Source organism: Mesoplodon densirostris, chromosome 11, assembly GCF_025265405.1.
Source record: "Mesoplodon densirostris isolate mMesDen1 chromosome 11, mMesDen1 primary haplotype, whole genome shotgun sequence".
Classification (NCBI taxonomy): Eukaryota; Metazoa; Chordata; class Mammalia; order Artiodactyla; family Ziphiidae; genus Mesoplodon; species Mesoplodon densirostris.
Window position 1 is genome coordinate 22,422,161 of NC_082671.1, and position 72,089 is coordinate 22,494,249.

Here is a 72,089-nt window from a genome sequence, read left to right on the forward strand (position 1 = left end):
GGGAACGGGAAACAGTGACACCCGAAGTGTGCTGCTTATGTTCAGGCTACTCCGTGATCTCGCTTTGGTCGCCGTCACTGCAGAAAACCCTGCTTCACAAAGACAGGATCTTGGAAATGGAAGCAGGCTTTTCAGTGCTTTTGTGGCAATCTCAGGATATTCCACCTTGACTTTAATCCAGAATGTATGGAGATTTGAAGTTGTCTCAAACGTACTTTTAAGGTCACTGCCATTTGCGATCTCAAGCAGATGATCCTCTTCTAGCACAAAGTCGATTATTCACAAATGGGTTGTGGATCCATTCCTTCCCAGTTCAGGGGTCTTTCGTGGTGGGGAAGTAACACTCAAACTCTTCTGAAAGCTGAGACAGGTGATGCCCCAGCTGGGAGAAAGAAGACCCTGGCTCAGTCTCTTTTAAAATCTCTGCTAATGTTTGAAACATGTCAAAAATCCCAATGTTCACTCATCGCCCCCATAATTCCAGTTTGGCTTTGAATGCAGCCACTTTATCTGCCGACTTGAACATAGTTGTTGTTCTCCCCTGAAGTGACATTGCGTTCGTTGAGCAGGTTGAATATGTCACACAAGGAAGCAAGTTTTGCGACCCATTCTGTGTCACTGAAATGTGCTTCCAGCGGTGACTGTTTTTTGAAAAGAAATCTCTGGAGAGGCTCTTGTAACTCAGAAACTCTGGCCAGTGACCTACCTCTAGAAAGCCATCTCACTTCTGTGTATCAGAGAAGACGTGTGTGCTCTGCGTCCTTCTCCTCACAGAGCTGCGTGAACAGATGTGGGTTAAGGCCATGTACTTTAATGTGGTTGATCATTTTAATCACATCCTGCAAAACACTGTTAACTTCAGGTGACATTTTTCGGCTAGCCAGCATTTCCCTATGGATGACACAGTGCATAGACTCACATTCAGAAGCGACCTCTTTGACCTGAGTAGTGAAACCAGAAAACCATACAGTCATGGCAGCAGCAGCTCCGTCTGTGCATATGCCGACACAGAGTGACCAATTCAGTTTTCCTGTTATGTAATCATTCAAGGACTGTGGTGTTGGTTGGCAACAAAAGTGCACGTAACATATCCTCATGCACATCCTCCTGAAAAATATATCGCACAAAAACAAGTATTGTTGCCTTGTCAACATCAGTAGACTCGTCAACCTGGATTGAGTACCTCGGTGACTCATTAATCCGCTCTAACAGCTGTGCCTCAGTATCCTCTGCTATTTCATCAATTCCTCTAGTTATGGTGCTGCCGAGAGAGGAACACGTGCCACCTTTTGAACTGCAATCTCTCCTAAAAGTTCACGACAGATGTCCTCAGCAGCAGCAGGGTCAACTCGTCACCAATACTAAGGGCTTCTCAGCTTTAGCAACGCGGTTAGCCACTAAGAATGATGCTCTCAGTGCAGACACATTTGAGGAAGTGGTGGCCTTCAGTAATTGCTTCTGTTCTTCGTGTTCATGGTTTTTTTTTTTTTTGAGAAACTCCAAAGGCTTGTCTTTTAATGCAGGGTGCTTGGTCTCCATGTGGCGAAGCAGTCTTGAAGGTTTCATGGCTTCGTTGGATAGCCGGTCACCACATATTATACAAAGCGGGCTTGGAGGACGTGAATCACCTGTTGCAATGAACCCGTAATTTAAGTAGGACCCTCGGTACTTTCTTTTAAATGCACTTTCTTTTTGTTGGCAGTCTTAGAGTCTTCCGCTGTCTCATCATTGGGTCTTTCCCCCTTTTCAAAGAAGCTCTCCAGCGACATTTGTTTTTTACTCATTTTGGCTAGGGTTAGCTTGTGGGCTTACCAAAACTGTGACTGAGACAAGTGTGCAGTGTGGGAAAGAGGCACGGACAGAAGTGGTAAATAAAATAATGGGCGGGCCAAGCAAGGACTAAAATAAGTGGATTCTGACTTAAAACCTGCCACCAGATGCAGCTGTACAATTGAAGTACATCAGCTCACTTGCCACTATAAAGCCTGCCACCATATGCAGCTTAATTGTCACTTGCCACTCACTGATAGGGTTCTGATATGAGTCTGCAAGCTGTTGATTTATTGTGGTCTCTGTGCGGTCAAACCTCTCTGCTAATGATAATCTGTATTTGCAGCCGTAGCATCACCGCCTCAGCTCCCCCTCAGGTCATCAGACATTAGATTCTCATAAGGAGAACACAACCTAGGTCCCTCACATGTGCAGTTCAGAGTAGGTTTTGCTCTCCTATTAGAATCTAATGCAGCTGCTGATCTGACAGAAGGCGGAGCTCAGGCGGTAATGAGAGCGATGGGGAGCGGCTGTAAATACAGATGAAGCTTTGCTTGCTCGCCTGCCGCTCACCTCCTGCTGTGCGGCCCAGTTCCTAACAGGCCACAGACCAGTACCAGTCCATGGCCCAGGGGCTGGGGACTTCTGCTCTAGTATCTCCAAGTGCATACTACAGTCTATCAAAAATGTATTTCTTGGTTTTTATTTTTTTAAATTTTTATTGTGGAAGATTCCATACTTACAGAAAATATGAAAGAATAATACAACCGCATCTGTATACCTGTCATCCAGATTCACTAATTAATATTTTGGCACATTTGCATTATCTATCTATGCTTATACCACACCAAACCGTTAGGGATCAAGTAAAGATTTCTGTATGGATCTATGAACAACGAATATAACCTCAATAAAATTAACACATCTAAAGAAAGAACAATGATTTGTCAATATCTAACATTCATTCTATATTTAAATTTACCTAATTGTCTTAAAAATGTCCTTTCTAGCTGAGATTTTTGTTTTCTTTTTGATCAGTAGTCTGTTAAGTGAAACTAAATGGTAGTGATCCCATGTGGGCCATCTCGTTTAGACTTAACAATGGCCGACACAAGATGGTTTCTCTCTATCTTAGCCTGGAGATGTGCCAATACAGGGCATTTAGAATGGCTTTTCTATCCTCAACACATGGCTTCATCCCTGACTTGAAAGATGGCAGCTCCACCCTGTAATCATGGCACAGAGGTGACACAGAGGAACACACTGTCCAAGGGCATGATCCAGATGCTGTGTACACAATTTCTGTTCACATTCTATCATACAGAAAGTAGACACATGGTTCCACCTAGATACAGAGACTGAGAAAAACAGGCTTTATTCTTGGTGGCCATGCGTTTAGGTTTCCCTGGACCTATGGGTCTTGTGTCTAAACAATGGTTTAGGGGCAGTAATTAGCCATCTCTGCCGTGAGACATTCCTGGAAATGACTGAGCTCTGATGAACTATAATAAGACTAATACGTTGCAATATATTGATATGCTTAGACATATTTCAGGTAAGACTATTTTTCTCCTACACTAAATAAGCCTCGTATTATTCACATTTATTTTGAGCTCATCAGTCTATTTTTTTAGGTTTTCTTTCTCCTTCCTTGTCAGGGTATAAGTTGTCAGTGTTTATTACTGTAACCATGCTTTCTTCCCTTTCTAATTTTCCTTTTCTTTGTCATCAAGTTTCTAAAAATAAACTTTTATAAGTATAATATACATGCAGAAGAGTTCACAAGTCATAACTGCACAGCACGATGAAAACAGTGATTCATGTAAACACCACTCAGATCAAGAAACGGAATATTGTTAGTATTCTAGAAGCAGCTTTGTGTAGCCTTCAAGTACTATTCCCTTCTTTCTTCCAGAAGTAACACTATTCTGACCTTTAACACCATGGCATAGTTTTGCATGTTTTTGAATTTTATATAAACGGAATCATATAATATATGTTCCTTTCGGTATGGCATCTTTTGTTCAATATCATGCTTATATGATTCAATGGTGTTATTGCATGTAACAGTAGTTAGTTTTCATTGCTTATGGGATTGTATTAATATATCATAATTTATCCATGTTATTGTTGATGAACAATTGGATTGCTTCTACTTTTTGGTTAATACAAATAGAGTTGCTATGATTATTGTATTTGTCATTTGGTCCACATGTGTATGTATTTGTTAGGCATATATGATTCCTGGGAATAAAACTGATGAATTATGGGATATTTGTAAATTCATTTTTCTTGCCTTATTGCACTCAGACTTGTAGTACAATGCTGAACAGAAGTAATCATAAAGAGAATTCTTGCCTTGAGCTGAATCTCAAGGGGAAAACTTCAATTACTTCACCATTTAGTGTGATAGTTTGCATTAGGATTTTTGTAGATATAAAGGAAATTCTTTATAATCCTAATTTTCTAAGGTTCTCTCCTCATGGGTGGGTATTGAATTTTATCAAATGATTTTTCTATATCTATTGAGATGGTTATAATTTTCTTCTTTATTCTGTTAACTAATTAATTAATTTTCAAAGCTTGAACCAACTTTGCATTCTTGAAATAAATCCACTTTGTTTGTGATATATTATCCCCAAATAACCCATGTATCAAAGAAAGTCACATTGAAAATTAGAATATATTTTGAACTGAATGGTAATGAAAGTATGACATATGTCATGTGAGAAACACAACATTCGTATACTTTTCTTTCAGTGTTTATCCCAGATTCCAGCATGCATACTTGATTTACTAAAGTCTAATATAAATTGTTACTTTTACAACTTATTGGACAAATCATGGAATTTAGAGTACTTTAACTCCATTTACTCACCTCTCAATTTTTGTGCTATTGCTGTTGTTATTATAGGTTAATTGTGTCCCTCCTAAATATATGTTGAAGTCCTAACCCCTTGAAGTTGTGAATTTGAAACTGGGTCTTTGTAGATGTAATCAAGTTAAGATGAGGTCATAGTAGATTAGAGTGTGCCTTAATCCAATGACTGGTGTCCTTAAAAGAAGAAGGAAGTATGGACACAGATACACAGATCATGTGAAGATGGAGGCAGAGGTTAGAGTGATGTATCTACAAGACAACAAATATCAAGGAATGCCAGTAACCAACAGAAGGTAGGAAGAGGCAAGGAAGGATAATCCCCTAAGCCTTCAGAGAGAGAGTGTTTGGCCCTGGTGACAACTTGATTTGACTTCTAGTCTCCAGACCTGTGAGAGAATAGATTTGTTGTTTTAAGCCACCAAGTTTATGGTACTTTGTTACGGTAGCCCTGTGAAACTAATACAGTTGTCATGTGTTTAAGTTCTCTCTATATTTTAAACCCTATGAGGCAATATTAGTATTGTTTTGTGTAGTGAATATTCATTTATGTTGATCCATGTTTTGACTGCATTTTTTTTCACTTCTTCCAACATCTCTGTGCATCCTTCTAAGATCATTTTCTTTCTAGTTGAAGTATTTCCTTAATGTGGGTTTGCTGTTGATGAATTCTCTCAGCTTTTGTTTGCCTGAGAGTGTCTTTATTTCACCTCATTTTTTGAAGTTGATTTTTGCTTGGTATAGAACTCTAGGATAGTCCTTTTGAGTACATTAGCACACTGAATATTTCATTCTATTGTCTTCTGACTTCCATTATTTGGTTTTTTGAAGTTTTATTATAATATGTAGGTGTAGTTTCCTTTGGATTTGTGCTGCTTAGAATTTATTTTTCTTGTTTCTGTGGCTTGATGCCTTTCATCAATTTTTGAGATTTTTGTCATTATTTCTTTAAATATTACTTCTGCCCCAGTCTTGCTCTCCTGTCCTTTTGGGACTCAAATTATAAGTCTACAAGACCACCTTGTCCCCAATCTCTTTTTCTAACCTGCTTTGTTCTTCTTTTTCTTTTTCTTACTTTTCTATTCTTTCCTTCCTTCCTTCTTCCCTCCTAGATTTTGGAATATTTTCCACTCCATTTCATTTTCAACACTGCTTCCAATATTCTCTTTAAAATGCAGATATTACTCTATAAGATGCCTGTTTAAAAACCTTCAGTGTCTCCTATTCTGTCTGTCCTTCATCAAACATGTATTAAACTATTATGTGTCATGTGCTGTATTTAGTGCCATTTATGTAAATTAAAAATACATCAATTATACTATACATGTTTTATGAATTAATATATATGTAATTAAAGTGTGATAATGAGGACCAGAATGACTTATTCCTATTTCATATCAGAACTCAAAAGAAGATCAAAGGGAATTTCAAATTTATGGGATTTTTGGTAATGTGAAGCAATATGACAAAATGTTAGCATGCATTAATCTTGAAGGATAAGTACATGGGTGCTTTTAACATTATCCTCTATACTTTCTGTATTTTAACATGTTTAAAAAACAAAATGTGCTTGGTATAAAGTAAGCATAAGATGTGTAGATGTTTCTTTAAAATTATCTTAATTGTTAGTCTCTAAGCTCTTCTATAATATATTTGAGAGGCACAGTTAAAAACAAGGCAGCTATTCCCAGTAGAAGAGTCATATGCAACTGAGAATATTTCTTCTGTAACTCAGCAAACTAGCCTGTTTATCACTGTAGAGGGGAAGAAGCAGGATTGAAGAAACTATGAGTAAAATTGATGAATTTTTGTTTTATCTCTTTTTTTCTTTGTCAATTATTGAGGAGTGTGCTACTGATAGCAAATAGCCCAATGGTAGGCAAATTAAAAAGAGACTGGCTAATTAACAAGGTAACTTTCCCTTGAAGAATCATGTTACATATTTTTTCAAGGAAATGAACTGTTGATTCAGTGTCTGCTGGTACCCAATCAATGATCAACAAGTCATTCATAACATCTGTCTCTTTGTGGCCATCTTTCTCAATTGAAATCAAAGAAAAACCCTTAAAATTCTGATATATATCTGTTAATACTGAAAATTTAATGAATAGAAAATTTAAAAAGTATGTAATGATGAACAGAGACCCTGAAGGTATCAAAACAACTCTCTTTTAAAATTATCATTACATAATATACAGATACAGGACTTCCCTGGTGGTGCAGTGGTTAAGAATCCGCCTGCCAATGCAGGGGACATGGGTTCAAGCCCTAGTCCGGGAAGATCCCACATGCTGTGGAGCAACTAACCCCGTGTGCCACAGCTACTGAGCCTGTGCTCTAGAGCCTGTGAACCACAACTACTGAAGCCCGTGTGCCTAGAGCCTGTGCTCTGCAACAGGAGAAGCCACCGCAATGAGAAACTCACACACCACAACAAAGAGTAGCCCCTGCTCGCCGCAACTAGAGAAAGCCCACACGCAGCAATGAAGACCCAACGCAGCCAAAAATAAATAAATAAATTTATTAAAAAATATACAAATACAGTGACATTTATGTTGAATAGGAAAAATTACTGAATAATCAAGTTGAGTTGCCACCACTATAGAAAGGTGCAACAAGAAAATCTGAAGTCAAATTTCTTTGGAAAACAAGTTATTCAAAATAAGTAAAACAGTGAAGGCTATCATTAATTGGCAAAAAACATGAATGTACTTCTTGGAAATCTCAAATCTAACTCATAAAGTACTAAATATGTGTGTCTCTAAAATATATATATATATGTATATTAAATGTATATGTGTATATAAAAAATTGCTGAAAGAGCTCTTTAAATATCAGACACAAGTCTCTTACTTTACAGATAAAGAAACTCAGGCACAAAGATATAGGATACTTAATTTTATGCAGTGGAATACATTCAGGAATTTACAGAATTTCCATCATTCCACTTCTAAAAGGTATTATTTTGGAGGGTGCTATTTCCCAACATGTGTTAGCATACTAACATGGTGGTTCTTATACTGTGTGTACAGAATCCTGTGATTCCAGAGAGGTGTCTCAAAGGTCACAGGGAAGGAGGAAAGAAGAAGATGGGTGTAGTGGGTAGTGGGAATCACTCTTCATCTTGGATGGGTCTCCTTTTATCCATTTCATATACTGGGATTCTGCAAAGATTTCATTTAAAAAAGCATCCCTCTGCTAAGTATAGGTTTGCAAATCATTATAACCTCACCAGGATACAGCTGCTCCATGAAAGTCTTTCTCCACAGCTTAGAATCTGCACTGTGTCTAATCAGTTCTTCTTAATCATTTGGCAGCATCTGGTGAACCTCATGGACTTTCTTGCCAGAAAACATCATATAGACATACATTTTTTTCTCCAAGTTTAGCCAGATTCATGGACTTCCTGAAGTCCATTAACAGATCCTGGGCTAATAACACCAACTCTAAAAGCTTTATTTAGAGGATTTAAATAAGAAATTTCTGGGTGAAAAAGAATAAGAATTTGGGAATAATATTAGAGTGTGTTTGGAAAAGATAGATATTTTTTAGCATAGCTTATCAGACCAATTTATCCTGCCAAATGAAAAACAAAATATACTTTCGACCAAACTCCAAGAAGCCTATGTACTCTTGCTGGCCATGCTGTTCTTTGGATTCGTTGATGCACTCAGATACTGTGCTAGAGCAAATAAGTGAACAGCTCATGGTACTTGCTTTAGAGGCCATCTGTTCTTGAGGATATGAATACTTTTTAATACTTAGAGACTTTTACAACTTAACCACCTTTTCACCAGTTCTACACACACACACACACACATACACACTCACCACTTACTCTCCACTGGAATAAGTATCCCTTTGACTTACCTGGCTGGATCAGGCCTGGCTGACTGAGACCTGGGCTGTCTGTCTAAGCTGCGTTCAGTCATGTAGGTGTTGTGAGGATCAATCAGTGGACAGTAGGGATGTGCAGAGACATTAGGACTGTGGCACCAAGGGCTGCGATTGGGGAAAAGCATTGGTGGGATTTCTTTTTCTCTGTAAAAGAAAAATTAAGCCCAAATTGAACCCCAAAGGCACTTCATACAGTGGCATTAATAATGAAAGCTCAATTAGAGTGAAAGCATGTTCCAAGACCAGAGAATATGGCTTTTCTAGACTTTGTGGGCAGCATCATTATCACATCAGAAGCATTTGCCTACAAATGAATAACATAAATTCTGTTCTTTCAGCCACAGCCAGCTCTTGATCCAAGATGAAAATTCTAGATGATGCAAATCTTCCTCCACCTAAGCACTGCTAAAGGTGTGGTGATAACTTCATCTCTGCACTATTCCACGGCCTTACCTCTAACAGCAGTGCTGTTATGGAATGAAATGACCAGAGGGGTCTTAATATCACCCAGTGGAAATTGCCAGCCTTTATCATCCCACGAGTATACCCTACTTGCTCTGTGTTTTTATGTTTTAAAACATAAAAGCTATTATGGTTTTTATGGTCTTATTCAAAACAGGAGTTTTTTGGTCTATACTGATTTACCTATTCATCGTATATCTACTTGTCAGCCAGTCACTCCCACCAGCTCAGCCCTTATTAATTGTGGGAGGGACTCAATTAAAAAAAAAAGAAAACAAGCAACTTTTACCTTGTAAGAGAAGCTTGAACTCGTTCCACCTGATATTTTGAGGTATCTTTCTTAGATTGATCTTGTTTTTCTTTAGTTGTAGTTGTAGCTGCTGGCCAATGAAACATGTGCCTTTGAGATGTTGGACTTACTACTGAGCATCTGTCACATTCAGTGTCAGTCTCTAATTTCTCCCATGCTTGCTTCCAGTGAATAGGAGTGTACCAGGCAACAGCCTAACAAAAATGATTTATTAACATGAAATACTATTGGAGTTAGATAGGTTTTTTTTAATGACATAGCTTATTGCAATAAAATTTCAAAATCAAACTGTAATGTCATTTACGTACTGTGTAAGGATTAGTGAAACACATGATGGCTGTAGTAAAACATCCTGGCCTTAGTTTCCCGTTGTGAAAATTACAAGCTGCATAACCTCAGGCAGATTAGTCACCTACTGTTTTGGACTGTGTCCTCATATGTAAAATGGGGAGGGTGGTGGTGAGGGTGTTATATGAGGGTGTGGTGAGATTCAGTTAAGCTACTGAATTTTGTAACTATAAAGAACTATACAAACAGTAGTTGTAATATTAATAAGTTAAATTTTTAATAGTTAAGACTCTATCTATCTATCTATCTATCTACCTACCTAATCTTATTTGAGATGGGGAAATGGGCATTAGAGCTAAAGACATGGAGGAGAAAGCACATTCCAGGCTAGAATCCTAGGTGGGCAGGTTTTTATTTTTTGGTTTCCTGAATATGCGGCATATATGTGCACATATATGTGCAAAAATTATTCAGAAAAATCATGTGTAGGGACTAATAATTATGTTTTTGTTCAACATGAGAAAAGTTAGGCACCGAAGTGTGCCCTATCATTCTACTTGTTCTTGTGATCTGTTTTTAGTTTATAAAATTAGAGGTTTGGGTTGATGCTGTAATTGCAAAACCCTTTGTTTGCCAGCTAAATAGACATAAAAGAAAACAAGGCAAGTTCAGCTAAGCTAGGCCTACAGCAAAGAAAGAGAAAGATGAAATCTTTCTTAAAAGGTTTAATTTCATGGATCACAGCAGGAAAACCCCACTTTTGGTTCAGTTCATCAGTTAGGGATTCTCCTTTTTTGCAGCTCAAACATAGATATTTGCATGGCAAATATGTTTATGATCTTTTGAGTGCAATCTCTCTCAGTTAGATTGTAAGCCTTTCCTAGCTGAGGGCAATATTTTATTTCTTCCTGTATTATAGGGGGCTTAAAAACATCTGATGATAATGACAGTGATAATGTGATAAAATGATAAGTTTTAATTTCACCTCTGGAATGTTGACCATATGAACCTTGTAGGCTCTTTTGTCTGGTTTTATTTTACTTTTGCCATTTTGCCTATCATGTGACCTTGAGCCAGCCGTTTAACTTTCCAAGCCCCATTTTCTTCCTTTGTAAAATGCTTAAATAATCTGGGAATCAAAGGAGATAATGTACATATAAATAGCCCTTTGAGTTCCTACGGCACAGGAGCAGTCTGTTCCATATCTGAATCTCTAATAGAAAACAGTGTATTGGGAAAGTCCCAGGCATTGAATCATAGAAGATGCCTATTAAATTTCTGACATGTAATATAGAGGCTACAAATCATATAGGACAACAATGTGGTTGGTGAAAAATATCTAGCCCTGTTTAAAAATCAGTAGACTCGGGCTGCCCGGGTGGCTCAGTGGTTAAGAATCTGCCTGCCAATGCAGGGGACATGGGTTCGAGCCCTGGTCCGGGAAGATCCCACAAGCCGCGGAGCAACTAAGCCCGCAAGCCACAACTACTGAGCCTGCGCTCTAGAGCCCGCGGGCCACAACTACTGAAGCCCGCAAGCCTAGAGCCCGTGCTCTGCAACAAGAGAAGCCACCGCAATGAGAAGCCTGCGCACCACAACGAAGAGTAGGCCCCGCTCGCCGCAACTAGAGAAAACCCGCGTGCAGCAACAAAGACCCGACGCAGCCAAAAAAAAAAAAAAAAAAAAAAAGAACAGGACACTGACTTCACCATTAGGTTTGCACAGGATTGTTGTACAATTTGGGCTTGTCCTAAATCTGTTTTGTTCCTTCCAAAGAAAATCTGATGGTGGCTGGTGCTTTGCTTCAGATGCTGCTGCCCAGACCTGAAAGAAAATAGTTTGTTAATAACAATTGCCATTGGAGTTCAACATAGTTTTATAAATGTCAGAGGGTTATTGCAACACATCTTTCTAAACAGGTGAGGTTTTTAAAATATAATGACTATAATATGTAATGTCAAGCTGTGTAACTGAACAGCTACTGTATGTGGTTTAAAGTAAAGCCCAAGAAAGAGGGGGGAACTCTCCAGCGTCGCCTAAGCAAACCCTCTCTTTGTTTTTTCTTTAAAGATTATGTTTGCTTAGTTTTAGGAACTTAGGTATTTTATTTTGATAGTTAAATCATAAAAGCACAAAGTATTGTATGCCAAATTGAAGAAAGCTATGGAAATTTAATTATGGGTATTAATTTATATCCAGAGATGGACAAAGTGGCACAATTAACAAACAACAACAAAAAAATCACATTTAACAGAGAGATCAAGGGATGCAGAAACCACTGGTGCTAAGCCGTGGTCTGACTGGGTAAATGAGTTTTTCCTGAACAAATCTAGTTCATAGTATTTATATCTTATACTCACTGTTACCGTGGAATTGGCCTGCATTATGATATTGGGAAGGAATTGGTACAGAGAGACTGTTTGTCCATCGACATTTTGTTGGAGAATATGATTTCCAATTTCCAGTTCTTTGTCAAGGGAAGAGTTAATGAGCTTCACGCATAAACCTTTGACATTCACTTCAGCTATTTTAATGTCTCCAAGAGCACTAGAAAATAAAACTCAAAGATTATAAGGTGCCTTCAGATGAGCGTGTCTTTAGCTCACTTTAAGGACTGAATAATAAATATGCTTTGGAAGTTGTTCCTAAGCTGTATATTCTGTTGGACAAATTCCGTGTAGAAATAGTGTATTTGGTGCCTTAAGCAAATGGCTTGATTTCTTAGTTCTGTTTGGTTATCTGTGCAACAAAATGATCTTTCACATAAAATAAACTTTAATAATCCTTTAGGTATCAAGATAAAAATGCCATTGGGAGGTACTATTATTATTATTTAAATATCCTACTGTTCTTCACAAGAAATACTGAGACATGAAACTCTCAAGTAGATCAAGAGGAAAGTTAAACTATTTAGTTTATTTCTGATAAGGTTACTGTGAACATGAATTGCAACTATATGCTTAAAAGAATTCTGCAAACTTAAAACATACAAATATAAGGTGGTATTTTTTCCCCTTCTAACATTTCAAGAGCTTAATATGTATCAAGGACCAGGTTAAATATTTATATATTAGCATTTTTCAGAGTGTGGGTCACAACCTATAAGTATTGGGTTGGCCAAAAAGTGCCTTCTGTTTTTAAGTAAAAATAAAAGACACATTTTTCATTTGCACCAAGAACTTTATTGAACAACACAGTCATCCTTTTGTTCCACTATCTTCTGCCATTTTTCAGGCAACTTCATAATTCCATCTTCCCAAAACTTTTTATCTTTTTGAGCAAAGAACTTGTCCAGGTGCCTTTTACAGTCTTCCAGGAAATTGAAAATTTTCAGTAAGAGAATTTTGTAAAGACCCAAATAAATGGAAATCCGAAGGTGCAATGTTTGGTGAATATGGTAGATGAATCAGAACTTCCCAGCCAAGCTGTAACAGTTTTTGCCTGTTCATCAAAGAAACATGTGGTCTTGTCTTATCCTGATGGAAAGTTATGTGTTTTCTGTTGACTAATTCCGGATGCTTTTCATCGAGTGCTGCTTTCAGTTGGTCTAACTGGGAGCAGTACTTGTGGGAATTAGTCGTTTGGTTTTCTGGAAGGAGCTCATAATAGAGGACTCCATTCCAATCCTACCATATACACATCATCACATTCTTTGGATGAAGACCAGCCTTTGGTGTGTTTGGTGGTGGTGCATTTCACTTGCCCCATGATTTCTTCCATTCCACATTATTGTACAGTATCCACTTTTCATTGCCCATCACAATTTGTTTAAAAAGTGGAACGTTTTCATTACGTTTCAGTAGAGAATCATATGTGGAAATATGGTCAAGAAGGTTTTTTTTGCTTAACTGATGTGGAACCCAAACATCAAAGCGATTGACATAACTAAGCTGGTGCAAATGATTTTCAATGTTTGATTTGGATATCTTGAGTATGTTGGCTGTCTGCCATGTGGTATAACGTTGATTGTTCTCAGTTAATGTCTCGATTTGATCACTATCAACTTCAACTGGTCTACCTGACCATGGAGCATGTCCAGCGAGAAATCTCTCCACCACAAAGTTTTGCAAACCACTTTTGACACATTCGATCAGTCACAGCAACTTCTCCATACACTGCACAAATCTTTTTTTTTTGCATGTGGGTTGCATTTTTACTTTTCTTGAAATAATAAAGCATAATATGCTGAAAATGTTGCTTCTTTTCTTCCATCTTCAATATTAAAATGGCTACACAAAAATTCACCAATTTTGATGTCTTTTTTAAAATGTATGCTTATATGACAGCTGTCACATACAATCTAACAAAATTGTTTTGAATGAAGTTAAAGACAACGAAGTGATACTCATCTTACAGAAAAAAAAAAAAATGAAACTTTTGGCCAACCCAATACGCCATGAAATCCCTTTGGTGGGTTAGGGACATAATTTTGAAAATGAAATATACCACTACCAATAATAGGAACCAATACTTATGATGTGCCAGGCACTTTTAAGATATTATCAACATATCTATGATTTCATATCTATAATTCTGAAGTGCAAACATATCTGGAAAACCAAAAGATTCTTAAAAAAACACACTTGAAGCAAAATCTGACCTGAATTCCTTTGGTGGCAAAACCTGACCTGAAACTGAGGAGAGGCTAGTTACTGTCTTCATTCATGATTTGTGTGACTATTCATAAATTTGGCTGTGGAAAGTTTACTGTTTGATTTTGGATACTTCTCCAAGCCCTATTGGGGTGTTATGTAATATGTGTTCTAGTCACCATATTACTTTCTTAAAATCCTCCAAATTCTGAATTTGGAAACATGTAAGTCTCCAAATGTTTTGGTAAAGGCATTGTGGACTGGTAGTTACTTATGTAATTCTCACAAAAGGCTACATGTTTCTTATTGAAGATCACCATCAAAAATTTGAAAAAAACTGTATTATCTCATTTAATTCTCACAACAACGCAGTGAGACAGGTACTATTTTTAGTCCCACTTTATAGAAAAGGAAACTGAGGTTTAGAGAGATTAACTGCCATGTCCAAGTTCCCTCAATAAATGTTAGTTCTTGTTCTTCTTTTTCAACTAGTAAAATCTCAAAGAAGTTTGATCCAACCATTCAAATTGTTTAAATTTTGTATATACCCTGGTGGTTGAGCACTGCTAGAAGATACACACACACACACACACACACACAGTATAGACTGCTCACCAAATGAATTAGTGGTCTCCAGCCACATGTGGGCCCTTAGTGATTGGCAGCAAACTGTGTTCTTCATGAGCTGAGCCAGCACCTTCTGTCATTCCCTCAACAACATTCAATTCCCTGCCTCACATCTCCAGTTTTATTGTCAGAAAATGATTTCACTAAAAAAATAGAGCCATCAGAAAGAAGTGTGTTTTCCTGCTTTCCACTTAGAAGCAGGTTCACCCATGCCCACACTGACCTCTTCGTTCCAGCCACCTTGTTTCAGTGCAAGAGGAACCCTTCTCCCATCTAAAGTGAAACTCTGCTTTTACCACCTCCTGCTGCTGCTTTGGTATTTCAGTCCCATTCATTTTTCTCTTTTCACACCAACCTCTCCCTCTAGACTGCCTCTTTCCCCCAAATATGTACATATCTTCCAACTGCTATAACCTTAAAAAAGAAAATCACAATCCTCCTCTGGCTTCCACTTCCTACTGCCATCACAACCGAGCTTTTTTTTTTTTTTTTTTTTACATCTTTATTGGAGTATAATTGCTTTACAATGGTGTGCTAGTTTCTGCTTTATAACAAAGTGAATCAGTTATACATATACATATGTTCCCATATCTCTTCCCTCTTGTGTCTCCCTCCCTCCCACCCTCCCTATCCCACCCCTCTAGGTGGTCACAAAGCACCGAGCTGATCTCCCTGTGCTATGTGGCTGCTTCCCACTAGCTATCTATTTTACGTTTGGTAGTGTATATATGTCCATGCCTCTCTCTTGCTTTGTCACAGCTTACCCTTCCTCCTCGCATATACTCAAGTCCATTCTCTAGTAGGTCTGTGTCTTTATTCCTGTCTTACTCCTAGGTTCTTCATGACATTTTTTTTTCTTAAATTCCCTATATATGTGTTAGCATACAATATTTGTCTTTCTCTTTCTGAATTACTTCACACTGTATGACAGACTCTAGGTCCATCCACCTCATTACAAATAGCTCAATTTCGTTTCTTTTTTATGGCTGAGTAATATTCCATTGTATATATGTGCCACATCTTCTTTATCCATTCATCCGATGATGGACACATAGGTTGTTTCCATCTCCTGGCTATTGTAAATAGATCTGCAACAACAACCGAGCTTTTGGAAAGACTACGGCATGAGTTCTTCATCTCTTATTCACTCCCTCAACGCACAACCATATATTTCTGCCTTAGACCAAGATGATTAAGGCCCTCTTAAACTGGTCATCAATTAGTAAATTGAGTGGTAACTGTTCAGTCTTTGTCTTTTTTTAAATAGAGGTATAATTGACATATAACATTATATTTAGTTTGGGGTGTACAACATAATGATTCAGTATTTGTATATAAGGCAAAATCATCACCACAATAAATCTAATTAACAACATTGATCACCATATATAGTTACAATTATTTTTTCTTGTGAGGAAAACTGTTAAGATCTACTCTCCTAGCAAATTTCAATATAATACAGTATTATTAACTGTGGTCTCCATTCTGTACAGTACATCCCAATGACTTATTTCTTTTATCTGTACATTACATCCCAATGACTTATTTATTTTATAATTGGAAATCTGTACTTTTTGACCCCCTTCTCCCATTTTGCACACCCCCCACCTCTTGCTTCTGGCAACCAATCTGTTCTCTGTATTGATGAGTTCATTTTTTAAAAAATTTCATTGATAAGTGAGATCATACAGTATTTGTCTTTCTCTGACTTATTTTACTTAGCACAATGCCTTCGAGGTCCATCCATGTTGTTGCAAATGGCAAGATTTAATTCTTTTTTTATGGCTGAATAATATTGCATTTTATATTTATACCACATTTTATTTACCAATCATCCATTGATGGACACTTAGGTCGTTTCCATATCTTGGCTATTGTAAATAATGCTGCAATGAATATGGCAGTACATATATCTTTTTGAATTAGAGGTTTTGCTTTCTTCAGATAAATACACAAAAGTGGAATTGTTAGATTATATGATAGCTCTGTTTTTAATTTTTTGGGGGACTTCCATACTGTTTTCCATAGTGGTTCAATTTACTTTCCCACCATTCAGTCTTTGTCTTAATGTCTCTGTGATATCTGCCTCTGCCAGATAGGTCCTTCTCTCCTTGTTTCCCCAAGTCCACTGTTTTTCTTCTACCAGTCTGGTTGCTCCTTTATAGTCTCTTTTTCAGATTTCTCTTCCTTCATCCATTTCTCAGATGTGAATCCCTGGGGTTCTGCCCTTAACCCTCTTTTATTCCCATCACACTCTATATACATGATATCACCCACAAACAGGGCTTTCAGTAACCATTAATACACTGATGACTGCTAAATCTAAATCCTTTTCCTGCTGAGCTTCAGACCCATAGAAACAAATGACCCCGTAGAAAGAAAGACCCCAAAGATACCTCTAAATCAACATGCCCCAAAATGAATTCATCATTTTAGAAAAGTAGGAAACCTATTCAGGAAATTTCATCATCATTTATCCTGATGGCCACGCCTCAAACTTCTATTAGTTTCCTGCTCTCTTATCCTTCTTGCCTTATCTGTGATAATGTTCTATTGATATTACTCTTTTTTTTACATCTTTATTGGAGTATAATTGCTTTACAATGGTGTGTTAGTTTCTGCTTTATAACAAAGTGAATCAGTTATACATATACATATGTTCCCATATCTCTTCCCTCTTGCGTCTCCCTCCCTCCCACCCTCCCTATCCCACCTCTCTAGGTGGTCACAAAGCACCGAGGGGATCTCCCTGTGCTATGCGGCTGCTTCCCACTAGCTATCTATTTTACATTTGGTAGTGTATATATGTCCATGCCACTCTCTCATTTTGTCACAGCTTACCCTTCCCACCCCACCCCCATATCCTCAGGTCCATTCTCTAGTAGGTCTGTGTCTTTATTCCTGTCTTACCCCTAGGTTCTTCATGACATTTTTTTCTTAAATTCCATATATATGTATTTATATATGCATACGGTATTTGTCTTTCTCTTTCTGACTTACTTCACTCTGTATGACAGACTCTAGGTCCATCCACCTCATTACAAATAGCTCAATTTGGTTTCCTTTCATGGCTGAGTAATATTCCATTGTATATATGTGCCACACCTTCTTTATCCATTCATCTGATATGGACACTTAGGTTGTTTCCATCTCTGGGCTATTGTAAATAGAGCTGCAATGAACATTTTGGTACATGACTCTTTTTGAATTATGGTTTTCTCAGGGTATAAGCCCAGTAGTGGGATTGTTGGGTCATATGGTAGTTCTATTTGTAGTTTTTTAAGGAACCTCCATACTGTTCTCCATAGTGCCTGTACCAATTCACATTCCCACCAGCAGTGCAAGAGTGTTCCTTTTTCCCAACATCCTCTCCAGCATTTATTGTTTCTAGATTTTTTGATGATGGCCATTCTGACCAGTGTGAGATGATATCACATTGTAGTTTTGATTTGCATTTCTCTAATGATTAATGATGTTGAGCATTCTTTCACATGTTTGTTGGCAGTCTGTATATCTTCTTTGGAGAAATGTCTATTTAGGTCTTCTGACCATTTTTGGATTGGGTTGTTTGTTTTTTGTTACTGAGCTGCATGAGCTGCTTATAAATTTTGGAGATTAATCCTTTGTCAGTTGCTTCATTTGCAAATATTTTCTCCCATTCTGAGGGTTGTCTTTTTGTCTTGTTTATGGTTTCCTTTGCTGTGCAAAAGCTTTTAAGTTTCATTAGGCCCCATTTGTTTATTTTTGTTTTTATTTCCATTTCTCTAGGAGGTGGGTCAAAAAGGATCTTGCTGTGATTTATGTCATAGAGTGTTCTGCCTATGTTTTCCTCTAAGAGTTTGATAGCATCTGGCCTTACATTTAGGTCTTTAATCCACTTTGAGCTTATTTTTGTGTATTGTGTTAGGGAGTGATCTAATCTCATACTTTTACATGTACCTGTCCAGTTTTCCCAGCACTACTTACTGAAGAGGCTCTCCTTTCTCCACTGTACATTCCTACCTCCTTTATCAAATATAAGGTGACCCTATGTGTGTGGGTTTATCTCTGGGCTTTCTATCCTGTTCCATTGATCTATCTTTCTGTTTTTGTGCCAGTACCATACTGTCTTGATTACTGTAGCTTTGTAGTATAGTCTGAAGTCAGGGAGCCTGATTCCTCCAGCTCCTTTTTTCATTCTCAAGATTGCTTTTGCTATTCGGGGTCTTTTGTGTTTCCATACAAATTGTGAAATTTTTTGTTCTAATTCTGTGAAAAATGCCAGTAGTAGTTTGATAGGGATTGCATTGAATCTGTAGATTGCTTTGGGTAGTAGAGTCATTTTCACAATGTTGATTCTTCCAATCCAAGAATATGGTATATCTCTCCATCTATTTGTATCATCTTTAATTTTTTTCATCGGTGTCTTATAATTTTCTGCACACAGGTCTTTTCTCTCCTTGGGTAGGTTTATTCCTAGATATTTTATTCTTTTTGTTGCAAAGGTAAATGGGAGAGTTTTCTTGATTTCACTTTCAGATTTTTCATCATTAGTGTATAGGAATGCCAGAGATTTCTGTGCATTAATTTTGTATCCTGCTACTTTACCAAATTCATTGATTAGCTCTAGTAGTTTTCTGGTAGCATCTTTAGGATTCTCTATGTATAGTATCATGTCATCTGCAAACAGTGACAGCTTTACTTCTTCTTTTCCGATTTGAATTCCTTTTATTTCCTTTTCTTCTCTGATTGCTGTGGCTAAAACTTCCAAAACTGTGTTGAATAAGAGTGGTGAGAGTGAGCAACCTTGTCTTCTTCCTGATCTTAGTGGAAATGGTTTCAGTTTTTCACCATTGAGGACGATGTTGGCTGTGAGTTTTTCATATATGGCCTTTATTATGTTGAGGAAACTTCCCTCTATGCCTACTTTCTGCACGGTCTTTATCATAAATGGGTGTTGAATTTTGTCACAAGCTTTCTCTGCATCTATTGAGATGATCATATGATTTTCTCCTTCAATTTGTTAATATGGTGTATTGCATTGATTGATTTGCGTATATTGAAGAATCCTTGCATTCCTGGAATAAACCCCACTTGATCATGGTGTATGATCCTTTTACTGTGCTGTTGGATTCTGTTTGCTAGTATTTTGTTGAGGATTTTTGCATCTATGTTCATCAGTGATATTGGCCTGTAGTTTTCTTTCTTTGTGACATCCTTGCCTGGTTTTGGTATCAGGGTGATGGTTGCCTCGTAGAATGGGTTTGGGAGTGTTCCTCCCTCTGCTATATTTTGGAAGAGTTTGAGAAGGATAGGTGTTAGCTCTTCTCTAAATGTTTGATAGAATTCGCCTGTGAAGCCATCTGATCCTGGGCTTTTGTTTGTTGGAAGATTTTTAATCACAGTTTCAATTTCAGTGCTTGTGATTGGTCTATTCATATTTTGTATTTCTTACTGATTTAGTCTTGGCAGGTTGTGCACTTCTAAGAATTTGTCCATTTCTTCCAGGTTGTCCATTTTATTGGCATAGAGTTGCTTGTAGTAATCTCTTATGATCTTTTGTATTTCTGCAGTGTCAGTTGTTACTTCTCCTTTTTCATTTCTAATTGTATTGATTTGAGTCTTGTCCCTTTTTTTCTTGATGAGTCTGGCTAATGGTTTAACAATTTTGTTTATCTTCTCAAAGAAAAAGCTTTTAGTTTTATTGATCTTTGCTATCGTTTCCTTCATTTCTTTTTCATTTATTTCTGATCTGATTTTTATGATTTCTTTCCTTCTGCTTACTTTGGGGTTCTTTTGTTTGTTTGTTTTTCTTTCTCTAATTGCTTTAGGTGCAAGATTAGGTTGTTTATTCAAGATGTTTCTTGCTTCTTAAGTTAGGATTGTATTGCTATAAACTTCCCTCTTAGAACTGTTTTTGCTGCATCCCATAGGTTTTGGGTCATCTTGTCTCCATTGTCATTTGTTTCTAGGTATTTTTTAATTTCCTCTTTGATTTCTTCAGTGATCACTTCGTTATTAAGTAGTGTATTGTTTAGCCTCCATGTATTTGTATAATATTACTCTTTAGTATCTTCTGTATATATTGCCTTCTCTCCATCCCTATTGCTGCTGTCTTCATTAGGCTCTCTTCACTTCTGTGTCACAGTGTAACATTGTCTTAACTGGTTTCTCCGGTCTTGCTCCCTCCTAACCATCCAACATTTTGCTTCCAGAGCAATCTTTGTACAAGGATAAGTCCTTCAAAGTCTGACCATTTATTTCTAGAGAAAACACCAATGTCACAGAATGGAAACAAGTTTCTACATAATCTATCAGCCTCTTTAATTTTTTTTTCCTACTTCCTATCTTTGCTTAAATTGCAACCACAAGAATTTCTCACAAGACTTGTGATAATTCATGTCTTTGCATGCTTCACCCATTGCCTATGCATGCACTATTCCTTCTTCTTGTTCCACAACACTTGAAATTTTCAGACTTCTTAATACTTAATATCTTGGGTACAAAATATCTCATTGTTATTTTAATTTGATTTTCCCTGTTTATTGTGCAGTTGAGTAAGCTACTTATTGGCTACCCAGTTTTCTTTTGAAAATTGTCTTTCATATAATTTAATCCATTTCTATAGGGTTGTTTTACATTTTTATGATGGATTTATAGTATAGTATTTAAATATATACAGAAATTTTTGAAAGAACTGTGTGGTAATAAGTGGGTATTATCCATATTAAGTTGCTATGTTGGTAATAACTTGCTATGACAGCAAGAGAAAAATAACATACACTTCTTATGAATTGTAGAATCACAGTGCTAAAAATATTGCCTGCAGTTTTGGTCCCAATGCCCTCACCATAGATTTATTCCAGAGTTTTCTGTTTTCTATTTTTATGTTGATAAACCAGCTACCAATCTTTTTGTTGTTCCTTTGAAGGTAAGTGTCCTTTTTCTCTGGCTGACTAAGATTTTCCTTACTTCTCCTGTTTTAGAAGTTTTTCTACTTCATACCTAGGGGGTTTTTTTTCCCCCTATGTTTTCTCTTGCTGGGAGTTGGTAGTGTTGCTTGTACCTGTGGCTTGATGTCTTTCATTTTTGGGAAAATTCTCTGCCAGTATTTCCACCAATACTCTTCTACCTCAGTCCTTCTCTCCTCTCCTTAGTGACTTCAATTATAAGCATTTAGATTTTTAAAAATCTTGCCCTAATTTTTCCTTATGCTTGTTTTTTTCTATTCTCTTTGCTCTCTATAATTCAGCCTGGATGTTTTTTTCTGAGAATGTTCTCGTTCAATAATTCTCTCTTCTGTTGCATGACATATATTGTTAAACTCATCTACTTTTGAAATACTAATTTCTGTTACTGGGTTTTTTTTCCTAGAATTTCCTACTGATTCTTTTATTTTTAGTTTCCAGTTCTATGCTAAAAATTTTTCTTGTCATTTAATTCCTTGATTATTTTAGTCAAGGTTATTTAAAAATCCCTGTCAGAAAACCATAATATCTGGATCACCTAGGCCTGTTTTTATTGTCCATTTTTAATCTTAGTTTTGGGTCAACTTTTATTGTTTGTATGCCTTGTTATTTTTGACTTATTGCCTAGTATGATAGATTAAACATTGCAGAGGTAATTTAAAGTTATGTATAATGTTTTCTTGATCCAGAGAGGATTTACTTTAACTACTGGCAGCCATCTACATTGGGGGTAAACCACTTCATTCCAATCAGGGTGTGAAATAATTTGCCACCAAGCTTTGGCCCCAATTAGGCTGGTTTATTTTGAAGATAGCCTTAATACTGTGTGTACCTTTGAGGTTACAACTGAAAGCCTGTGGTGTTTGTCAGTGACCCTCCTTCTTGACAGGCCCTGAATCAAGCCAATTTTTATTCACCCAGTCCTGTGAGACTGCCAAAGTCTCTGAATAACTTCTCAGCCTCTTAGCTGCTGCTTTCAAATTGACAACTGTTTTGAGGAGAAAAGTGGCTCCAAATGTCAGTCTATCACTCTGAGTTTCCTCTCCTAGAAGAGGACTTGTGAGAATATAAGATGTAAAATCTATGAAATCTTTATGTATTTATTTGTTTGGTTGTGCTGGATCTTAGTTGTGGCAAGCAGCCTCCTTAGTTGTGGTTCATGGGTTCCTTAGTTGCAGCTCACTGGCTCCTTAGTTGTAGCACATGGCTCCTTAGTTGTGGCATGAGAACTCTTAGTTGCAGCATGCATGTGGGATCTAGTTCCCTGGCCAGGGATTGAACTGGGGCCCCCTGCATTGGGAGTGTGGAGTCTTAACCACTGTGCCACCAGGTAAGTCCCAATCTATGATACCTTGATCTACACTACCAACCTGCCTTCAGTGGTCTCACTTTATACCCATACTACATTGTATGAGGTTGCCTGTTTTGTAGAGAGCTTCACTTTTGAGCAATGTATATACCTGTTCCTTTCTTTTACATTACCGTTAGGGTTCTTACTAAATTGTAGATATAACATTTTTACTCTTATTTGATAGCCGTAGAATTTCTCTATGTCATCCTCATTCTAGTGTTACTGAATTCTCTGTGGGATGTTTTTATTTTTTGACTGAATTCCTTTTAGTTTTTGAGAATTGCTTTTTCTGCCTGGGAAGATGAGCAGTAGTTTGAGTTTTTCTTTTAACCAGATAAGACCCTAGAATAGCTCAGTTATCTCTGTTATCATATATGTAATTGGATATGTACAGTTGCTTTTCAAAAACATTTCATTATTCAAGTGAAACGTTTATTCATTGACATTAAATTTTTATTTTATGCACATAGGTAGAATAAATTAGCTTGTCTGAAAGAAAAAAATACCATTGTTCACATCAGGGCTAGCCACTTCATTTGCCTTCCTTTTGATATAAGGCCAAAAGTTACAGGAAAATACTTCACATAATACATGGAAATTCACTGAGCCAGGGCTGTTAATCTGCTATCACACAGCCTTCTGTAGTTATCTTTTTTTCTTCCCTGTAAGCCTTCCCATTTTTCTTTAGTAGGAAAATGACTTGAAACCTCTAAATTGTGACTGGCTGAGAGTGTAGAGTGATGTACCAATCATTCTGTCAGTAGCCTTTGCATGGTCTTGAGTTACAGAGATTGAAAAGACAAATGGCTATATCACTTTTTTTTAAAAATGACAGTTTTTCGTTATTTAAGCTCTAATTTCTCTAGTTGTTGAAGTCTACTTGATAGCTCCATGCTACTTTACTTATCTGCCTTTAGATTTTTGCTACTCTAAAGTTTACTAAATTTATCTTTAGCATTTCAGTTCTTCCAATATGCATCTACCTAACATTATCTATGAAAATTGGCACCTGTGTTTATAGTTGCCATTAACAGAAAGAAAGAAAAAGACCACATGATCACACTTTTTAATCAGATTCAGAAAAAGCATTTGACAAAATTCAACATCTTTTCACTATAAAAACTCTCAAAAAATAGGTAAAGAAGGAACATACCTCAGCACAATAAAGGACATACATGAAAAGCCCACAGCTAACACAATCAATGAGGAAAAACTTCCTCTAAGATCCACAACAAGGCAAGGATGCCTATTCTCACCACTGCTATTCATCTTAGTACTGGAAGCCCTACCCAGAGCAATCAGGAAAGAAAAAGAAATAGAAGGTGTCAAATCAGAAGAGAAAAAGTGAATTATCTCTGTTTGCATATGATGTGCTCATATAAGTAAAAAAACCCTAAGAACACCACAAAACAAATTCAGTAAATTGTAGGATGCAAAAATCAACATACAAAAATCAGTGGCATTTCTGTATACTAACAATGAATGAACCAAAAGGGAAATTAAGAAAACGATCCCATTTACATTAGCAACAAAAGAACAAAATACTTAGGCAATAACTTAACCAAAAAATGAAAGATTTATACACTGAAAACTACAAAACACTGATGAAGGAAATTTAAAAAGACACAAATAAATGGAAAGTCATTCCCTGTTCGTGGATTGGAAGAAGTAATGTTGTCAAAATGTTCATACCAGTCAAAGTGATTTAGAGATTCAATGCAATCCCTATCAAAATCCTAATGGCATTTTTAAACAGAAGCTGTAAAAAAAAAATCCTAAAATTTATGTGAAACTACAAAAGACCCCAAATAGCCAAAGCATTCTTGAGCAAGAACAAAGCTGGAAGTATGACACTTCCTGACTTCAAATTATATTGTAAAGCTAAAGTAACTAAAACAGTGTGGTACCAGCATAAAAAAAAGACATATAGACCAATGGAACACAATAGAGAACCCAGAAACAAACCAACACATTTATGGTCTACTGCTCTTCAACTGGAGTGCCAAGAGCACACGATGGGGAAAGGATAGTCTCTTTAATAAATGCTGGAAAAGTGGATATCCACATGCAAAAAATGAAATTGGACCTCTATCACACACCATACACAAAAATCAACTCAAAGTGGGTTAAAGACTTAAAGGTAAGACTCAAAATCATAAAATTCCTATAAGAAAATATAGGGGAAAACCTTCTTGACATTGGTCTTGACAATAATTTCTTAGCTAACACACCAAAAACACAGGTGAGAAAAGCAAATATAGAAAAAAATGGGATTACCTTAATTTAAAAAGCTCCTGCACAGCAAAGGAAACAATCAACAAAATGAAAAGGCAATCTACAAAATGGGAAAAAAATATTTGCAAATCATATATTTGATAAGGGGTTAATATCTAAAATATATAAGGAACTCACACAACTCAATAGCAAAAAAATCAAATAATGCAATTAAAAAATGGGAAAGGACCTGAATAGACATTTTTCCAAAGAAGATATGTGAATGGCCAACAGGTACATTAAAAGGGGCTTAACATCACTAATCACAGGGAAATGAAAATCAAAACCACAATGAGATATCACCTCACACCTGTAAGAATAGCTGTTATCAAAGAGACAACAATAAGTATTGGTGAAGATGTAGAGAAAAGGGAACCCTGTGCACTGTTGGTGGGAATGTAAATTGATGCAGTGCTATGGAAAACAGTGTGGAGGCTCTTCAAAAAATTAAAAATAAAACTACCATATGATCCAGCAATCCCACTTCCAGGTATTTGAAGGAAATAAAATTACCATTTGTTGAGTTATCTGCACCATCATGTTCATTGCAGCATTATTCACAATAGCCAAGATACAGAAACAAAGTGTCCATTGACAGATGAATGGATAAAGTGAATGTGGTATTTATTTTATAAATACAGTTGATTATTGAACAGTGCAGGGATTAGGGGTGCCGACCACCCACACAGTGGAAAATCAGCATATAGCTTTATAGTCGGCCCTCCATATCCATGATTCCACATCCACAAATTCAGCCAAACACAGATCATGTAGTACTGGAGTATTAATTGAAAAAAATCCACCTATAAGTGAACCCATGCAGTTCAAACCTGTGTTGTTCAAGAGTCAGCTGTATATATATATATATATATATATACATACACACACACACACACACACACACACACACACACACACATATATATATGTAATGGAGTATTATTCAGTATACTAATGAAGGACGACTTGCCATTTGTGACAACATGGATGGATGTTGAGCACATTATGCTAAGTGAAATAAATCAGACAGAGAAAGACAAATACTGTATGGTCTCACTTATATGTGGAATTTTTAAAAGCTGAATTCATATAAACAGAAATTAGAACAGTGTTTGCCAGGGGATAGAAGGTAGGGGAAATGGGGGAATATTGGTCAAAGGATAAAAACTTCCAGTTATAAGATGAATAAGTTCTGGGAATCTTATGAACAGCATGGTGACTATAGTTAAAAATACGGTATTATATACTTGAAAATTGCTAAGACAGTAGACGGTGGATCTTAAATGTTCTCACCAGAAAAAAAAAAAAAGGTAATTATGTGAAGGATGTGTTAACTAATTTTATTATGGTAATCATTTCACAATACATATGAGTATCAAATCATCATTGTATAAGTTACACAATGTTATTTGTCAATTATATCTCAATAAAAAACCCCAAAGACAAAAAAAATGAAGTTGTACATCTTAAATATATGCAATTATGTCAATGATATCTCAATAAAACTCTCTAAAAAAAGTGAAAGAAGAAATGGTTATAAGCAGATTCATACTACAAAAAACGTTAAAGGAAGTTCTTTTCAGGTACTAGCATAATTAAAATGGATGGAAATATAATTTATAGATCAAAAATAAACAAAACAAACAAAAAGAACTAAAAAGCAGTGAAAATACATAAGGGTAAATATATAATATTTTTCTTATCATTTAAATTTCTTTTAAAAGTTGATTATTTAAGCCTAAATAACTATGGAGTATGGGATTTACACCATATGTAGAAGTAAAATATGTGACAGCAGAAGCACAATGGCTGGGAAAAGAGAAATGAAATTATAGTACTCTAAGGCTCTTATACTATTTGTGAAGTGGTAAAATATAACATGAGGGTAGTCTGTAATAGGTTCAAGATGTATCCTATAAACTTGGAAGGAACCCCTAAAATAAAAGAGTTACAGTTAATCAGCCAACAATGGAGACAAAATGGAATATAAATAATGATTAATTTCAAAGAAGACAGAAAAAGAATAAAAAGAGAACAGAACAGTTGGGACAAATAGAAAATGAATAACAAGATAATAGAATTAATCAGCCATATTAAAAATTACTTTAAATTGTTTAAATGCCCAAATTAAAAGACAGAGATTGTCAGAAGATGAAAGATCAAGCCTACTGCATGCTACCTATTGATACAAAACATAATATTAAATATAAAGACACAAATAGGCTAAAAGTAAAAGAATAAAAAAAGCTATACCATGCTAACACCAGTAAAAGAAAGCTGGAATGGTTATATTGATATTAGACATAGTAGATTTCTGAGCAAAGAATAATGCTATGGATAAAGAAGTTTATTTCATAATGATATAGACATCAATTCTATATTGGAAGAAGATATAACAATCCTAAATGTTTATACACCTAAAAACAAGGCTTCAAAATACATGAAACTAAAACTGATAGAACTGCAAGAAGAAATCAATGAATCCACAATTATCGTTGGGAATTTTAACACCCTTTTTTCAATAATTGATGGACATAAAATCAACAAAAAAGACAATAGACTTAACACTATCAATCAATTTGACCTGATCAATATTTACAAAACACTTCACTCAACGATAAATATATTTACCAGAACATTTACCAGGATAGACAATATCTGCTATAAAGCAAGTCTCAATACATTTAAAAGGACTCAAGTCATATAAATTATGTTCTTTGACCACTATGAAACTGAATTAGAAATCAATAATAAAAGATATCTGGAAAATCATCAGAACTGGAAAAATCTGTAAAATATTTGGGAGCTAAATAATAGACTTCTTATTACTCAAGGATCAAAGAAGAAATAAAAATGGAAACTAGAAAGTATTTTGATGCCACAGCTAAGTGCTGAATCTTGGGCAGACTGTCCCTGGGAGAGGACTCAATCTAGCTCTGCAGAGATAGCAAGGAGAGCCTGGAGTGTGTTCTGGGTGGAGCAGCGGTGGCCACTGTCAGCACACTCAGGAGTACACAGCAGCTCTCCCAGTGAGAGTGCCCTGGGCTCTGCCCACTCCATACTGCAGCTTAGCACTAGATCTGGGTCCTGGAAGAAGACTGCCACAGAGGCAGCCCAGATCTCAGGCAGCAGCTGAACCACCTCAATTCCTGCAGCCACAATACCTCAACCCCCAGCCCCAGCCTACTTCACATCACGGCTTTGCACTAGATTTAGGACAAACACAACAAAGAAAGGTAAGTGACCTTGGTGCTGCTTCTGAGCAGAACCGTGGACACCTACACAAGCAGTGCATAGGTCCTCTGTGACTGCACAGACCTCATTGCTTCAGCAATCACCTCCTTTGGGGCAGGGCATGCACTCAAGGGCAACGGAGTCTGATTGAACCTGATCCTCAGGGCTTCTGCTCCAACAACTGGGGAGTAGACCCTGCTCCTGACAGGGCTGCAACAGCCATGGAGCAGAGAGGAAGTCCGGCCACACAACTTGCACAGGCTCTACACACTACAACACCAACCACACCCCTATCAAGGGGATAATGGCCAGCACACCTTTAAGAAAGACATGACAGATGTCCATATCAAAAGCAGTCCTCACACCAAAAACACTGAACACACAAAGTCTACACAGGGATGTTCTCACATAAAAACACCTCTTCAAATGATGTTCAATACCACAGCAATCAGACAAGAAAAATTGAAGGGAAGAAGGTAAAACTGTCAGTATTGCAGATGACATGATACTCCATATGGAGTCTCCACACAAAAACTATTAGAACTAATAAATGAATTCAGCAAGGTAGCAGGATACAAGATTAATATACAGAAATTTCTTGCATTTTTATACACTAATAATAAAGTAACAGAAAGAGAAATTTAAAAATCCTGTTTCAAATCTCATCAAAAAGAATAAAATACTTAGGAATAAACTTAAGCAAGGAGGTAAAAGACCTATATGCTGAAAACTATAACACAGTGACAAAAGAAAGTGAAGATGATTCAAAGAAATGGAAAGATATCTCATGTTTTTGGAATGGAAGAATTAATATTGTTAAAACGGCCATAGTACCCAAAGTAATTTACAGATTTAATGCAATCTCTATCAAAATACCGTGACATTTTTTTCAGAACCAGAGCAAATATCCTAAAATTTATATGGAATCACACACAAAAAAAACAGAATTGCCAAAGCAATGCTGAGGAAAAAGAACAAAGCTGGAAGTGTAACTCTTCCACACTTCGGACTGTACTAGAAACCTTCAGTAATCAAAACTGTGGTATTGGCACAAAAACAGACTTATGTATCAATGCAACAAGATAGAGAGCCCAGAAATAAACCCACACACCTATTATCAATTAATGTACGACAAAGGAAATAAGAATATACAATGGAGAAATGACCATCTCTTCAACAAGTGGTGTTGGGAAAGCTGGACAGCTAAAGCTGGATGTAAATCAATGAAATTAGAACATTTCCTCACACCATATGCAAAAGTAAAGTCAAAATTGTTTAAAGACTTAAATGTAAGACTTGACACCATATAACTCCTAGAAGAGAGCATAGGCAGAACATAATTTAACATAGGTTGTAGCAATATTTTCTTAGATCAGTCGCCCAAGGCAAAAGAAATAAAAGCAAAAGTAAACAAATGGGACATAACCAAACTTAAAAGCTTTTGCACAGCAAAGGAAACCATCAACAAAATGAAAAGACAACCTATGGAATGGGGGAAAACAATTGCAAATGATGCAACCAACAGGGGGTTAATATCCAAAATGTATAAGCAACTCATACAACTCAATAGTGAAGAAACAAAAAACCACATCCAAAAATGGGCGAAGACCTAAACAGACATTTTTCCAAAGAAGATACATGAAAAGATGCTCAACATCGCTAATTATTAGAGAAATGCAAGTCAAAACCACAATGGGGAATCACCTCACACCTGTCAGAATGGCTATCTTTAAAAAGTCTACAAATAATAAATGATAGAGAGGGTGTGGAGAAAATAAAACCCTCCTACTGTTGGTGGGAATGTAAATTGGTGCAGCCACTATGGAAGACAGTACAGAGGTTCCTTCAAAACTAAAAATAGAGCTACCATATGATCCAGCAATCCCACTCCTGGGCATATATCCAGACAAAACTATAATTCAAAGAGAAACATGCACCCCAATGTTCATAGCAGCACTATTTACAATAGCCAAGACATGGAAACAACCTAAATGTCCATTGACAGATGAATGGATATAGAAGATGTGGGGTATCTATCTATCTATCTATACATCAGCCATAAAAAAAGAATGAAATAATGCCATATGCAGCAACATGGATGGACCGAGAGATTATCATACTAAGTGAAGTCAGAAAGAGAAAGACAAATACCATATGGTATCACTTATATGTGGAATCTAAAGTATGACACAAATGAACATATCTATTAAACATAAACAAACTCACAAACATAGAGAACAGACTTTTGGTTGCCAAGGGGGAGGAGGGATGGGGGAGGGAAGCATTGGGAGTTTGGGGTAAGCAGATGCAAACTAGTATACATAGGATGGATAAACAACAAGGTTGTACTGTATAGCACAGGGAACTATATTCAGTATCCCCTGATAAATCATAATGGAAAGAATATGAAAAAGAATGTATATATATGTATAACTGAGTCACTTTGCAGTATACCTGAAACTAACACGACATTGCAAATCAACTATACTTCAATAAAATGTTTTTTAAATGTGTGTTTATTACTAAAAATTCACAATTTAATCTGTTGTTTGTGCAATAAGAAAAGCAGGGTTAAGTAAATGCATAGATGAGTCAGCTTTTATTTTAGTTCTAATATCAACTTTCTTCCTGATAATTTTTTTTCTACAGATACTAATAACCATAAAAATGGATCAGTAAGTTATAAGTCCACCTTTTTCCTTCTGTCTTGAACTCAAGACAGATAAAAAAGGATTCTAAATCCATCTCAATGATTTGCCAATAATGAAAATTTTTTTGAATAATTGAGTTAACGTTATTGGTAAGACTTATGTCGTGCTGTTTTCTCTGGCATCTTTGAAGAATTAACTTTCCTTGTTTGGTTCCCTAGAAAGTTATATTGATTCCTTTTAACTGCCCAGAATATGAAACAGTTATATTTTAATGGATTGCTTAGGCTCTTAGATGAGATCATGGATCTAACTACAGTTTAGAACTTTATTTCCTACTAATTTATTACTCCTACCCCAATAGAAGATATTAAATAATTCAATGGAGTATTTACCTGGATCTAGATTGGCCCACTTCTTCAAGAATCATAGAAAAGTGCTTCCAAGTTTTCTTGGTGTGGAATGAGTGCATGACAAGTTTCTTTGAATCACCAAACAAAGATAGGAAATAATCCTCCCCTTCCCCAGTCACAGCTGGCTGAGAAGCAAGCACCGGCATAGTGTGTTTCTTTGGAATTTTGAAGTTGTTGAGTCCTTTCAAAGAAACCAAAGAAGGAGACAATAGAGAGAGAAGTAAATAAAAGATTAAAAGAAACCAAAGCTACTATCTTTATTCTTTGCTTCTACAAAATGATATTCTTTATACATTTTACTGTCACAGTCAAACTAAGTGAGGATAGTTAGAAGCTTTAAACCAGTCTATAAAATAACCAGTAAGTGATTAGTTTTAGTGGCACTCAATTCCTAGAAATTATTGAAGTTATCTTAAAATATCAATTGTATCATCAGCATAATTACAATTTAACTGATTAAGTTGTACTACAAGCATCATAAGTTTTTGAGTAGGTAAAACATTTGAGTCTCAAATTTGGTACATTATATGTAAGTACAACTTTATTCTATTTTGTATTAGCTTTTCTCCCCAAATTGCTACTCATAAATTAAAGTCTCAAATGAGTCCTTTCCTACCAATGGTTTGTATTTTGCCAGGTAAAGACTTAAATTTCCTCTAATTAACTAAAATACTTTATTAAAAAGATAAAGTAATGTTTAATCAGATTCTAGTAACCTCTTACTCTTAAAATTCTCAGTAGTAAGATTCAAATACAAAATAAGTTTCAAGATTTTGCATAGAAAGAATCATGCTGGATAAATCTAATTATGTATCTGCAAAGAGAGAGTAACACTACAGACAGGAATCATGATGAAATAGATAGAGCAATGTGTCTTGGATTTAGACACATCTGTACTCCAGCTCTGTCACTTACTAAGCCAAATGATTGAAACCTTCCAATTCTCAGTTTTCCTGAAAATAAAATAAGGATAATACTACTTTGTGTGAGGCGATGTGAGGATTGAAGATAGTATAGGTAAGTGTCTAGAACAGTATCTGGCATTTAGCAGGTACTCAATAAATGAGAGCTATTATTGTAGCACAGGGACTTTGGTCAATGTGACCCTGAATCCAAAGTCATCAAAGGATTAAGACAATCTAGAGTGTGCTTTATCTTCTTGTGTCTTTAACAAAGCCAAAGCAATGTGAAAGATGGAAAAAAAATACACATAGTTCCTAAAGAGGATTCCTCAGAGTATTTTGTTTAGAAGAAATATTTGGAATTCAATGAGTTCATTCCCATTCAAGTGAGTATTTGCTTAATCTTTAAATTCCTTTGGGGAAAGAGAATGTATAGCATCCTTAATAGCTCATCCTGAGGGATGAAAATCTTTGTATTCTAAAAGGAAAGAAGACACATTGATTTTAGTTCCAGTTATTATCTCATCTAGAAATGAAATGAACCAAATGCAATAAGTCTTGGTAGACTCAGCCATCTATCTACAGAGTCAGAACCTACAGTAACTGAAGAAGACTTCATCCCAGCACAACTCTCATCTTGCAAGGCGAAACCAGTATATTTGTTACCCCCTCCCCCCAATACTAGGAGCTTTCACAGTTCAACTCAAATGTAGAACATATACCATGATGATACAGTGCCAAAGGATGAGAAATATTACCTCCTTAGATATAAAATGTGTATTTTCACTTTTAAGCATATAGATTTTGGTCACTGCTAAAGGTCATTGTGAATTTAGGAGGCTTCTTCAAAAAATGTATCTTAGGCATACAAACAATGAAGCACAGGGACTATGACAATAACGGCAGTAGATCAAAGTCCTATACAACACTGTGGAAAGGCTTAGGAAAGTACCAGGAACAAAATGAAATGTAGGTAGGACGGAGCAAGGCTGTAATGTCCACAGAATGGTAGAGGAAAGTGAAGACATCAGGTAGTCATGGGTGTATTCCTGTTAACAATTTTGAAACTTGTTAGTTGACTGGTAATACAGACCCCAAGTCTAGCCTATTCTATGAGAAGGTACTTACAGATACATTCAGATTCACAACTAATTTTATTGAGCACACTTACTATGTGCTAGGTGATTTTCATAAATATCTCATTTAATTCTTTGGATAGCCCTGTGAAGTTGATTTTTTTTTTTTTTTTTTTTTTTTGCGGTACGCGGGCCTCTCACTGTTGTGGCCTCTCCCGTTGCGGAGCACAGGCTCCGGAAGTGCAGGCTCAGCGGCCATGGCTCACGGGCCCAGCCGCTCCACGGCATGTGGGATCTTCCCGGACGGGGGCACGAGCCCGTGTCCCCTGCATCGGCAGGCGGACTCTCAACCACTGCGCCACCAGGGAAACCCTGAAGTTGATATTTTAATCCCCATTTTATAGGTGTGGAAAATGGGACTCAGAGATGCTAAATACCTTACCCATGTTATTGGGACTACAAAGGTGGTTTGAACCTAGGTCCTCTGTTTCCAAGGGCAGTGGTCTTTTTAGTAAACGTTGATAACATACCCTCAGAGTTCCCTAAACATGGTGAGGAACATACACCTCATAGTGTGAGCACTGCTGAGTGCATTGTTGGCAACTGTCAAAACTTTACTGCTGCTTTCATTTTCCTCTTCTCCAAATTCTTTATTGTTTTTTCCCTTTTCTCTCCACCATTTTATTACCTACTTTATCTTTCTTCTTTCTCTTATCTACCCGTCTTTCCTTACTTAAGCCATAGTCTCCTATAGAATAACATACATAAGACATTGTTAATCTTTCTGATAGCATTCAGAGGAAGGGCAGTTAATGCTATACATTACAATTTTTAATCATTTAGCAATTCTAGAGCATCTAAGTGGTCAACCCATGAATCATTATGCTAACTCAAGATATTTTAATCATAGAGATGATGTACTTGGCCACCTATGTTTATGTGACTTGAATATGACTCCAGTGCTAGAATCAATGGTGGGCAGAGTCAAATTATTCTGCATATGACATTAAGAAAGTATTTAGCATTATTGGAGACAAATAATAAAACATCATTCTGGCTTCTAGGCACATAAAGACTCTGTTGAACTATATGCTTTAAAAGTACTCTAAAAAACTTGGTACATGTTTTGCTTACCCAAGCTGTCTTCTGATTGGGAATGGCTCACTAGAGCAGGTTTAAGAGGCTTTGGTCCAACTGTTGATAACGTTACTCCACTAACCTGAGGGCTGGACAGATAGTAACTGAGAGGTATTTCATTGGATAATGACCATGAACATGGCAGGGTAGTGGTATCTGAATCCGTTGATGTTGGAAAAAAATGTACTGAAGATTGCTGTGTCTTTGAGAGATCGTCACGTGTGTCTTCAATTCTGTGTACAAAAATTAGCATAATAAACAAAGTGAGAAAGTCAAAATGATAGACTGTGAGCACAAGAAGCATTAATTATCATTATTACTCAGGGTTTTGCTTTTCAAAGATATTATGCATCTAACACAAGTGCAAGAACATCTTATACTTTTAGTTTTAACAATCTAAATAAAACACTTTAGTGTCAAGTCATGCTTTTCTCTCTTCTATTTAAAAATCAATAAACTCCTACTTCAGATAGTTTTGCAAAAGTATAAATGCAGAAAGAAGAAAATAAAAATTACTATATTCCACCAACTAAAAATTTTTACCATTTCCTGCCATGCTTTTTATTTTTTATTAAAATTTTTTTATTGAAATGTAGTTGATTTACAATTTTATATTAATTTCAGGTGTACAACATAGTGATTCAATATTTTTTCCTTCCAGGCCTTTTAGTGCAATTTTTTTTTTTTTTTTTTTTTTTGTGGTACGCAGGCCTTTCACTGTTGTGACCTCTCCCGTTGCAGAGCATAGGCTCTGCACGCGCAGGCTTAGCAGCAATGGCTCACCAGCCTAGCTGCTCCGCGGCATGTGGGATCTTCCCAGACCGGGGCACGAACCCGTGTCCTCTGCATCGGCAGGCGGACTCTCAACCACTGCGCCACCAGGGAAGCCCTAATGCATTTTTTTCCACTCAAAATTGAGACTCTATAAACCATTTATATCCCACTTTTATCACTTATTATATTTCCCCTTTCCATTAACATGAAAAACATGATTATCATTTCTGTTTAATATGTAATGGTTTACTATACTTTTTCCTTTAATTTCTCCTTTTGCTTACCTAATTTTACTGTATTTCTAAAGATTCTAGAGTTCATGTGTGCTTTCAAATGCACTTTACAAATTAATAACTATAAATACAGCTCACATGTGTATGTTTGTGTGTATCTGTGTATGTATATGTGTGAATGCTGAAGGGACTAGCACAAAAGAGGGAGAAGAAAGACCTACTTTCCGAGTATTATTTTTGGAAGTAAATCCTACTATATGAATAAAGATTTTCCTTTCTTTCTTTTTCATAAATGTAAAAGTATAGTGTGCAAGCATTTAAACAAAATCCCTAAACTACAGTACACTTATTTTACAAGTAAAACAATATTCTCATGGAGCAACTCATGAAAAGGCTTATGACAACTGCATTTTATGAGTCACATTGAGGCTCTTCTCAGTAACTTCAAAGCAATCCATGTGTGTGTGAATGTGTGTGTGTTTAATGCTTGAATTGTGAACAAAGTCCTGGGGTCCAACCCTTTAGCTCTCTGAAAAACCAGACACTTGGCCAGCCCAAGCCCTCCCTTCCTGGGGGCCAAATGTCTATCCACTATAAGTCAGGAACTAAGTGTTTTGCCTCCAAGCACTGTCTCTATTTTGATCTCTTTGTTTTCCAGAGTTCCTATAATGTTATTTTAGCCAGTCTTCTGTTCTTTGTTTTTGTTTTTCCAAATCTTTCCATAACGGAACAAGGGCCTGAAGCTTCCTAATCTGCCATCTTGCTGATGTTACTCTCAATCTCTTTGTTTACCAAGAGGTATTCACAATCGTTTTGTTCTATAATTTGTAAGCTCCTTCATCAGAAATATTATATCTGGAGAGCTCTGTATTCAAAATCAGAATTCTCTAAGTGTGCCTCTCACAAGGCACAGATATCTCAGACAATTTTTAAAAATAATTAAATGGCATTGGCTTTGGAAACTGCATTATTATTAGCCCAGTACTTATCAAGCTTGAGCACGTGCCATTCTACTGACTACCCAACCACTCATCTTTGTCAAAAATCTCTAACCCATGAAGATATGCTCTTGAGTATGACTGTGGTTGTAACGAAAAGGAGACTACAGAGGTCTATTGTCAAATGACAAATATTTCATCTCTGTCTAAACTGAGACAGATCATATGACATAATTTTTCCCTGACACTGTCTAGAATAAGCAGGAAAAAGACCTTTCTCTTTCAAAGTTCCTTACATCTGGGTTTCATTACAGACAACTGGCTACATCTTTTCAGCATGTTCATTTTATAAGCTCTGAATTTTTTTCTTCCACTGGTAAAACAATAGCATTTCCAAATAAATTTAATTCCACAAAAGATTCCCAATAAGCCTTTGCAAATGTTGTGATCAAAGAACTTCAGTTTAGGGCCACAGGGGATTCTTGTTTTTGTAGTTGAATAAGAAATTTCTAATGGCAGCACACACTGTTGGAAGAGCTGAAACATTTCAGGAAGAAATGAGCATAATGTAGCCCATTGTCTGAGCCCTGCACTCACCCACCTATTAGACTCCTTTTGGAAGATGAGAGATTTTCTTCCTTGTTCTTAGTGAGGTTTCCCTTTCCCATGTGGAATTTTCCAAGCCCTTACTTGGTATTTTGCTCCCTCTGTAATTGATTAGCACTAAACCAGAGGCAGTTATAAAAGTTCAATTCCAGCATTTCAATGTTATTTCAATGCTGCATTGGTAATACTGACAACAGTTATTTCTCAGATGACCTCTAAGAACAAATATTTTAAAAATAGACTTGAGAGAGATTGGTTCAAGATGGCAGAGTAGAAGGACGTGAGCTCACTCCCTCTTGCGAGAGCACTGGAATCATAACTAACTGCTGAAAAATCATCAACAGGAAGACACTGGAACTCAACAAAAAAGATACTCCACATCCAAAGACAAAGGAGAAGCCTCAATGAGACAGTAGGAGGGGTGCAATCACAATAAAATCAAAATCCATAACCACTGGGTGGGTGACTCACAAACAGCAAAACAATTACACCACAGGAGTCCATCCACTGGAGTGAAGGTTCTGAGCACCAAGTCAGGCTTCCCAACCTTGGGGTCTGGCAATAGGAGGAGGAATTCCCAGAGAATCAGACATTGAAGGCTAGTGGGATTTGATTGCAGGACTTGGACAGGACTAGGGGAAACAGAGACTCCACTCTTGGAGGGCACATACAAAGGAGTGTGCACATCAGGAACCAGGGAAAAGGAAAATTGACCCCAGAGGAGACTGAAGCAGACCAACCTGCTAGTGTTGGAGGGTGTCCTGCAGAGGCGGGGGTTGGCTGTGGCTCACCACGGGGACAAGGACATTGGCAGCAGAAGTTCTGGGAAGTACTCCTTGGCATGAGCCCTCCCAGAGTCTGCCATTTGTCCCACTAAAGAGCCTGTAGACTCCAGTGCTGGGTCGCCTCAGGCCAAACAACCAACAGGGAGGGAACAAACAGCCCCACCCATCAGCAGACAAGGGAATTAACATTTTACTGAGCTCTGCCCACCAGAGTAACACCCAGCTCTACCCACCACCAGTCCCTCCCATCAGGAAACTTCCACAAGCCTCTTAGATAGCCTCATCCACCAGAGGGAAGACAGAAAAGCAAAAAGAACTACAATTCTGCAGCTTGTAGGACAAAAACCACATTCACAGAAAGATAGACAAGATGAAAAGGCAGAGGGCTATGTACCAGATGAAGGAACAAGATAAAACCCCAGAAAAACAGCTAAATGAAGTGGAGATAGGCAACCTCCCAGAAAAACAATTCAGAATAATGATAGTGAAGATGATCCAGGACCTCAGAAAATAATGGAGGCAAAGATCAAGAAGATGCAAGAAATGTTTAACAAAGACCGAGAAGAATTAAAGAACAAACACCTAGAAGAATTAAAGAACAAACAGAGATGAACAATACAATAACTGAAATGAAAAAATACACTAGAAGTAATCAATAGCAGAAAAACTGAGGCAGAAAAATGGATAAGTGACCTGGAAGACAGAATGGTGGAATTCACTGCTGAGGAATAGAATAAAGAAAAAAGAATGAAAAGAAATGAAGATAGCCAAAGAGACCTCTGGGACAACATTAAATGCACCAACATTCACATTATAGGGGTCCCAGAAACAGAAGAGAGAGAGAAAGGAGCCGAGAAAATACTTGAAGAGATTATAGTTGAAAACTTCACTAACATGGGAAAAGAAATAACCACCAAAGTCCAGGAAGCACAGAGAGTCTGAGGCAGGATAAAGCCAAGGAGAAACATGCTGAGACACATAGTAATCAAATTGACAACAATTAAAGACAAAGAAAAATTATTAAAAGCAACAAGGGAAAAATGACAAATAACATACAAGGGAACTCCCATAAGGTTAATAGCTGATTTCTCAGCAGAAACTCTGCAAGCCAGAAGGGAGTGGCAGTATATATTTAAGGTGATAAAAGGGAAGAACTTACAACCAAGATTACTACACCTGGTGAGGATCTCAATTCAGACTCGATGGAGAAATCAAAAGCTTTACAGACAAGCAAAAGCTAAGAGAATTCAGCACCACAAAACCAGCTCTACAACAAATGCCAAAGGAACTTCTCTAAGTGGGAAACACAAGAGAAGAAAAGGACCTACAAAAACAAAAACAAAACAATTAAGAAAATGGTAATAGGAACATACATATCGATAATTACCTTAAATATGAATGGATTAAATGTTCCAACCAAAAGACACAGGTTTGCTGAATGGATATAAAACCAAGACCCATCTATATGCTGTCTACAAGAGACCCACTTGAGACCTAGGGACACATACAGACTGAAAGTGAGGGGATGGAAAAAGATATTCCATGCAAATGGAAATCAAAAGAAAGCTGGAATAGCAATACTCATATCAGATAAAATAGACTAAAATAAAGAATGTTACAAGAGACAAGGAAGGACACAACATAATGATCAAGGGATCAATACAAGAAGTAGATATAAAAATTATAAATATATATGCACCCAACATAGGAGCACCCTAATACATAAGACACACTCTAACAGCTATAAAAGAAGAAATCGACAGTAACACAATAATAGTGGGGGACTTTAACACCTCATTACACCAGTGGACAGATCATCCAAAGAGAAAATTAATAAGGAAACACAAGCTGTAAATGACACAATAAACCAGATAGATTTAATTGATAGTTATAGGATATTCTATCCAAAAACAGCAGATGACACTTTCTTCTCAAGTGCACATGGAACATTCTCCAGTATAAATCACATCTTGGGTCACAAATCAAGCCTCGGTAAATTTAAGAAAATTGAAATCATATCAAGCATCTTTTCTGACCACAACACTATGAGATTAGAAATCAATTACAGGGGAAAAAATGTAAAAAACACAAACACATGGAGGCTAAACAATACATTACTAAATAACCAAGAGATCACTGAAGAAATCAAAGAGGAAATCAAGAAATACCTAGAGACAAATGACAATGAAAACACAATGATCCAAAACCTATGGGATGCAGCAAAAGCAGTTCTAAGAGAGAAGTTTATAGCAATACAATCCTACCTCAAGAAACAAGAAGCGACTTCCGGGTAAGATGGCGGAAGAGTAAGACGCAGAGATCACCTTCCTCCCCACAGATACACCAGAAATACAGCTACACGTGGAACAACTCCTACAGAACACCTACTGAATGCTGGCAGAAGACCCCAGACCTCCCAAAAGGCAAGAAACTCCCCACATACCTGGGTAGGGCAAAGCAGAGAGATTCCCGCACGGAGGAGCGGTGCCAAGCGGCACTCACCAGCCCGAGAGGCTTGTCTGCTCCCCCGACGGGGCGGGCGGCGCTGGAGCTGAGGCTCGGGCTTTGGTCAGAGCGCAGGGAGAGGACTGGGGCTGGCGGCGAGAACTCAGCCTGAAGGGGGCTAATGTGCCACAGCTAGCCGGGAGGGAGTTCGGGAAAACTCTGGAGCTGCCGAAGAGGCAGGAGACTTTTTCTTCCCTCTTGGTTTCCTGGTGCGCGAGGAGAGGGGATTAAGAGCGCCGTGTAAAGGAGCTCCAGAGACGGGCGCGAGTCGCGGCTGAAAGCGCGGAGCCCAGAGACGGGCGTGGGACACTGGGGCTGCTGCTGCCGCCGCCAAGAAGCCTGTGTGCGAGCGCAGGTCACTGCCCACACCGCCCTTCCGGGAGCCTGTGCAGCCTGCCACTGCCGGGGTCCCGGGATCCAGGGGCGGCTTCCCTGGGAGAACGCACGGCGCGCCTCGGGCTGGTGCAACGTCACGCCGACCTCTGCTGCTGCAGGCTCGCCCCGCACTCCGTGCCCCTCCCTCCCGCCCGGCCTGAGTGAGCCAGAGTCCCCGAAGAGGCTGCTCCTTTAACCCTGTCCTGTCTGAGCGAAGAACAGACGCCCTCCGGCGACCTACACGCAGAGGCGGGGCCAAATCCAAAGCTGAGACCCAGGAGCTGTGAGAACAAAGAAGAGAAAGGGAAACCTCTCCCAGCAGCCTCAGAAGCAGCGGATTAAAGCTCCACAATCAACTTCATGTACCCTGCATCTGTGGAATACATGAATAGACAACAAATCATCCCAAATTGAGGAGCCAGGAGTCAGTGCTGTGCCTCTGAGGTGGGAGAGCGAACTTCAGGACACTGGTCCACAAGAGACCTCCCAGCTCCACATAATATCAAACGGCGAAAATCTTCCAGAGATCTCCATCTCAACACCAGCACCCAGCTTCACTCAACGACCAGCAAGCTACAGTGCTGTACACCCTATGCCAAACAACTAGCAAGACAGGAACACAACGCCACCCATTAGCAGAGAGGCTGCCTCAAATCATAAAAAGTCCGCAAACACCCCAAAACACACCACCAGACGTGGACCTGCCCACCAGAAAGACAAGATCCAGCCTCATCCACCAGAACACAGGCAGTAGTCCCCTCCACCAAGAAGCCTACACAACCCACTAAACCAACCTTAGCCACTGGGGACAGACACCAAAAACAACGGGAACTACGAACCTTGCAGCCTGCAAAAAGGAGACCCCAAACACAGTAACATAAGCAAAATGAGAAGACAGATAAACACACAGCAGGAGAAGGAGCAAGATAAAAACCCACCAGACCTAACAAATGAAGAGGTAATAGGCAGTCTATCTGAAAAAGAATTCAGAATAATGATGGTAAAGATGATCCAAAATCTTGGAAATAGAATAGACAAAATGCAAGAAACAGTTAACAAGGACCTAGAAGAACTAAAGATGAATCAAGCATCGATTAAAAACACAATAAATGAAATAAAAAATACTCTAGATGGGATCAATAGCAGAATAACTGAGGCAGAAGAACGGATAAGTGAGGTGGAAGATAAAATAGTGGAAATAACTGCTGCACAGCAAAATAAAGAAAAAAGAATGAAAAGAACAGAGGACAGTCTCAGAGACCTCTGGGACAACATTAAACGCACCAACATTCGAATTATAGGGGTTCCAGAAGAAGAAGAGAAAAAGAAAGGGACTGAGAAAATATTTGAAGAGATTATAGTTGAAAACTTCCCTAATATGGGAAAGGAAATAGTTAATCAAGTCCAGGAGGCACAGAGAGTCCCATACAGAATAAATCCAAGGAGAAATACACCAAGACACATATTAATCAAACTGTCAAAAATTAAACACAAAGAAATCATATTAAAAGCAGCAAGGCAAAAACAACAAATAACACACAAGGGAATCCCCATCAGGATAACAGCTGATCTCTCAGCAGAAACTCTACAAGCCAGAAGGGAGTGGCAGGACATACTTAAAGTGATGAAGGAGAAAAACCTGCAACCAAGATTACTCTACCCAGCAAGGATCTCATTCAGATGTGATGGCGAAATTAAAACCTTTACAGACAAGCAAAAGCTGAGAGAGTTCAGCACCACCAAATCAGCTTTACAACAAATGCTAAAGGAACTTCTCTAGGCAAGAAACACAAGAGAAGGAAAAGAACTACAATAACGAACCCAAAACAATTAAGAAAATGGGAATAGGAACATACATATCAATAATTACCTTAAATGTAAATGGATTAAATGCTCCCACCAAAAGACACAGACTGGCTGAATGGATACAAAAACAAGACCCATATATATGCTGTCTACAAGAGACCCACTTCAGACCTAGAGACACATACAGACTGAAAGTAAGGGGATGGAAAAAGATATTCCATGCAAATGGAAACCAAAAGAAAGCTGGAGTAGCAATTCTCATATCAGACAAAATAGACTTTAAAATAAAGACTATTAGAAGAGACAAAGAAGGACACTACATAATGATCAAGGGATCAATCCAAGAAGAAGATATAACAATTGTAAATATTTATGCACCAAACATAGGAGCACCTCAATACATAAGGGAAATATTAACAGCCATAAAAGGAGAAATCGTCAGTAACACAATCATAGTAGGGGACTTTAACACCCCACTTTCACCAATGGACAGGTCATCCAAAATGAAAATAAATAAGGAAACACAAGCTTTAAATGATACATTAAACAAGATGGACTTAATTGATATTTATAGGACATTCCATCCAAAAACAACAGAATACACATTTTTCTCAAGTGCTCATGGAACATTCTCCAGGATAGATCATATCTTGGGTCACAAATCAAGCCTTGGTAAATTTATGAAAATTGAAATTGTATCAAGTATCTTTTCCGACCACAATGCTATGAGACTAGATATCAATTACAGGAAAAGAGCTGTAAAACATACAAACACATGGAGGCTAAACAATACACTACTTAATAACGAAGTGATCACTGAAGAAATCAAAGAGGAAATTAAAAAATACCTAGAAACAAATGACAATGGAGACACGACGACCCAAAACCTATGGGATGCAGCAAAAGCAGTTCTAAGAGGGAAGTTTATGGCAATACAATCCCACCTTAAGAAACAGGAAACATCTCGAATAAACAACCTAACCTTGCACCTAAAGCAATTAGAGAAAGAAGAACAAAAACATCCCAAAGTTAGCAGAAGGAAAGAAATCATAAAAATCAGATCAGAAATAAATGAAAAAGAAATGAAGGAAACGATAGCAAAGATCAATAAAACTAAAAGCTGGTTCTTTGAGAAGATAAACAAAATTGATAAACCATTAGCCAGACTCCTCAAGAAAAAAAGGGAGAAGACTCAAATCAATAGAATTAGAAATGAAAAAGGAGAAGTAACAACTGACACTGCAGAAATACAAAAGATCGTGAGAGATTACTATAAGCAACTCTATGCCAATAAAATGGACAACCTGGAAGAAATGGACAAATTCTTAGAAATGCACAACCTGCCAAGACTGAATCAGGAAGAAATAGAAAATATGAACAGACCAATCACAAGCACTGAAATTGAAACTGTGATTAAAAATCTTCCAACAAACAAAAGCCCAGGACCAGATGGCTTCACAGGCGAATTCTATCAAGCATTTAGAGAAGAGCTAACACCTATCCTTCTCAAACTCTTCCAAAATATAGCAGAGGGAGGAACACTTCCAAACTCATTCTACGAGACCACCATCACCTTGATACCAAAACCAGACAAGGATGTCACAAAGAAAGAAAACTACAGGCCAATATCACTGATGAACATAGATGCAAAAATCCTCAACAAAATACTAGCAAACAGAATCCAACAGCACATTAAAAGGATCATACACCATGATCAAGTGGGGTTTATTCCAGGAATGCAAGGATTCTTCAATATACGCAAATCAATCAATGTGATACACCATATTAACAAACTGAAGGAGAAAAACCATATGATCATCTCAATAGATGCAGAGAAAGCTTTTGACAAAATTCAACACCCATTTATGATAAAAACCCTGCAGAAAGTAGGCATAGAGGGAACTTTCCTCAACATAATAAAGGCCATATATGACAAACCCACAGCCAGCATCGTCCTCAATGGTGAAAAACTGAAACCATTTCCACTAAGATCAGGAACAAGACAAGGTTGCCCACTCTCACCACTCTTATTCAACATAGTTTTGGAAGTTTTAGCCACAGCAATCAGAGAAGAAAAGGAAATAAAAGGAATCCAAATGGGAAAAGAAGAAGTAAAGCTGTCACTGTTTGCAGATGACATGATACTATACATAGAGAATCCTAAAGATGCTACCAGAAAACTACTAGAGCTAATCAATGAATTTGGTAAAGTTGCAGGATACAAAATTAATGCACAGAAATCTCTGGCATTCCTATATACTAATGATGAAAAATCTGAAAGTGAAATCAAGAAAACACTCCCATTTACCATTGCAACAAAAAGAATAAAATATCTAGGAATAAACCTACCTAAGGAGACAAAAGACCTGTATGCAGAAAATTATAAGACACTGATGAAAGAAATTAAAGATGATACAAATAGATGGAGAGATGTACCATGTTCTTGGATTGGAAGAATCAACATTGTGAAAATGACTCTACTACCCAAAGCAATCTACAGATTCAATGCAATACCTATCAAACTACCAATGGCATTTTTCACAGAGCTAGAACAAAAAATTTCACAATTTGTATGGAAACACAAAAGACCCCGAATAGCAAAAGCAATCTTGAGAACAAAAAACGGAGCTGGAGGAATCAGGCTCCCTGACTTCAGACTATACTACAAAGCTACAGTAATCAAGACAGTATGGTACTGGCACAAAAACAGAAAGATAGATCAATGGAACAGGATAGAAAGCCCAGAGATAAACCCACGGACATATGGTCACCTTATCTTTGATAAAGGAGGCAGGAATGTACAGTGGAGAAAGGACAGTCTCTTCAATAAGTGGTGCTGGGAAAACTGGACAGGGACATGTAAAAGTATGAGATTAGATCACTCCCTAACACCATACACAAAAATTAGCTCAAAATGGATTAAAGACCTAAATGTAAGGCCAGACACTATCAAACTCCTAGAGGAAAACATAGGCAGAACACTCTATGACATAAATCACAGCAAGATCCTTTTTGACCCGCCTCCTAGAGAAATGGAAATAAAGACAAAAATAAACACATGGGACCTAATGAAACTTCAAAGCTTTTGCACAGCAAAGGAAACCATAAACAAGACGAAAAGACAACCCTCAGAATGGGAGAAAATATTTGCAAATGAAGCAACTGACACAGTATTAATCTCCAAAATTTATAAGCAGCTCATTCAGCTCAATAGCAAAAAAACAAACAACCCAATCCAAAAATGGGCAGAAGACCTAAATAGACATTTCTCCACAGAAGATATACAGACATCCAACAAACACATGAAAGGATGCTCAACATCTTTACTCATTAGAGAAATGCAAATCAAAACTACAATGAGATATCATCTCACACCAGTCAGAATGGCCATCATCAAAAAATCTAGAAACAATAAATGCTGGAGAGGGTGTGGAAAAAAGGGAACACTCTTGCACTGCTGGTGGGAATGTGAATTGGTACAGCCACTATGGAGAACGGTATGGAGGTTCCTTAAAAAACTACAAATAGAACTACCATATGACCCAGCAATCCCACTACTGGGCATATACCCTGAGAAAACCATAATTCAAAAAGAGACATGTACCAAAATGTTCATAGCAGCCCTATTTACAATAGCCCGGAGATGGAAACAACCTAAGTGTCCATCATCGGATGAATGGATAAAGAAGATGTGGCACATATATACAATGGAATATTACTCAGCCATAAAAAGAAATGAAATTGAGCTATTTGTAATGAGGTGGATGGACCTAGAGTCTGTCATACAGAGTGAAGTAAGTCAGAAAGAGAAAGACAAATACTGTATGCTGACACATATATATGGAATTTAAGAAAAAAATGTCATCAAGAACATAGGGGTAAGACAGGAATAAAGACACAGACCTACTAGAGCATGGACTTGAGGATATGGGGAGGGGGAAGGGTAAGCTGTGACAAAGTGAAAGAGCGGCATGGACATATATACACTACCAAACGTAAGGTAGATAGCTAGTGGGAAGCAGCCGCATAGCACAGGGAGATCAGCTTGGTTCTTTGTGACCGCCTGGAGGGGTGGGATAGGGAGGGTGGGAGGGAGACGCAAAAGGGAGGGGATATGGGAACATATGTGTATGTATAACTGATTAAATTTTTAAAATAAAAAAAATATTTTCTGCAAAAAAAAAAAAAAAAAAGAAAGAAACAAGAAGCATCTCAAATAAACAATCTGAACTTACACCTAAAGGAACTAGAGAAAGAAGAACAAACAAAACTCAAAGTTAGTAGAATGAAAGAAATCATAAAGATCAGAGCAGAAATAAGTGAAATAGAAACAAAGAAAACAATAGCAAAGATCAATAAAACTAGAAGCTGGTTCTCTGAGAAGATAAACAAAATTGATAAAACTTTAACCAGACTCATGAAGAAAAAGAGGGAGAGGACTGAAACCAATAAAATTAGAAATGAAAAAGAAGTTACAACAGACACCACTGAAATACAAAATATCATAAGAGACTATGACAAGCAACTCTATGCCAGTAAAATGGAGAACCTGGAAGAAATGGACAAATTCTTAGAAAGGTATAACTTTCCAAGACTGAACCAGGAAGAAATAGAAAATATGAACAGACAAATCACAAGTAATGAAATTGAAACTGTGATTAAAAATCTTCCAACAAACCAAAGTCCAGGACCAGATGGCTTCACAGGTGAATTCTATCAGACATTTAGAGAAGAGCTAACACCAATGCTTCTCAAACTCTTCCAAAATTTGCAGAAGAAGGAACACTCCCAAACTCATTCTACAAGGCCACCATCACTCTGATACTGAAACCAGGCAAATATACTACAAAAAAAAGAAAACTACAGACCAATATCACTGATGAATATAGATGCAAAAATCCTGAGCAAAATAGTAGCAAACAGAGTCCAATGACACATTAACAGGACCATACACCATGGTCAAGTGGGATTTATCCCAAGGAGGCAAGGATCCTTCAATATACTGAAATGAATCAATGTGATACACCATATTAACAAACTGAAGAATAAAAACCATAGGATCATCTCAATAGATGCAGAAAAAGCTTTTGACAAAATTCAACACCCACTTATGATAAAAACTCTCCAGGAAGTTCGCATAGAGGGAACCTACCTCAACATAATAAAGGCCATTTATTACAAACCCACAGCAAACATCATTCTCAATGGTGAAAAACTGAAAGCATTTTCTCTAAGATCAGGAACAACACAAGGACTTCCACTCTTGCCACTATTATTCAACATAGTTTTGGAAGTCCTAGCCATGGAAATCAGAGAGGAAAAGGAAATAAAAAGAATACAAACTGGAAAAGAAGAAATAAAACTGTCACTGTTTGCAGATGACATGATACTATATACAGAGATTCCTAAAGATGCTACCAGAAAACTACTAGAGCTAATCAATGAATTTGGTAAAGTTGCAGGATACAAAATTAATGCACAGAAATCTCTTGCCTTCCTATACACTAACAACGAAAGATCAGAAAGAGAAATTAAGGAAACAATCCCATTCACCATTGCTACAAAAAGTATAAAATACCTAGGAATAAACCTACCTAAGACGGTAAAAGACCTGTTCTCAGAAAATTATAAGACACTGATGAAAAAACCAAAGATTACACAAACAGATGGAGATATACCATGTTCTTGGATTGGAAGAATCAATATTGTGAAAATGACTATACTACCCAAAACAATCTACAGATTCAATGCAATCCCTATCAAATTACCACTGGCATTTTTTACAGAACTAGAACAAAACATCTTCTAGACACAAAAGACCCCATATAGCTAAAGCAATCTTGAGAAAAAAAAAATGGAGCTGGAAGTATCAGTCTCCCTGACTTCAGACTATACTACAAAGCTACAGTAATCAAGACAATATGGTACTGGCAGAAAAACAGAAATAGAGATCAATAGAACAGGATAGAAATCTCAGAGATAAACCCACACACCTGTGGTCAACTAATCTATGACAAAGAGGCAGGGATATACAATGGAGAAAAGATGGTCTCTTCAATAAGTGGTGCTGGGAAAACTGGACAGCTACATGTAAAAGAATACAGATATAACACTCCCTAACACCATACACAAAATAAACTCCAAATGGATTAAAGACCTAAATGTAAGATCAGACACTAGAAAACTCTTAGAGGACAACATCGGAAGAACACTCTTTGACATAAATCATAGCAAGATCTTTTTTGACCCACCTCCTAGAGTAATGGAAATAAAAACAAAAATAAACAAATGGGGCCTAATGAAACTTAAAAGCTTTTGGACAGCAAAGGAAACTATAAAGAAGACGAAAAGCCTACCCTCAGAGTGGGAGAAAATATTTGCAAACGTATCAACAGACAGAGGATTAATCTCCAAAATATATAAACAGCTCATGGAGCCCAATATTAAAAAAAACAAACAACCCAGTCAAAAAATGGACAGAAGGCCTAAATAGTCATTTCTCCAAAGAAGACATACAGATGGCCAATAGGCACATGAAAAGCTGCTCAACATCACTAATTATTAGAGAAATGCAAATCAGAGCTACAATGAGGTATCACCTCACACCGGTTAGAATGGGTATCACCAGAAAATTTACAAACCATAAATGCTGGAGAGGGTGTGGAGAAAAGAGAACCCTCTTGCACTGTTGGTGGGAATGTAAACTGATACAGCCACTATGGAGAACAGCATGGAAGTTCCTTAGAAAATTAAAAATATAATTACCATACGATCCAGCAATCCCACTACTGGGCATATACCCAGAGAAAACCATAATTCAAAAAGATATATTCACCCCAATGTTCAATGCACCACTATTTATAATAGTTAGGTCATGGAAACAACCTAAATGCCCATCGACAGACGAATGGATAAAGAAGATGTGGTACATATATACAATAGAATATTACTCAGCCATAAAAAGGAACGAAATTCAGTCATTTGTAGAGACGTGGTTGGACCTAGAGACTGTCATATAGAGTGAAGTAAGTCAGAAAGAGAAAAACAAATATCATATATTAACACATATATGTGGAATCTAGAAAAATCGTACAGATGAACTGGTTTGCAAGGCAGAAATAGAAACACAGATGTAGAGAACAAATGCATGGACACCCAGGGGGGAAAGCAGGAGGTGGGGGATTGTGGTGGTGGTGGGATGAATTGGGAGATTGGGATTGACATATATAAACTAATATGTGTAAAACAGATAACTAATAAAAACACTTTAAAAAAAATAGACTTGAACTGATCAGTAAATACAGGGCATCTAGATCTAAACTAACATTAGCCTTAAACTGTGTATATTCAATATTAGTGATCATTTTCTAGAAAACGTTGGAAAACCAATGCTAATGCTTTATTTGATAGAATGATTTATATTAGTAGTAAAAAGAGAGTTGTAGCTTTTATTTAACATCCTCACAGACATTTCCCAAACCAAAATTCTCTAGCAGTTCTCTGTCCCTGGGTTAATAAATTAGTTTTAAAGAAACTGTCTGCCAATTACCTTAAAGAAACAATTAACATGCTAGATATGAGCTTTGGAATCTCAACCAGGTCTGATAGGATGGAGATCTGTCTAGGTGAATTTTTACATTACTCAAAGACTAAACCTTATAAAACAGTGGTTGGGGAAATTGTATGTTATCATTAATTAATTTTAGGAAATTTGTAGACTCGGTTCTAGTTCTAACTTTTTATAAGCTGTTTTGAAACAAAGAGGTCAAATACTCTATCCTCAACTTCTAAAACTCATTTGTGCCTTTCTTACTGAGCTTGATTTTCCATTTTATCTTCCTGCTCATGGACTTCACTCTGCAGGACCGCCGAAATTTCCTGAGTGGCTTGTGTGTCTTTCATCTTGGCTGGAAGAGAAGTCTCTTTTCTTTTCTGGGAAAACAAATCATGACATTAATCAGTGAATAGAGCTGAGCTTCAAGGCAGATTTTCTTTTTTGAGTGACCTCACTTGTTAATCTAACTACCTTAAAGCACCTGCCAGACTTCATGATTTCTTAACCAAGCTGGGGCCACAACCAGGATTCTAATATGAATATGTAAGCACTGATATAGCCAATACTGATATAGCCAATACTGATATTGGCTAAAAATATTAAACAAATCTAGATGAAGGTGTGTAGCACTCACTGGAAGCAACTCAAGAGGCAGCGCAGTAAGCCAGCAAAGCTACCTTTATGATGACAACTTTCACATCTGGCCAACACTTCCTGTTAGAACACTGTGAAGTAATGTCTCCATAGTTACAAAGTTCCAGTCTCTGAACAATTACTATGTTAATGCTGCACCTGCTTTGCAGTTTGCAGACATCAAATAACAGTAACTTGTTTTTAAGAGAGCTGTTTATCCTACCAGACAAATTTTGCCATCAAAATGTTTGATATCCTATTTTGGATTTCTTAGGATTAAGGCTAGTATGCAAATATTGGGGGAGTTAATCACTGTTTTTTGTCTTTTTGTTTTGACAGATGCTCTTTGAGCACATGGCAACATCTAGGCAGCAGGAACAGAAAACTTGTGTATTTTAAGGCGAAAAGAAACCTATTGGTAGAAACAGTGAAATCAAAGCCAGGAGTTCTAAATTCTTCTAGTTACACCAGCAATATGATTTAGAAGAAATCACTTAATTCAGGTTCTATCTCGAGTAAAAGATCCACACAATGTGTCATGATAATAATGGCATGGGGATAAAATTAACCCATATGAAAGTAAATGATTATACACAGTAATAAGATATAGAATGATGATGATTACTGGATGAGTAAGTTCATTCAATAAATATTTAAATAAGCATCTACTGTGTACCAGGAACCAGCAAGTTACTATGAACAAATAATTCCCACTTCAAGGAATAATGATAAAATATCTTCCAATTTAGATTAGACAATGGCTTCCAAAAAATTAAAAATAGAACTACCATATGACACAGCAATCCCACTACTGGGCATATATCCTGAGAAAACCATAATTCAAAAAGAGTCATGTACCACAATGTTCATTGCAGCTCTATTTACAATAGCCAGGACATGGAAGCAACCTAAGTGTCCATCGACAGATGAATGGATAAAGAAGATGTGGCAAATATATACAATGGAATATTACTCAGCCATAAAAAGAAACGAAATTGAGTTATTTGCAGTGAGTTGGATGGACCTAGAGTCTGTAATACAGAGTGAAGAAAGTCAGAAAGAGAAAAACAAATACCGTATGCTAACACATATATATGGAATCTAAAAAAAAAAAAAGGTTCTGAAGAAGTAGGGGCAGGATAGGAACAAAACACAGGTGTAGAGAATGGACCTGAGGACATGGGGAGGGGGAAGGGTAAGCTGGGACGAAGTGAGAGAGTGGCATGGGCATATATACACTACCAAATGTAAAATTGATAGCTAGTGGGAAACAGCCACGTAGCACAGGGAGATCAGCTTGGTGCTTTGTGATCACCTAGAGGGGTGGGATAGGGAGGGTGGGAGGGAGATGCAAGAGGGAGGAGATATGGGGATATATGTATATGTATGGCTGATTCACTTTGTTATAAAGCAGAAACTAACACACCATTGTAAAGCAATTATACTCCAATAAAGATGTTAAAATAAAATAACATAAAATATATAGATGCATAACTTTAAAAAAAAAGGAAAATGGTTTCCATCTTGGAATGATGAACAGTATTTAAATACAAAGGACAATGAAGAAAGTAACTCCTAATAAAAGAAAAAAGGCAAAAAGTATATCACATAATGAGGCAAGTAAATGAGAGGAGAGTAAACATTTGACTATTCATCTCAGAGATAAAGAGAAATTCCTTATCAGCATTATAGGCCAATTGAATAAATACAGCATAAAGAGATTTATAAATTTATACTTATGTTTAGAAAATAATTAAAAATGGATTTATTATTTCATGCCACTGTCCCAGTGTCCCTAAATCTACCTGTCTGGATGGTTTCCTAGCTGTAAAAATTTCTGTACTTGAACCACATATGTTAGCATGATGTCATTATGACCTCATTTGTTTTATCAGAGCACCTATCCACATTTTCCAGCATAGTTTGGAGAAACAAAATTCTGTCAACTGAGAAAAACTTTGAAAAGCTTTGAAATTGTGAACGTTTCAATAGTTATTTCCCACACAGGTTATTTTCCTTATTTCCCTTCCCCAAATTAGAGCATATATGCAATTAAAATCAATTTCCAGACCTACTAGAGAATGGACTTGAGGATATGGGGAGGGGGAAGGGTAAGCTGTGACAAAGCAAGAGAGTGGCATGGAAATATATACACTACCAAATGTAAAATAGATAGCTAGTGGGAAGCAGCCAAATAGCACAGGGAGATCAGCTCGGTGCTTTGTAACCACCTAGAGGGGTGGGTTAGGGAGGGTGGGAGGGAGGGAGACACAAGAGGGAAGAGATATGGGGATATATGTATATGTATAACTGATTCACTTTGTTATAAAGCAGAAACTAACACACCATTGTAAAGCAATTATACTCCAATAAAGATGTAAAAAATAAATAAAAACATTTCACCATACAAAAAAAAATCAATTTTCTCTTTTAGTGCTTCTCAAACTAAGCCAGTGGTTTTCAAAAGGAGTTGAAGTGAATCATAGGGGGAATTTTGTAAATATGAGGGGACATTAATAGTAGCCATAAAGATTTGGTGGGGTGCTAACTGGCATTTAGCGGACAGGATCCAGAAATGCTAGATTTTCTGAAATGTGGCAGATAATCCTACTTAGCAAAGAATTCTCCCACATGACTTGCCAGACATTCATGTAGGTGAAAAATAGTTTATAATTATTTGAGCCTAAAGCCTAGCTCCATATTACATATAAATGCAAAATATTTTTGTACAATTTTAATTATTTTGTACACAATTACTTACGTTGAGGGAAGATCATAGATTGGTTTGTTCAGACCTTTTCCAAGAATTTTTCATCAGTTTGGAAAAATTACATCATCAATGGCAATACCACTTGGTGTATTCATGTGACTGTTATAACTTATCTGCTAAAGATAATAACTGTAGCAACAATAACAAAATCAACCTGAATCTGATGAATCCTCTAGCTTACATAAAATACAGAGAACAGAAAAGCAGGTTAGCTAATAGATCAAGAGATTTAAAAGACACCTTTTGTAATTTGTGGATATAATTTATAACCTAATTCAAGCAAACTGTAAAAAATGCATGACACTGGAAATTTAAGTACTCTGGATATTTAATGATATTAAGGAATAAATGTTAAATAAGGTGTATTACGGTATTATGATTGTATTTTTTAAACAAGATTCCTTGTTGTTTAGATATACATACTGAAACATTTAGAGATAAAATGATATAATGTCTAGATTTGCTTCAAAATAATACAGAGGGTAGGGAGTGGATGGAGTTGTGGATGAAAATGATGGAAGTGACTTGTAATAGTTGAAGCTAGGTAATGGGTACTGGAGGTTTGTTATACATCATGTTTATTTTTTCTATAAATGTTTGAAATTCTCTGTTGTAAAAAGGGAGGATCAGGGCTTCCCTGGTGGTGCAGTGGTTGAGAATCTGCCTGCTAATGCAGGGCACACAGGTTCGAGCCCTGGTCTGGGAGGATCCCACATGCCGCGGAGCAAGTAGGCCCATGAGCCACAACTACTGAGCCTGCGCATCTGGAGCCCATGCTCCGCAACAAGAGAGGCCGCGACAGTGAGAGGCCCGCGCACCGCGATGAAGAGTGGACCCCGCTCACCACAACTAGAGAAAGTCCTCGCACAGAAATTAAGACCCAACACAGCAAAAATTAATTAATTAATTTAAAAACTCCTACCCCCAACATCTTCTTTAAAAAAAAAAAAAGAGAGGATCATTTGGGGATGTGTAGACTCCACACCTTGATAGCATCATCTTCATGGCTGTCTCTAATTCAGGGAGGACAGGGTCAAGATAGAGCTGAAAGGGAAAAGCAGAAACACTTACTGTTTATGAGGTTCAGTAGCCTTCACACAGGTTCTTTCACCACAGCTCTGGAAGATGGGAGTCTCCCCATTTTCCCAAATGAGGAAGTGGAAGTTCAGAGAGATGAATACCTCTTCCAAGGTTATATGGTCAATAGATGGCAGAGCCGGGATTTGGTCTCACATCCATCTGTTACAAAACCCCTTCACTATACTCCCTGTTTCTCTGCTGTAATTCCTGTCCAATGTCTTCCTAACTCCTTACATGGCAACTGCCTAATCATTTACCTACTCCCGAACCAGCTTTGTCCCGATCTTTCTCTTTGCACTGGTCTCAAATCACTCTCTCCCAGCTTCCGGACTCTGTGTCATTTCTCTTTGGCCTTATCCTCTATTGGGAAAACACCAGAATTTTGCATGAGAAATTGAAGCCCCATAAGAGTAGATACAGGACAAAATAAGATGATGAAAACTGAGTTTTATATTATGAGCTTTTACTTTGATTAAGAAAAAATGAAAAGTGGCAAAATACCACCATATTCAGTAATCAAAAAAACCCCAAAATACTATATGTCCATAATTTTTTAAAAGTTGAAAAACACAAAGAACTGGCTTTATGCATCCTGGTCCTCTGTCTCCACATATGGAGAACATTTGCACAGTAGGGGATTTTTTTTATTAAATCAGTAATATAAATAAAATGTCTTGTGTGAATGAAGGTTGTATATATAAAGAGAATTTTCTTCCTCTCTCAGGCCATGGGTGGAAATTTCCAAACTGAGTAATATGTAATTGAAGATTACAATTTAAAACATGACATGTTCCACTAAGATTCAAAGAGTTTGTATATATAAGAAGACAGTTTCACATTTGCACCCATATTATAGTATAAATTCCTATTGTAAAGCAACTTACTAGTCTAAAAATATACTGTGTTTCTTCATTTCCTTCACCCAGAACCACATGTAAATAACACAGCCTTGAACAGAGATGTTATTATTTCACCTTGAAATCAGGGTCATGTGAAGGTCCTACAGGAGGTGCTCACAGAGAGGATAAAGGACCACTTATTGGGAGGTTCGAGTTTCAGATAGCTTGCTCAAATACCTTCATGGCCCTTCCCAATCACAAAATTCTATTGCCAAACAGCACTAAGAATGTCTGCATATGTGATACTAAACGTCAAACAGTGGTTTGAACCCTCAGACATTCGTACCAGTTTTAGCAATGGTTCATAAATAACTGCATGGTTACTTCACACACAGGGTACATGTATTGAGGCTCAGCCTTTATCCACGAATCATTTCTACACATGTTCTTTAGAGGAATAAAATACTTATTCTAAGACAGGGCATCTCAGACTTTTTCAGAAAGGCAGAGATCCAGAACATACGCTCTTATTGGCAGAACACCATTTTCCTGTAAAATATTTTTAAAAATAAAAATCAATATATTTTTTACTTCATCTACACACCGTTTTTATATATTTTTACTAGCAACAAGAAATGCACTTCATATTATTTGGATACCATGTAAACTCAAAACCACCGGCTCACACATTTTAAAACAAAATAAAACACCCAACAAACTGTTGAGCCAAGAATAAACGATTGGTTTTGAGTTTTCCTATTGATATGAATTTACAGTTTCATTTTCTTCTCTCATCGACTGGCAACCTTAAGCAGAAAAGTGGTGTCTGGAGCCAAAGACTTGTAAAAAAGGATTGGAGAACCATTTCAATTGAGAACATGCGATCCATTAACTTTTTTTCTTTTGCACACAGGGTAAAGACGATCATTATTCAATATTACAGTCGAACGCTCCCTCTCTACAGCTTATGGAACACTAGTGCCCTGTGGGAACAAGTACGAGCAGCAGTGGATGAAAGGAGTATGAAAGAGAGTTATTAGAAGCCTGAATAGGAGCCCTACCCATGGCATCAGGCACAAATATAAGACGGAATGGAGCCTGGCCCAGCTCACTGTGGAAGCACACCCAGGCAGAGGGGTCTCAACCCTGCCTCAAGCCTTCTTCCCTGGTTAGGGCACACGTAACACATGTGATCAGTTGTAGCTACTGTCAGCATCATGACTGATGAAGGCAGTAGGTGGCAATGAGGGGTGCAGGTCACTAAGGGTGGATTCGTTCCTCTTGAGAACCCCCCTGAGAGTTCTGTCTACACAAACGAAGCTGCTTGCATCATTCTCCCGACAATTTGAAGTACAAGCAAATTTAAATTGGTAAATTAAATTTAAGTTGGTGAGCAGCTTTTCTCCTCATGTGCAAATGAGAGAACAGAAGAAATTGAGAGGCTCCTAAGGATATTAAGGACCTCGAGTTTCACGTTATGTCTTTTGCAAGAAAAGGACACCTCTAACCTTCACTAGGAACAGAAAATAAATTATCAGCGTGGATGATACTGTGCCTGAAATTACCCTGTGTCATTTGGTTGAGACCTTACATGTGAGAAAGAGGTGAGAAACCAGACATCTGAGATGGTATGAGAAAATTCATGCAGTGTGAGGGAATGGAACTCTCTAACCTTTGGCCACATGTAGATTAGTTTGTAGGAGAAGAAAGACAAGCTGGACATTTTTATACACTGGAAATTTTCACTGGCTGTTCTATTATTCTTAGTTTTGTTGTTATTGTTCTGTGTTCATGCTTGTTTCTCCCTTATTTTCTGAGTAAATGCTTTTACAATTCAGAGCCATAATCAATAGTGAATACTACTACTCCTAGCTATCATTTAACATATATTTCCTATTTGTGTTAAGTACTCTATGTACATTATTTCATTTCATCCTTTTAAGGATGTGTAATTATCCATCTGTCACAGATGATGAAACTGACACTTATAGCAGTCAGATAATTGCCCAGAGTCACACAGCTATGAAGTGGCAGGACCAGGGCCAGAGTTCAGGTCTGTCTGACTTTAGAGATTGTGTTCTTCGTCATTACACTCCATCATTCCCTGAAAAATACAGAGTACCACTGTTGAAAAGACTATTGGACAGATACTCTATAATGACATAAATAGGTGACAGCCATGTTCCTTGCTCTTCTGGAATTTATTCTTTTGACGGGGCAGTAGTATCTGTGAATATGAAAAAGTAATGCATGACAGAATGTGATAAAAATCAAAGGATAGTTCTGTTAAGAACTAGAAGAACTCAGGGAAGAATGAATACTTTTGCTGTTCTGGTTAGAAAAGACTTCACAGAAGAGCTGAGATATGTGTGGACCTCAAAGGATAGATAGGATTTGGAAAAGCAGAGAACAGGAAGGAAGGCATTTATTATCTTATATTTTCATGCATGTGTTCACTCATCAAATACATATTAATTGTCTGTTGTGACTAGACAGTGTTGAATGTACTTTTCTGGCGAGCATCAAAATCCAGGGGTAGGCATGGGGTAGGCATATTAATGGCTGAGGCAGAGAGATGGCCTGGGTGTGCAGTCCTAGGTAGAGTCAGATAGATAGGGGAGACCAGATCAGGGAGGGCTGTGAACCAGGCCAAGGGGTAGAATATATTCTCAGTATGCATTATCTAGCCATTTACTTGTTCCTAATGGCTCAATAATTATATTAATTACTGGATATTTCAGGAGTTTCTTGCTTCCATTTGTATGTAAGAGTGTGTGTGTATGTTTTTCTTTTCTTTTTGTTTTTGGATTTATAAGAGTTCTTTATTTAATCCAGATCAAAGTTCTTTGCTGGATTTATGTATTACAAATATATTCTCTCAGATTGTAATTTGTCTTTTTTACTCTCTGAAAGGTGCATTTTATGAGTAGAGATTCTTGATTTTAATGAAGTCCAATTTATCAATCTTTTCTCTTAATGACTTTGTGTCCTATTTAAGAAATATTTATTTAAATTGAGGTCATGGAAATATTAGACTATTTTTTCTCCTGGAAGTTTTACTTTTGTACCTTTAATATTTATGAACCACATTAAATTAATTATTGTGTATAATATGCAGAAGGATTCAAGGTTTAGTTCTTTTTTTCACAGAGCTATCCAGTAGACCCTGCACTCTTTACTGAGAAGACAGCATTCCTCCCATTGAAAGACAATAGTACCTCAGTTGTAAATCATGTGGCCATATGTGTTTGGGTCTCTATTCTGTTCTATTAATTTATTTGTCTATCCTTGTGCCATTACTGTACTGTCTTAATTAGGGTAATTTTATAGTATAGTATATAGGTTTTTCAAAAAATTTGTTCAATACTATCATGACTATTCTAGGCTCTTTGATTTCCATGTGAATTTTTAGAATCATCTTGTCAATTAAAAAAAAAATACCAGCTTAGATTTTGTTTGGGATTGCACTGAATCTACAGATCAATTTGGAAAGAATAGATTATCTCTAATCTTGCTTTCTGGTAATATTCTTGCCAGGTTTTGGTATGAAGATTATGCTGGGCTCTGAAATAAAAGCAAAAATAAATAAATGGAACCTAATTAAACTTAAAAGCTTTTGCACAGCAAAGGAAGCCATCAACAAAATGAAAATACAACCTACAGAATGGGAGAAAGTATTCACAAATGACAACCAACAAGGTGTTAATATCCAAAATATATAAACAGCTCATACAATTCAATATCAAAAAACCAAATAACACAATAAGGAAATGGGCAGAAGACCTGAATAGATATTTTCCCAAAGAACACATAGAGATGGCTAACAGTCCCGTGAAAAGATGTTCAACATTGCTAATTATTAGAGAAATGCAAATCAAATCAACAATGAGCTATTGCCTCATACCTGTCAGAATGGCTATCATCAAAATGTTTGCAGATAAGAAATGTTGGGAAGGATGTGGAGAAAAGGGAACACTTGTACACTGTTGGTGGGAATGTAAATTGGTGCAGCCACTGTGGAAAACGCTGTGGTCGAAAAACGAAAAGTAGAACTACCATATGATCCAGCCATTCCACTCCTGGGTATATATCTGGAAAAAAGGAAAACACTGATTTGTAAGGATATATGCACCCCAATGTTCATAGCAGCACTATTTACAATAGCCAAGATATGGAAGTAACTCAAGTGTCCAGGAACAGATGAATGGATAAAGAAGATGTGGTATATATACACAATAGAATATTACTCAGCCATAAAAAAATGAAATTCTGTCATTTGCGGCAATATGGATGGATGTGGAGAATATTGTGCTTAGTGAAAAAAGACAGAGAAAGACAAATATTGTATGATATTACTTATATGTGGAATCTAAAAAATAATACAAATGAATGTATGTAGCAAAACAGAAAACAGACTCACAGATACAGGAAAAAAAACTAGTGGTTAACAGTGGGGAGAGGGAAGAGGAAGGGGCAAGTTAGGGGGATGGGATATAGAGATAAAAACTGCTATGTATAAAATAGATAAGCAACAAAAATATATTGAATAGCACAGGGAATTATAGCCATTACCTCGTAAAAAAATAAAAAGAAAGAATGAAAGATCATGCTGGTTTTATAAAACAAGTTGGTAAGTGTTTTCTCTTTTTCCATTATCTGGAAGAACTTGTGCAAGATTGGCATTATTACTTCCTTATATCTGGGGCAGAATTTACTGGTGAAACATTCTGGTTCTGGACTTACTTTCTGGGCAGTTTTAAAATTCAATTTCTTTAGTAGTTTTAGGACTGATTATATTTTCTATTCTTCTTTGTTGATTTCTGGTAGGCTGTGTTTTTACCAAATTTTTTCAAAAGGAATCTGTGATGTTTTCTCCCTTTTCATTACTGATATTGGTTATTTGCCTCTTCTATATATTTTCCCCTTTGTTAATTTAATCAGTCTTTTTAAAGAACCAAGCACTGGCTTTTGATCCTCTTTATTATACGTTCTAAAACTTTCTTTGGGTTCAGTTTGCTATTATTTTTGTGAATACTTGAGATGGCTATTTATATAATTACTTTACAGCCTATTTTTATTTTCTAATATAGGCAGTTAAGGCTTAATGGCATTTCTCACTAAGCATGGCTTTAGCTTTATTCCATAAATTTTACTATGTAGTATTTTAATTATCATTTCTTTAAATATATTTTTAAATTTACATAATCTTTTAGATAGCTATTGCTTAATTTCCAAACATATGAAGATTTTCAAGTTATTGTTTTGTTAGTGATTTTTAACTAAATTCCTCTGTGGTCAGAGTACATACTCTGAATAATTTAAGCTCTTTGAAATTTTGTTGAGTTTACCTCATGGCAAGCATATGGTCCATTTTTGTAAAAATGTTTCTGTATTTTTGAAAAGAGTGCATACTTTGAATTTGCTGAGTATAGTGTTTTATATGTCTCAATTAGACTAATTGCAATAATTGTGTTATTCAAATTATTTTTATCCTTACCGATTTTCCCTATGATTATAAAAACTACAGAGAGCAGTGTATGAAAATTCATCATTGTTTTGCAAATTTTGTCTGTATTTTACATTTCTACCAGCAGTGCACAAGGATTCCCTTTTCCCTACATCTTCACCAACACTTGTTATTGCTTGTCTTTTTGATGAAAGTCATCCTAGCAGGTGTGAGGTGACATCTCATTGTGATTTTGATTTGCATTTGTCTGATAGTTAGTGATGTTGAGCACCTCTTCATGTACCTATTGGCCATCTGTATGTCTTCTTTGGGAAAATGTTTATTCAGGTCCTTTGCCCATTTTTTTTACCAGATTATTTTATATATATTTTTTTGCTATTGAGTAGTATAAGTTCCTTATATCTATTATTTCTGTCTGTGTTCTGTCTTGTTTCCTCATATTTTTGAATATTCTTATTTTTTTAATAAATTTATTTTATTTATTTATTTTTGGTTGCATTGGGTCTTCGTTGCTGCACGCAGGCTTTTCCTAGCTGTGGCAAGAGGGGGTTACTCTTCGTTGTGGTGCGTGGTCTTCTCATTGCAGTGGCTTCTCTTGTTGTGGAGCACAGGCTCTAGGCACGCGGGCTTCAGTAGTTGTGGCACACAGGCTCAGTAGTTGTGGCTTGTGTGCTCTAGAGCTCAGGCTCAGTAGTTGTGGCTTGTGGGCTTACTTGCTCCGTGGCATGTGGGATCTTCCCGGACTAGGGTTCGAACCCGTGTTCCCTGTATTGGCAGACAGATTCTTAACCACTGTGCCAACACGGAAGCCCTTGAGTATTCTTCATTGAGTAAAAAACATAGTTTATGAAAAAATTATAGATGTAATTTAGGCCTAAAGTGATACATTCCTTTAGAGAGTATCTATTAGGCAGTTAGGGACACTAGAAAGTCCATATTAACTAAATCAGTTCAGTCAGGGGTTAAGACAATTTGAAGCTGGGTTTCAGTTTCTGTGAAGGCTAATCTATGTCTGGTTTATTCTTTTTTTTTTTTTGGTACGCGGGCCTCTCACTGTTGTGGCCTCTCCCGTTGCGGAGCACAGGCTCCGGACATGCAGGCTCAGTGGTCATGGCTCATGGGCCCAGCTGCTCCGAGGCGTGTGGGATCCTCCCGGACTGGGGCACGAACCCATGTCCCCTGCATCGGCAGGCAGACTCTCAACCGCTGTGCCACCAGGGAAGCTCCTATGTCTGGTTTATTCTTACTCCCAGGGTTTGACTTTTAAGGTTCCAACGGTTTGACTTTCAAGGTTCCAACCAGAAGCCTGGAGGGGGGTGTTACCAGTGCTTCTACTCTTTGTTGGACCTTGAACTACAACTTTTGTCCTCCATGTCCATAAATCTGTAAAATCTCTGTTCATTCTCTCAACCAATTCTTTCTAAATAACCTGACAAATTTAGGGCAAATGTGGTTGTAAAGATGGGTTATCTTTCTGGGTCTTTTCATTCTTCTGGGTCTTGGAATCATGATGCTTGACTAACTTGATAGTTTTCTGGTGTCTTTAGTTCTGTTACATTTTCCCAGCTTTTCTATTTGTTTTCAGTAGGAGAATTAGTCCAAATTACCTGGGTAGCCCTACTAAATCCTTATCCTCATATTGTTTAAATAAAATATTTCTATGCCTTTTAGTTCATCTATTTACTATATTGGTGTCTTCAGTCAATAAAAGAAATATTCTCTTTAGTATTGTGCTTAGACAAAAGAGCTGGTCCTATAGCCTGTATGTTCCATGACAAATTTAAGATGAGATTCAAATTTATTTTATTACTTGGCAGTTTTTTTTTTTTTTTTTTTTTTTCTGTACACGGGCCTCTCACTGTTGTGGCCCCTCTCGTTGCGGAGCGCAGGCTCAGTGGCCATGGCTCACGGGCCCAGCCACTCCATGGGATCTTCCCGGACCGGGGCACGAACCCGTGTCTCCTGCATCGGCAGGCGGACTCTCAACCAATGTGCCACGAGGGAAGCCCAGCATTTTTTATTTGGCCTCATTATCTAGCTTTTCTATGGCTACTTCACTCTTCTCCTCCTGCTTTCACAGTGTGTTATGCAAATTTAATAAGAAAATGCCTGTGAAAGGTCTTTGTAAATGTTTAAAGAATAATACACGTATAAGGTGGTATTACTATTCTAGATTCATCATCATTTATCTTGTAAAAACCTTGTACACATATTTTAGCACCTCTGAGAAGGTTTTGGTGGGCCATTTGGTGGGCAGAAGTATTGTTCTGCACTGAATGATGACAACTGATTTATTCAGATCTTCTCCTGGGAAGAAGGATCACAAAGTAAACAAAGTGTAACAGTTCATCTGCACATGAAACATGTATGATTAAGTAACTTGTCAAAATCATAGAGCTTGTGCTTAATCGAAAAGGTAAAGCTAGTACATGGCAGCAGGGACTGAATCCTGGACCCTATGAATCTAATCCCATGGCATGAAATAGAAGCAGTAAGACAATGAAAATTCAAGAAAATTATTTTCAAAGACAAAATTTCAAAGATTTGAAAATTAAAAAGAAAAACTTCTCTCAACTCTGAGCTACAATGCTAGCATATTTCTCCTTCCCTCCCTCCCTCCCTCCCTCTTTCCTTCCACAGCCAAATATCTCTGGGCGGGGGGGAAGCTATACTGCTTTCATTTCCTTACTGCTTACTCACGTTAAATCCACTGTGATATGATTTGTTCCTTCATGGATAAATCATGCCTGCTCTTAGGGATCACAATGACCTCCTAGTAGACCCATCTAACGGCTTTAATCCTGCTCTGTTTCTATATGATGTCATTCTCTCTTGGCCTCTTTTCCTCCAAATTCTTGTCCAATTCCCCTTCCTCCTCTTTTTCTCCAAGTTCAGAGGATCCCCTTGTGTCAGTCTTTGGCCCTCCCTCTCTTTGCTTTTTCCCTTTCCTATTTCCTTCAACAATTTCACCTTTTTAAAATATATACCTGCAACCACTGTATCTTTATGACTCTAAAATCTCTAGTTTATGCTCTTCTCTTAAACTAATTCAGCAATTTCAACTGCCTACTATACGCTTCAGATTTTTCCAGCCCTACTCAGTTGTCCCTAATTGTTAAGGACCTCCCTGATGGAAATAGAGCTCAACCCAGTCCTAGAATTAATGAGAACTCAGGCTGGCAGGAGATACGAGCTACCTTCCCTGTGAACAAACAAGGTCTAGAAATAATGTAATTCTTGACTTCCTTGTGCCTGGGGTCAGGGTGCTTTGAAATTAACAGATCCATAAATAGGTGGAGAGCATAACATTTCAATCTTTCATTGAAAGACCACAAGCCCCAGTCAGGAGGCTTTTTGGCTGGTCCTTCTGCTTAGGTCTCTGATGTCCAATTTTTATGCCAGTTTACCAGATGTTAGAATGCAGAGTATCCTTGTTAAAGGTCAACCTTGTACACTAGCAAATTGGTAACTAGAAGTGGGGCAGAAGTGGCTTTAATCAACCCTTTTAGCATAAATCAGTCCTTTTCCTTGTGGCTCAGTTTTGCTCTCAGCTTCTTTCATTGGGCACTGAAAGTCTTCCCTGATGAGAGTCAGTCTTCACCTACTTCATGAGTCACCAAGGTCCATGCTATGAGGATCACTTTTGGTACATCATGGTACCTCCCTGAACCGGATTTGAGTTTGAAGCACTCTGGTTAAGATTATCCTTCCGTGGACATTAGCCTTGAGGTCCAGGACTTTATAAACCCTACCACCACTGATTACATCCCACACCTTGCTTGGCCCTCCCCCCTAAGCTATTACTCTATTGGCACAGACAGTATTAGGACATTTATAATTGAACTCATTAGGACAGGACCTTGATGTCCCGTATTCTCTTGTGCTCACTATTTCTTCTCCTAGTATTACTTTCACCCAGACACTCAATCTCTGGATCACTTCCTCATCTTTGACAAATATTCCTCCTTTGTTAGAATTCAATAAATCATCTATCAGTTTATTTTATTCCATCTCCATGACAACTCTCATCGATTCCTCCATTACCCAGCTAAAACAAAACACTCAGTTTTATCTCTCTTATCACTTGCATTTACTCATCTGATGCTCCAATCAAATTGATCTATGTAGTATCTTTGTATGTGCCCCTGGCTTTCCCACATCCATGCCTTTGTTCTGACTATTCCCACTGATAAGCATCACCCTTCCCAACACTGCTTCTGCCTCTAAAATCTATTCAGTCTTCAAAACTAGTTTTCTCAGCCGTAAAATGGAATTAACACCTATTTCATAGAGGACTACATAAAATAATGTAAGTAAAGCATTTTAAATGGTTATTTTTATTATTTTTAATAAAATAATAAATGGTCATTATTTTTATTCTTAATACTTATTACCCATATCTTCCATAAAGCATTTTTTCATTCTCCTAAACTAAAAATGATTTCTTTCTCTCCTGAATAGCCATGGAATAGGTTTTCCATTTCTTTCCCATGGCATTATCACATTCTACATTACATTACATTACATTACATACATTACATTACATTACAGTTGCTTAGCACATGCCTTATCCAATCATAATAGACTCTAAGCTCCCCGAGGTCAGGGGCCATTTCTTGGGCATCTTTGCTCCTTCTCCAGTGAACAGAATAGATACCTTATAAGTATCTGCAAAAGCAATGAACGGATTCACCACAGTGGTAATTATAGCTTTATCACAGTCTTTACTCACAAATTACATCTTGATGAAATTACAAATTAACAAATCCCATTATACCTACAAATTGCACAGTGAATCATTCATCTGGAGGGTGATTACCCGGTTCTTTCTGAGAGGTGTTGGCAGGCTCTGAAAGACAAGTGAAGATATGAAGAAGGCAGTGTTGCTGCTCAGAAGTCAGAAACTGGGAAGAATGTTTGTCCCTGGTGAACCTTTTCAATTCCAATATCAAATTTCTTCAATTCTTATGGCTATAAGATATACCATTATTTTATCTACCACCAAGAAAAAAATCCAAGATAGTGAATCTAATAAAAGACCCTGGCATAAAGCCGGGATCCCCAAGGGACAACTTGAATTTTTCAACCTTAGCCTGGTAAGAGAGAAAAGAAAACTCTCCCCTGCAATTTTGAACCACAGCCATTACTCACATATGTATGAAGTCTGCATTCACACCACCAATGTACTGTAAAAAAAAACCTCAGGAATATAATTTAATTTAAAGTGGTCTCAGGTTGGTAGTGGCCCTAGGTAACTGTTGGAAATAAATGTTTATATAAGAAATTCAATCCAGGCAACACCAATGTCATAGATTGCCACTGATCATATGATGCATCTCAATTTCAGAGGTGTTAAATTGTGAAAAAATATCATCGTAGAATTGATGTAATACATTGTTTCCATTAAGTATTGAGAAGGTCTGCAAATAACTCAGTGAAGGAGATAGAAAGTAAAACCAAACCTCTCTTTCTCTGACATTTTGACCGGGACCAATTGCTTCTCTTCCAGAGACCCATTAGAAAGTGCCCTTGCATTCAGAAAATAGATTCCGAGAGGGTAGGGCACTTCAGGGTCTGTGCTGGTCTCATTGTCCTGTATTATAAAGCCCATGGTGGGAGACTGTTTGGGGTTGGGGAGGGGATGGTGAAAACCCATTCTCTAGTCCCAATGGACTGACTCCTTCTACCCACTAGGGCCTCAAGTTCACTCCACTGAGAGGCTTCTTGCTTTGTTCACCTGCCTGATTGTCCACTTGCTTAGTTGTCTTCCTTCCCCCATCTCACAGAGCACAACAGGAAGCAGGTCATTTATGCAAGCAGACATTTTACATCATGGGCCACACCTGTGTACATGTGTGCATGTACACACACACACACACACACTGGGAAGATTAGCTGATCATTTTTATACTACTGTGAATAAACCTAAATCCCTAAAACATGATGTTTCCTTAAATGGGAGTTTAAATGACATCAGAGAGGATGAGGAAATGTGGTCCAGGCACATGGAAAGGGCAGGTTTGAGTGAAATACTTTAGTGGTGCCTTTGGGCAAGCACAGTAAGTTTGAGGACTTAGGTGCCTAAAGATTGGGAAAGCAGTGACACTGGTAGGTGAGAATGTGCCAAAAACAAACTACTCAAATCTGTAGTTTTTTTCCTTGGGGAGCCTCGTGAGGACAGGTAACCAAATACAAATAGAATATGCTTTCCATATGACTAGAAATACTGATCACACAACATATTACATGTATATGTGAATTGGTTTAATGCCAAACCATGTAAAGGAGGAAGCTGTTTAATACTCCAATGAAGACTCACTACCACTGGAGTAGACTAGAGCTGATTCAGACCATGAATCAATATTGAGCAATTCCCGTGGTTGTCATTTGCTGAGTCAGTACTGGAGTTTTATGTGCCATCTGTTACTCTATGACAACACGCAATCTTGAAATTCACTAGAGCAAAATAGTAAAAAGACTTTTCAAAGACGTGTCTCAGGAATATTTGTTAATCAAACTCACTTGTAAGGCAATCAAGATCTAACCTTGGACTTGTTAGCTCAATGAGATATCCAAATAAGCCAAACTTAGTTTTTGAATATTTTGATATTTATAAATTATGATATGCGATTTATAAATTGACTCAAACCATAAAACTACATATCTTAGTTTTTAAATGTTTCCTCCTTAGGCTGTGAGTTATCTATTAAGTTAAAAAATATGCATATGCATATATATATATGGATATATATGGATATCCATCCATATGGTATAGAACAGGTACTGTCCATCATCTGTATTTCCAATTGCCTATTTCATTTCACCATCTGGGTGTTCCACATGACATGCTATGTACAGAACCAAGATAATTATCTTGCTCACTTTCCAAACATACTGGAGATATTATCTCCATCTGCCTGTACTATCTCAAGTAAAATCAATAATGTTGCTCAAGCCAAGTGCTTTGGACTCCTTGATTATTTCTTCTCCACCTCAATATACTCAATCAGCCATCACAGATAGTCAAAAATGTCTCTTGCCTCCATCCCCTTCTCTTTGCAACTATACCATTATAGATTCACATCCTACTTCTCCTAAACTGTTGAAATAGCCTCTAAATGGTCTCCCTCTAGTATATTCTCTACAATATCACCAAAACTGTCTGAAGCAGAGATGTAATTGTTTGAGTTCTCTGATGCCCAGGGAAGAAAGTAAAAAATACTTAGCTTAGTTCATGATTTGGCCTAAATGACTCTCCACCATCATCTCTAGCCATTACTCCCCACAAGCCACATAATCTAACCACAGCAGGTTACTAGATATTTTTCAGTGCTGCCCATCCTTGGTTTGTTTGCTTGTTTATTTATTTATATTTAATTTTATTTTGTTGTGATAACACTTAACATGAGATCTACCCTCTTAACAAATTAAGTGTACAATAGAGTCAACAATTGTTGACTATAGGTACAACGTTGTACAGCAGATCTTGAGAACACACCTATTTTGTTTAACTGAAACTTTATGCTTGTTGATTAGTAACTCCCCATCCCCCTCTCCCCAGCCCTGGCAACCACTATTCCACTCTGATTCTATAAATTTCACTGTTTTGGATAGCTCATATGCAGCCTTTTTTTATTATAGTTTTTTCCTCTGCCTAAAATGTCCTGTCCTCTTTTGTCCAATGGAAACTCCCACTTATCCTTCAAGGTTCAGATCATTTGTAGTTGTACATGACCACCTTCATCCCTACCCTCCATCCCTCTCCATCTGTGCTCCACATTTCTCTATTTGAGTATCAATTACATTATTAAAGGCAAAGCTGATAGGCAATAAGTATGCACTTCAGCCATACTAGATATAGGTAGCCAGTGTCTATTCTGACTACTTGGTGCTTTTTCAGTATAGTTAGTAAACATCTTGAATGACACTCCTGATTATAGACATTATTTCAGATCTATCTCTATCATGACACTGTGAGATAAAGGGTATGGGCTATCTTATTTATCCTCATATCTCCAGGGACTGACATAATACCACAGATGTGCCCTGTATGCTTGGTGAGATTAATAATATGTAGGCAATCAGTCTTTATAGTAATTCGTTGAAAAATAGATTACTTTTATCTAAAAAATTACTTTTATCTTAATAACTATGAAGTTTGCCTGATTTATACCCAAATGATCATCAACATCTTTTATGATCGAAGCTACACTATGGACTTGATATGTTCGGGGGCCAGTTATAACAAGTGGTTTGGGTACTCTCGGCACTTTTCCTTCTTGAAACTAGCTTGGAAAAGCCTGGCCTTTGGAATCAGACAAACCTCAAATTGAATTGAGAGCTGTCTCTCAAAAACTATGTGACTTTGGTTAGCTACTTAACCGAGATCTATTTCCTCTTCTTCAAAAACAGAAAATAGATACCTCCTTTACAAAGTTGTTACAAGACCTAAGTGATATCATGTATTTAAAGACATGGGATATAATCCTGCATGAACAGTGAACTTTGGTCTCCTTGGAACTAATTTAAGTTAGTATATAAATTTTCTCTTTTGAATACCAAACTCTCCAACCAGAAAAAGAGCAAGAAAAGTCATATGAGGTACAGTTTCCCTGGTAGCATCCCAGAGAAGCTGTACATAAGCTATCACAATGGACAACATGCCTGTTACTGAACCAGTTCTGATTATGCAGCTGAGAAATAACCATATGGCTGGTGTTATGTACTAGGGGTAAATTAAAGGCCAAAGACAGCTTTCTCTTTGTCAAAACAGGAATTACTTTTTTTTTTTATCCCTAAAGAATCTGGTTTTGAAACATCTGAATTCATTTCCAATGGAGGCATCTCTTTTGCTGATGAAATATGAGGAGCAACTAGGTAGTGCAGTTGGTAAGTCAACTGTCAAGGTTGATAATGTAATCATAGTTATTTTATTTCTCTGACCTCTGAACCTATTAGAACTAGGAAGGATCATTCTGAGACAAAGAAATGTTGAATACCTCTAAGTCACAAAGTTTAGTAGAAAACAAAAATTGTTCCAAACTCTTTTGATTAAATTCTATTATCCTAGGCTTCTACTTCTAACATGGAAAATTGAGAGATAGGAATAATTGATATTAAAAAGGATTAAATCTAGGTTGGATAATGTGTTTACTTTTATTTCCCCCAATCTCTTTCGCTGCCTTACTTTTATCCCTCCTTGTCCATGTGAAGATATAAAAACCCTGGCATCATAGGCCCCGTAGCCAACAAATATGAAATGTTTCCTTACTGAGGAAAAGGAGATTATATGTTAGCTCCACGTTTTTCAAAACTTAACAAGGATGCTAGAGTGGCCAAAAAACTTGGCGGTTTCCTCCCTTCACCTTTAAGTACCATCTGCTTCACAATTTATTCAGATCTAAATAGCCCAGTCTATATATCTGTATCAACAGAAGATCGTCAAGTTGATGTGCAAAGTTTACTTTCAAACTTATCATTCTACAATTTAACAATTAACTTAAATCAGCTGTTATTTTCATACCTGTTCATCAGTAGATTGCATACAAAGACATAATTCACTTTAGGGAGGCCTGTCTCCAAATGACAATATTGCTCAGGAACCTATAAAAAATCACAACAATCAATCACTTACTTAAAGGATTCTATAATCAAGAATAATCTCATTGTTAGCTTCAGCAAGAAACAGGTATGAACTAAAGAAAAATCTGCATAATTCTGAAAAATTTCTTAGGATCCTTGCTCCTTCTTCCTGCCCCAACCTAGGTCCTATAATTGAGAAGTTTTGGCCAAAGTAGTGGATATTGTTGGCACAGAGGCCTCAGGTTACTTGCCTTCCTTATTCTTTGAACTAAGCTCCTTTGGCTTTGTGGTTTACCTCTTGGGAATCTACAGATATACATAGACTTTGGGATTTCTCCAAATTCAGAGCTGAAAAAGACACTGTATATAAATGTAGCATTATCTGAAGACTTAAAAGTAAATCTTAGTAACTATGGAAGGGTCCTGAATCAGGATTAAATTATAGAAGACCACTCCTTCAAGAGAGGGAAAGAGGTCAGGGGAAAATAAAAGTCAATACATTTTCTAACCTAGATTTAACACCTTTTAATATCAATTGTTCCTATCTGTCAATTTTTCATGTTACAAGTAGATGCCTAGAATAATAGAATTTAATCAAAAGAGTGATAAATTTGGGACAATTTTGTTTTCTACTAAATTTTGTTACTTAGAGGTATTCAAATTTTCTTTGTCTCAGAATGATCCTTCCTAGTCCTAATAGGTTCAGAGGGTCAGAGAAATAAAATAACTATGATTACATTACCAATCTTGACAACTGACTAACCAACTGTACTGCCTAGTTGCTCCTCATATTTCATCAGCAAAAGAGATTCCTCCATTGGGGATGAATTCAGATGTTTTAAAACCAGATGCTTTAGGGACAAAAAAATAGTAGTTCCTGTTTTGACAAAGAGAAAGCTGTCTTTGGCCTTTAATTTACCCCTAGTACATAACACCAGCCATATGGTCATTTCTCAGCAGTATAATCAGAACTGACTCCTAAAACCCTTGGAATTGCCTAAGTTATGATAGTGATCAATACGTCTTTTGTTATATTAATGAGGTGGCTTTTGGACCCCACCTAAGGATGGGGGCTGGTTGCCAGGGGAGCCATCTGTGTGACTAGAAGGTTGGAACTTTCATTCCCACCCCTCAGATCTCTGGGTATGTGGTAGGGGCTGGAGATTGAGTTCAATCTTCAATGGCCGATGATTTAATCAATCTTGCATATGTAATGAAACCTCCACAAAAGCCCAAAAGGAGAGAGTTTGCAAATACTTGATTCTTATCTGTTTCCTCTATTAGACTGTAAACTCCATAAGGGTAAGACTCTTTTTATATTTGTTTGTGCTTTTT

The 72,089-nt window shown here is 37.2% G+C and overlaps 1 protein-coding gene across 1 annotated transcript; it reads right to left on the minus strand.

The window, feature by feature from the left end:
- Nucleotides 1-8,514: 8,514 nt before the first annotated feature.
- LMNTD1 (lamin tail domain containing 1) lies at nt 8,515-50,730 on the minus strand. The gene is made up of 7 exons (XM_060113343.1): nt 50,642-50,730; nt 34,804-35,039; nt 31,674-31,872; nt 11,966-12,152; nt 11,310-11,429; nt 9,297-9,511; nt 8,515-8,689 (listed from the first exon to the last, which is right to left on the minus strand). Exons 1-7 carry the CDS (start codon nt 50,728-50,730, stop codon nt 8,515-8,517), a joined length of 1,221 nt encoding a protein of 406 aa, XP_059969326.1.
- Nucleotides 50,731-72,089: the final 21,359 nt, after the last annotated feature.

What these genes read in the sequence shown, in the direction of transcription:
- LMNTD1 (XM_060113343.1), bottom strand. Translation starts at nt 50,730, where the DNA reads ATGAAAGACACACAAGCCACTCAGGAAATTTCGGCGGTCCTGCAGAGT. An exon ending in GTGGGCCAATCTAGATCCAG is followed by an intron (nt 12,153 to 31,673) that starts GTAAATACTCCA and finishes TTTATTTTCTAG; the next exon opens with TGCTCTTGGAGACATTAAAA. An exon ending in AGGCCAATTCCACGGTAACA is followed by an intron (nt 11,430 to 11,965) that starts GTGAGTATAAGA and finishes ATTTTCTTTCAG; the next exon opens with GTCTGGGCAGCAGCATCTGA.